General features: G+C 52.6%; 1 protein-coding gene and 2 non-coding genes across 4 annotated transcripts; all 3 read right to left on the minus strand.

The window, feature by feature from the left end:
- Positions 1–32,656: 32,656 nt before the first annotated feature.
- Positions 32,657–53,790, minus strand: LOC138917275 (uncharacterized). Of its 2 annotated transcripts, none has more exons than XM_070233028.1 (4): positions 53,590–53,790; positions 41,802–41,920; positions 39,054–39,180; positions 32,657–35,776 (listed from the first exon to the last, which is right to left on the minus strand). In XM_070233028.1, the coding sequence occupies exons 1-4, from the start codon at positions 53,647–53,649 to the stop codon at positions 35,687–35,689; spliced, it is 396 nt and encodes a 131-aa protein (XP_070089129.1). In that variant the 5' UTR covers positions 53,650–53,790; the 3' UTR covers positions 32,657–35,686. The 2 variants fall into 2 exon arrangements, with proteins under 2 accessions (XP_070089129.1, XP_070089127.1); XM_070233026.1 differs by lacking the exon at positions 32,657–35,776 and adding an exon at positions 35,914–38,545.
- MIR145 (microRNA mir-145) lies at positions 34,238–34,307 on the minus strand. Its single transcript, NR_032936.1, has one exon. It is a non-coding gene; the product is annotated as a microRNA mir-145 (primary transcript).
- MIR143 (microRNA mir-143) lies at positions 35,666–35,729 on the minus strand. The gene has a single exon (NR_032935.1). It is a non-coding gene; the product is annotated as a microRNA mir-143 (primary transcript).
- Positions 53,791–60,948: the final 7,158 nt, after the last annotated feature.

Genomic DNA, 60,948 nt, shown 5'->3' on the forward strand with positions numbered 1-60,948 from the left:
TCAACTGATTGTCATGCACACTATAGTTTTAAACACTGACCAAAGAGAATGAGACCAAACGAGTGGCAGAGTGAACTGGGAAGGGACCGGGATGTAAGACCTATGATTTGTTTCAGTTTCCTAATCTGTAAAAAGGAAATAATCACTAGCATGTCACCCTGCTGGTGGTTGTATGAAGTGAAGTGAGAGACATCTTGTAGGTGGATTTGCCCCAGACAATGGGAAGCTGAAGCATTAGCTCACGAGGATTGTCCTCATCTCTCCCCATTTCTATGTTTGGTGGCATGTGGGTAACTGAAATTAGCTGTGTTGGGAAATTGAAAACTCGACATCCCAGGGCTTTGCTCCCACCCCCCAGTCCGTTTGTCAGCACACCACTGGTTCCAGATTTCAGAGGTCATCAAGTTTATTTCAGTTTGTAACTCTCAGAACTTGTTAAAATTACATTTTTAAATGGTTGTAGCTACAATTTAAGTTGCAAACTTTTTGATTTTTATTTTTTAATTTTTTTTTTTTTTGAGGAAGATTAGCCCTGAGCTAACATCTGCCGCCAATCCCCCTTTTTGTTGAGGAAGACTGGCCCTGAGCTCACATCCGTGCTCATCTTCCTTTACTTGATATGTGGGGTGTCTGCCACAGCATGGCTTGAGCAGCTGTGCCTAGGTCCACACCTGGGATCCGAACCTGCAAAGCCCGGGCCGCTGAAGTGGAGCACGTGAACTCAACTGCTGTGCCACCAGGCCAGCCCCACAAACTTTTTTAAAAAAATGTTAGTTTAGGGAAGAAATCTGACTTACACATCTTAACAGGACTTCACTTTCTATCCAAACCGGTTATCCATGACTCCTGTGAAACCCCACATTTTGAGTAACTTTAAGGCATGGGGTCAGAAGTGCCCCAAGCTAGAGATGTGGATTTAGGAGTTGTCACAACAAGAGTGATGGTTGAAACTCCAGGACTAGGTGAGTCTTTCCAGACTCAATTTTGATCTGGGTGTGAAGAGGGTTTAAACAGAACTCTGGAGCATACAAGGATGAAGGATGATGACTTACTGAAGAAGAATGGAGGGTAATCACAAAGGAGGACATCCAGAAAGTCAACAGTGCCATGTGGAGAGGTCAAGAAGGGAACTGTATTGTTTATTAGTCAAGGTACTTCATGCTGATTGCTGCAACGGACAAACTAGAATAACAGATTTTTGCGAATCGTATTTCCCATTAATGTGAGCCAAGTAGCTTTCCAGCTTGGCCTCTCAGGTTGAGGCAACGGGAAAGATGCTGGGGGCACACTAGCAATGAACTGCCTCAGCAGGAATGGCTTGTGTCACTTTTTTTTCATAGACCATTGGCCAGAACTAGTCAGGCCTAATCTATCTGCAAAGGAGGCTTACAAATGTGGGAGAGAGGATAAGTAGGTAGTTGTAATTTTCTTGGTTACAGATTGTTTGCAGGTACTGTTGTAGACAAAGTTGGGTGTGTCAGAACTGTTTCTGGCTGTTCTTGCCCTCAGGTATCCAGGCTAGATCTCCAAGGAAGGCAGAGCCTGGAGCCAGTAAACTGATGGCTCTCTGGCACAGGCTCCTCGCCTCTCTTTCAGGTCTTGTCACATAGGAAAACAAGCCATGCAGTCCCCGTTGCTAGGAAATACATAAACACAGCAAGAAATAATCTGCCTATCTGCTGAGGGTTTAGCTTGCAACTTTCCCATAAATGACCAACAGCTGTTTGACCTTTGAGGGGCTGTAGCCCATGTTGGCATAGGAATTAGGAAAAAATGACTATGTGTCTCTCCTGCTAGAAGAGGAATTTCTTTTAGGGCAGAAGCCATACTCTTTTTTACCTTGTATTCAGAGTCTAGTACAGGAAGTTGGCCATAAAACCTCTGTTGAATATTGATGCAGACCAGGATGGTACCTATTAGCTTTCTTTCCGCAGTAGTATGCTGTTGATTCATTGGATTTGTGGTTGGTTAAAATCCTGCATTATCTCTATTCCAAGATCTGTTGCCAGGCCACATCTCTGGACCTGTGCCAAAAAAATTTTTTTTCCCCCTACATGCTGATTTTAGATTCAAAGCTTTTAAATGGCTCAGCCGGTAATCAGTACTACCCCCAAAAGACATCAGCAAAAGCTCCCCAGGTTCAGCTTCTTGAAAATTCTCTCCTTGACTCTAAAAGGAATTTTATCAATACGTGATCCAGGGCTTTTGTGTGTGTGTGTGTGTGTGTTGTGTTTAAGAATGTTTTCAAAAGATCAGTGTTGCAGGCCTACCTAAATCTAACAACTTTAATTTTTTCTTTTCCTTCAAACCAAGCTGAAACCTCAAGCAGACTTTAAAACTTTCTTATGCTTGCCTGTTGCTCCAGAACCTGCCATCCGTTCTGCTTTCTGAAAGACTATGGAAGATGACTTGAAAACTTATTTGGCTCTGTTTAATAGCTGGCTCCAGAGCCCACACTGGTCTTGTTACTTTGGTTACACTGTGTGCCCTAGTGATTTGCCACATATAGTGTGTGATAAACTCTTACCTCTGGCTTTTGTGTAACCTGAGCACCAAGATCCATGCATTGCAGTGGCTGGCTAAGTTATCAGGTTGATTTGCCGTGTCTCCAAATGAATCTACTATTTTGCCTCTCTAAACCTGCTCTTCCTCCTGTAATTCTTTCTTGATGGATGGAAACTCTCAAGCAGGACGCTTGGGAGCTATCCTTGACTCCTCTGTTAAGTCCATCTCCTCGCTATCTTCACTGGTTCTGCCTTAATTTGGCCTTTATCATCTCTCATCTGAACTCTTGAAGTAGCCTCAGGTTAAGTCTCCTTGCCTTAAGTCTAACCTCTCCAATCCATTCTCTGCATCATTCTTCCAGAATGTGCCACCCGCCTCTCCCACCTTGCTTTCAGGATAGTGACCAAACTCTGTGATCTGACTGCTGTTTACCAAACTACCAACCTCATCTCTTGGCCTCTATCCCCAGCCCCGTTCTCCATTGCGCACTCTGCGCTCCAGATACACTCACAGTTCCCAGGACCCATTGCACCGTCATGCCTTCATATGCTTCCCTGTGCTAGACATGCCTTTCACTTTCTCCTCCCATCTGCCCAGTGTTAAATTCAAACATCTCTAGGAAGCCCCGAGGTCACCAACCCCACCAGAAGCGTGGATCACTCCCTCCTCTGTGCCCTCACTGTAGCACTTTCCCAACTGTGTTTGCAATTGTATTTCTGCAAGCGCTCAGACGTGTATTTCTCCCTCACCAGACTCAGAGCTCCTCAAGGGCTGGAACTCTTCTTTCTGTCTGTACAATTAATGTTTGAGGATGGCATATGGGTAGTAGATGCTTAGTGAATATTTCTTTGCTGATGGACTCTAGGTCAGTTAGAGCTAAGACAAGACAGTGTTGGGGTAGGGAATGAGGGACTTTTAATCAGAAAGAAACTCAAGAATCTATAGGGCACAGGATTTCAAACTGAGCGTATGTTTCACCCAAAGATGTGTTCATTCCTCTCCAGAAGGGGCATAGGTGGGAGAGGAGTAGAGAACACAGGGTTTCAGTGTTGAGAAACAGCAAAGAGTCTAAAAATGTTATTGCTGGAAGGGATAGTCAAGATCACAAACCTTTAGGACAAGATTGTGCCTTCTAAGTGTACATTTAAAAATAGGATCCAGTACTCTTTGCAGTTGAGGAAACTGAGGCCCAGAAAGGGGGAATTGACCACTCTGAGGCCACAAAGCAAGTTGGTGGCACAGTGGTTTCTTCATTCTTAAGCCTGTTCCCTTTTCACACTATATCACAGTTCTCGTGAGAATTGGGATTTAGATCAGATAAGGGGGAGAGAAAATGGTTCTTCTCACTTCTCCCAAGATAAGCGGCTGGAAATTAGCTAAGTGTTTCTTGAGAAAAGTGAAATGTGGATGGTTATTGTGTTGCTTGCCACTGCTGGTTTAGATTTTTGTCTTCGCACTCTTGCTCAAATGTCCCTAAAAGACATTTGAAAAATGATGGATCCCTATGCACACTTTTAAGTTGACATCTAATTTTTTTTTGTCAAATAATTTTAAGTAGTTGCAAAGGATGTTCTTGGAGAGATTCTACAGTGCTGTACATTGACAACTCTTGTCTGAGCACTGTTAGAATGCAGTTTCGAAACTTCTATCTTCAGTTATATCCCATAGGGGGTGTCAATAAAAGGCATCCACAGCGTGGCCTCCTTTCAAGTGCAATTATCTTGGGCTGGTGGTACCTATTGGACTGGATCCCGCACTCCCGGTGGGCTCACCATCGCCCTTTGAAAAAACACAAAGACAAATTCCAGTCAGAAATTTTACATCATTCCTTTTTCTTCTTGAACTCCTATTTCCATTCTACTGTCCCCACAGGATTTAATCATACATGCAATTCATTTTCATGCCTGTCTTTTAATGATTGCCATATTGTATTTCTTTGAAACCAAAGTATGCACTTAGATTTCCATTTTAATTTTTAATTTCTTGTGACCATAAACCTTGAAGTGTTACTTCTTCTGGCTAGAGTTGCCATAACAATTATTAGACCTAATTGGCCAAAGCCACATAAGTGTTTTACAAAGTTTGATAGCAATTTGAATATGGAGAAGTATATTTTATTTATTGAGATGGATTTTTTAAATGTATGTTTGTGTGTACATTGCTAAATGTTGTTTATTCCTAGATTGACAGGAATCACCGTCAGTACTATCCCTGTTTTCCATTTTAATCCATGTATGAGTTTAGAAGCCTTGTTCATGTAATTATAGGGAGCTGGAAGACTCATTATTGCAGTATCACTCAGTTCTTCCAATTCTTTCCAAGATATATGCCAAAAATCACTTAAAGCTCTTTTATCGAAAATCAGAGAAGCCCATTAGACCTTCCTTTAGTGTTGTACTGTGGCAACCTCTTTTCTCTGAGGCTGTTTCGTGGAAGGAGCTTCTAGAACAAGGTCGAGTGGTTTTACAATTTGCCACTGGTGGCAGGCCCACGAGAGCAGAAGCTTCTTGGGCAAAGCCGCCCTCAGGCCTCAGGGTTCTAAGGCCGCAGGGGCCACTGATAGTTTTCTTCTAGCTTCCCCCTTATTGCTTTCCCTCTCCAGGTTTGAATCTCTGGATCTCGTACCTGAAACTGCCTTGAGCTGAAAATCAGGATTGTTTTCTGCCTCCCACTCGAACAACCCCTCTCTTTGCGTTAACTTTCTCTACAGGACAACGACTCACCCTCTAATCAGAAATCAGTCCAGGGATCTAAGAGGAGGGTGCTGCTCTTAAAAACACCGTCAACAAAGAGATGGCCTCTGAAAGCCTGCCACATTCACCTCCTGGGTTCAAATGATGTGCTCTTTAAAAGACAAGTTTGCTGAAAGCTTTCTGTGTCAGCTTTTTGAGCCGTTTACAGTCAGCTCTTACACAACGCAGGGAACTAGCAGGCTCTACCCGATTCTCTAAACCACGCTAGAAAATTGTGTGGCGCCTCCGTTAGCATTTTAGTTCAGGGCATTAATTTTGCTGTTGTATCTGGGCCTACTTGGATTCTTGCCTCTTTCGGACCACATTAATTATCTCAGGTTCCACCTGGACCCTCTCCTTGGCTCGCTGCCATTTCTAATAAAGGTAAAGTCACAAGATCAAAGCTGTGTACATTGGTAACTTCCTCTTGCATTAACCTTTGCTCTGAAACAGAAGCAAGCAGAATCCCCTTTGTTCCTGGAAGGCAGATTGATGCCTTGGAAATAACACAGAAGCTGGTGGAGACGGAAGAGCAAAGTTATAGACGTCACCCTGTTGTGGACAGTGACCCAGGTTAGCTACTTTCTCCACCCTGACACTCAGCTCCTATGTCTAAACAATTGGATACAAATTTTTGCTCTGTCTTATCCTCCCTCCTAGGATCAAGAGAAAGGTGAAAGCTTTGCTATGTTTAGAACAGTGCCAAGCTTACTGTTAGCTGTTGACAAATGTTAACAGCCATAATTAAGATCCAAGAGGAAGATATTCCCCAGAATTTGAGCCCCAATTCACAAGGAAATCTCTCTCATGATCTCAGGGAACATGACGGATTAGGTGGTTTGTGATGGAGAAGGACGGAACTCTAACTGGTAGGCAGACCTAGAAGGTTAAAGCTTATCTCCTTAAGCCCATCCTCTCAGTGGGAAAAGCAAGGGCCTCACTGCTGAGGCCTGGGCTGGCTGGGAAAGTGGGTGGACAGCTGCTTTGCCAGCTCGGACCCACCCAGCTGGTTTCCACAGCTCTTCTTGGAACAGGTGGGGTGGGGCCCAGGCTGTGGGTGAGTCATGGTGGCTGCATGTCTGGGCAGCAGTTAGCCCTGCCTGCCTAGTGGAGTAAATGCTGGGGTCACCTAGGGGGCCAGTCCTGCCCTGCTGGCTGCCGGGAAGAGCCTGCTTGCCCAGCCCTGAGGTTGACAATGGGAAATGCTCCTGGTGGAGCAGGGAAAAGAGCATATGCTAGACAGCCATGGCCCACAACAGGGAGGCGGAGGAGGCCCAGGCCCTGCCCTCAGACAACTGTGGCCCATCCAGAGCCCAGGGCCCACATGTAGACGGGGGCTGGGAGAAGTAGTGGCAGTGTGAGTGGTCGAGACCTCAGTGCAGGAGTCTCCGGAGATCTGAGTGTGGCTTCTGGCCCCACCGCTTACTAGCTGTGTGACTTTAGGCAAATCACTTAGCTTCTCAGCTCTAAAGGAGGGGATGATACCTGTCCCACAGGGCTTTTATGTGAATTTAATAATGTTTTGTAAAACACAGGTCAGTATGAAGAACTCTGCAAATGTCTGGCTGGTGGAGGTTGGGGCATTCCAGGCAGAGCCAAACTAGGGCTGAAGCTGGAAGGGGATGACCTTCTGAGAGTTGAGGAGGCTACAGAGTAGTCCCAAAGGCTGAGTGCAGGTGGCAAAGGGAAGGGGGACAGGGAGGGTGCCTCGACTGTGGGGTCATGAAGGCCAGATTATAGAGACAGGCTTTCGTCCCTTAGGTCACAGGGAGCCCGTGAATGTGTCTGCAGAGGGTAGGGGTGACTTCAGGGCTCTGGAAGCCAGAGCTGTACAACAGTACCCGCTTATCCACAGTTTTCCTTCCTGTGGTTTCAGTTACCCACAGTCAACCGTGGTCTGAAAATATTAAATGGAAAATTCCAGAAATAAACAATTCATAAGTTTTAAACTGCATGCCGTTCTGAGCAGCATGATGAAATCTCTCGCTGTCCTGTTCCATCCCACCTGGGACGTGAATCCTCCCTTTGTCCAGTGTCTCCACGCTGTGTATGCTACCTGCCCATCACCCACTTAGTAGCCTTCTTGGTTATCAGATCGATTGTTGTAGTATCTCAGCGCTTGTGTTCAAGTAAGGTATTTTACTTAATAATGGCCCAAAGGCAACTTTATTATTAGTTATTGTTGTTAATCTATGTGCCTAATTTATAAGTTAAACTTCATTATAGGTATATGTGTATAGGAAAAAAACATTGTATATATAGGGTTCGGTACTCTCTGCAGTTTCAGGCATCCACTGGGGGTCTTGGAACATATCTCTCACGGGTAAGGGAGGAGTACTGTACTGTATCTTCAAATATAAGGCTTGGCATGTTTCCTTGCGGAGGTGACATGGACCATGGGGACAAGGCAAAACACCACCCTACCTGGGACACACCCACTAGTAGGTAAGAGCATCACTCTTCACCCCTTGGGGAGGTAAGAAGCCAGTGGGTGAGCCACGGCTCAGCTGCAGGAATCTCCTGCACTGAGCTCATGAGGCCCAGGCCCTAGTGGGGAGACCAGGTGTGCAGTGGGCTCTCCGGATACGGTTGTAGAATGAAAGAGCAATCAGGAGCCTCTGGCCAGGCCTTCCGTTTTGCAGGAGGGAGAAGTGCCCACAGTGGGAGTTTAATGTGCACAAACCACACAGCAGGCGGTGGGAGAGCCAGGCGTACAATAGAGGGGCTCCTCCCTTCACTCCAGCCTTCCCCTAAAAAAGAACACCACCACTGCCCGCCCCCTTGAGAAAGGGCCATGCTGCAGGGAGGGGCAGCTTTGTCCGGCCCCAACAGGGCCCTCTGTGCCTCTCCCAGGCCTAAGGGCCCTCCAGCACAGCGATGGGCTCCCACCCTGGGGAGAGGAGGTGAAGTCAGCAGTTCTCAGAGAGGGGGGATGGGGGTGCCACCCTGCCTGAGATGATGTCACAGTTTCCACCCTGGCTACAGTCCTACAGGATCCTACAGTTTCCTGGCTACAGTCAGGAGCTTCTGACAAACCTTGCTGGGCAGCCTTTGCCCCCCCTGGTAAGCCTGCAGAAGACTTAAAAGTAAACAGTCCATGTCTCCGATCTGCGCTCTCTTAAGGCCTTTGCACTCCCTGTCCAGAGAGGCGTGGGGCTGCTCCTCTCCTCCTTCCAGTCTCTCCTAATGGCCTCCACAGTGGAGGGCACGAGTCCCTTTCCTCTTCTCTCCACTGTCCTGGAGGGCAAGGTCCACCCGGAGAAGCAGGGGTAGGAGAGCAGAGGCACGGGGCAGCGTGTGAGCCCCAGGACTTGCCTCTCGGCTTCTGCCGGGGCCCTCCTGCAGTCTCTTCCCACTGCAGCAGCAGCCAGTACCCGAGTCACCGTGTGCAAATATTCAGCCAGGTCACGGCAGCCCTCCTTCCAAAACGCCACCTCAGTCCAGGTAACGCCCAAGCCTGAACAAGCTCTGCACTCTCTCACCCTCCGTCACTTCCCAGACCTCAGTTCTACGGGACTTCTCCCTCAGTCACTCCCCAGGCCACCCTCACTGCTTCTCTCATGCCGGACACAGGCCCCACCCGTCTCCGGGCCTTTGCACCTGCAGTGTCATGGAGCATGTCCCGCAAAATCCTCCTTCTGATCTTTGCTGAAATGTCACCTTCTCGGGGAGGCCTTCCCAGACCACCCTGTTCGAAGATGTAACCTGCCCTTCACTCCTCACCCCTTTCCCTGTTTTGTTTTTCTCCAACTAACATATTGTTTCTTTGACCTATTATTTTAAAGTAACAATAATCTCAGTCCCCGCTAGGATGACAGCAACATGGGAGCAATGTTTTTGTCAGTCTGTTCACTGCCATGTCCCCAGGACTGTAGCACAGTGCCTGGCACCTAGCAGGCCCTCCACAAACACGTGCTGAACATTCAAAAGACAAATGAGGGAATGCAGAAACGAGTTAACAGAGTGACAAGAAGCCCTTATGCCCTCCTGGGCAGGACAGAGGGGTTCCTTCCTAGCCACGGAAATCCTGAAAAGTGCCAGATACGGACTTCTGTAAGAGACTAGGCCAAACCGTGGGTCGGGCTCATGGTTGTTAAAACCACCAGGGGCGCTCACCACCTCCAGCCTCCTCCACCCCACTCCTCCGAGCACTCCTCTTTCTAAAGAGTTTAGTCCACTCCTTTGGTCCCAGTCATCACTCTTTACTGAATCTTCTCTGGTTTCTTCACATCTGTTTTGTTTAATTGAGGTACAAATTAGATACAATAAAAGGCTCCAATCAGAAGTGAGAAGCTTGATGACTTTTTACATATACATCCACCTGGGTAACCACCACCCAGTTCAAGATGTGAGCCATTTCTATCACCCCGGGAGGCTTCGCCAAAGACAACCGCCCTCCTGACTTGATCACCAGGGGACTGGTTTTGTCCACTTTAGAACGTCACATAAATGGGATCACATAGGATATGCACTTCTGCGTCTGGCTTCTTTTGCCCAGCACTGTGTCTGACGTTTCCCCACGTGGTCCTGTATCACAGGAGTCTGCTCTTTTTTATTGCTGTGTGTATTCCTCTTCACATCTTCCTGAGTGTGGATTACATGATCTGGACCAGTTCTTTCGTCAGGCCTGACAAAGAGCACAGCGAACCCCCACACTCGCTCAGCCCCCTGATCTCTGGCTTTTCGTGGATGTACAGGCTAGAGAGAGACTCAGTTGCTCAGCTGCAGACTTGGGGACCTCATCACAGCCTGTGGAAGGCAGACCAGCATTGTGGACTTGGGCTCGGGTCTTGGAGTCAGGTCTGGGTTCAAATTGCTCATCTGCCACTTCTTGGCAAGGTGACCATGGGCACGTCACTAAGCCTTCCTTTCTTTTCTTCATCTATAAAATGCAGATATAATGATACTACTGACTATGTGGCGTTGCTGTGAAGATGAAAGAAGGTGACCCATGAGTCTGGTCCTTGGGGCATGGTGGATGCTTGGTAAATGCTAGTTGTTTTTATTATGGGTTAGACCACCAGACATGCCTCCATAATTGTCTTTATTGGGATCTTTGCCCCACAGGCCAATCCATAGCTATTTCCTGGCCATCTTACCTCACTTCTACTGGGCTACCTGCCCAGGCCTCAATTTCTCCAACTTTCAAAACACTTTTATAGATGGGAACACGGGAACAGCAAGAACCCGGAAGAAATGTAAGGAAGCACACACAGAAAGGGACCATTTATAAGCAACATAATGAAAGCCTTGCATCCTCATTGGATAAGATTCGTGATCAGATCCTTCATTCAGGACTTTGAACTTGAGCTTCCCACAGTGCTGACTGAAGAAGGAGCTTAAGCGAGCAGGCAGGCACCGGTCCAAGATCCAGTCTGCTCTCCCAGATGGAGGAGCCTGAGCTGCTCACACCCACTCACCCTGGCCTGCTGCCTCTCAGCTAGAAAGCTGCCGTCCGCACCAACACAGCCACACATGGGACACAGCCCCACTGAGGGGCCCAGGGCACATTATGGGGATCAATTTGTCACCCCATGACTCACCCCCTTGGGACTACCCGCCTGGCCACAGTGACATGGCACGTGCAGTGGCTGTGTCAAGGGTGACGTGGGAGCACTTAGTCACTCCACCCACCACCAGCAATGACCATTGCTTCCCCTACAGACTATCACAGCGCATTGATAGCAACAGCAATAGTGTTTGATATGCATGACAATTGTCGGTTTCTCACTCACACGTTAAGTGGGATTTGGAGGTTTTCGGGGACCATTGCTGTCTTTCCTGATGTGTAATGTGACATCTCAGAAGTGTCAGTGAGCCTGCTGAGCCCCCACCACCCTCAGGTTCCTCCGTACACTGAAATTGTGGAGCCACCACTGGCCACATTCCAGGGATACACTGGCACTGTCCCTGGGCAGTCACCCCACAGGCCACGCGCAGTGCTCCGGCAGCCACTACGCAGTGAAAGGACAATATGAAATAAAGAACATTCATTGAGTGATTACTCTTGGGCAGGGACCTCACACATTAGCTCATTTAATCTGCTCAACAATTCTGTGAGGGGGTGTTACAGTTGAATTGTGTACTCACCAAAAGATACCTATGCATGTGACCTTATTGGAAACAGGGTCTTTGCAGATGATCAAGTTAAGATGCAGGCATTCGGGTGGGCCCTAATCCAGTATGACTGGTGTCCTTATAAAGGGGGAAATTTGGACACAGAGACATGCACACAGGGAGAAGGCCACATGCTGACACCTGAGCTCAGACTTCTAGAAACAGGAGGCAATATATTTCTGTGGTTGAAGCCCCCCAGTCTGTGGTACTTTGTCACAATAGCCCTAGCAAACTAGTACTATTTGTTTGGGTGGGTGCTACAGACGAGGAAGCTGAGGCTTGACTCTGGCGGGGCTTTAGAGAGAGTTGGGATGATGGGGTTACTGAGGTGGGACTAGGGGAGTTCCTGAGGGGCTGTTTGTTCCCTGACAGTTGGGCAGGTGGCTCCTCCCCTGTGAAGGGCACGCACTCCTACAGCAGTCGAACTTGATGGTCTCTGAGGCCACTTCCAGCAAGGATATGTCCAGGGCATGGAGGGGGCCACGGAGCTGGGTCTGCACCCATCGGATGTGGACTCGATTCTGGGTGCCCCTGCAAACAAGGGGCGTCGCGCTTGCCTTGTCTCTGTGGGCACAGTCACACTTCAATTCTTCTCCACGTTCTCATAGGGATTGCAGGACGCCAAGAGAACGAGGCCCCGCAAAGGCCTTCACTTTTCCTTTATTCCCATGACTGGCAGGGAAAGAGCTAACCAAGCCTCCCCTGGCTGCCTGCAGGTGGAATTCTTCAACCATGAGGATGAGGCTCCGGGCCTGGGGTGCGATGGAGGGCCCGCCAGGGTTCTGAGCTCCGGAGCTGTGAGACCACCTACTGGCCTCTCTTTTCCTCCTTGGTTTTCATGTATATTCTACGTGTTAGTCCCTTGTCAGTTTTTTTTTTTTTTTTTTAAGATTTTATTTTATTTTTTTTTCTCCCCAAAGCTCCCCAGTCACATTGTTGTATATATTCTTCGTTGTGGGTCCTTCTAGTTGTGGCATGTGGGACGCTGCCTCAACGTGGCTTGATGAGCAGTGTCATGTCCGCGCCCAGGATTCGAACCAATGAAACACTGGGCCGCCTGCAGCGGAGCAGGCGAACTTAACCACTCAACCACCGGGCCAGCCCCCCTTGTCAGTTTTTGACATCACATTTACCTCTTTGAGTCTCTTATCTGTGTGTTAACTTTCTTCAGGGTATTCTTCATTGAACTCAAATCCTTCATTTGTCTGTAATCAAATACATTAAAATGCTTTTTCTTACACTTTATCTTGTTAAGCCTTGTTTAAAGAGTCATTCCCCGCCTCAGGGTCACAAGCATGTTCACCTCCATTTTATTCTTCTAACCGTATAGCTTTCCTCTCCGTGGAGATTTAACCCATCCGGAGTCCACCTTGGCGTGGGGTTCGGTGGGGCCCTCGGGTGGCAAAGGATTCGTCCCAGAAGCAGCTCCTAAACACTCAGATTTCCAGCAGGCAGAGCCATCCTTGCCTAGCCTGGCAGCTTCCGGCTCATGTCTGGACGCCTCTGCATACCGGCTTGCCAAGTCCCGGACTCAGTTTGTAGCTCAGCAAAACAGGGATAACGAGCAGTGAGGTCGAGGATGTGAGCGAAACGGCTCCGAAAAGCAGAAGGGGTTCGAGGGAGGTGTGACCAGGGCTCGCTTCAGGCCCACGCAGAGCCCAGAGGGCGGTGGTGCCCAGGACCCTGCCCTCCAGCCCCGCTCCAGATGCCCACCCCGGGAGACCACACCTCCTTACGGGAGGGCACAGTCCCTGTCGATTCTTGAATGTGCATCCTCAGTTCCAGGGCCATGTGGGCACCCAGGGCTCTGAATTGCTACTTGGCTGCCAGCTGGACATGGTGCAGAGGTCTTCCTCTGGGTGCCAGAAAGATTGGGGTTTCCCGGGAGTCATCATTTCTGGGTTTGGCTTGTTCCCAGATGGGGTGTGGTGGCAGGGGCTGGACTTGGCAGACGGCCTGGGCTCTGGTGCTGGCTCTTCCCAGATGCACACTGGAACCCTTCGCCTCTCTGGGCCTCTGTCTCCTCACATGTAAACTAACAGATTGCTCCCATCCGGTGACAAAATTCTGGATTCTCTTTCCAATCTTAAATGACAGTAGGTACTTACTGAGTGTTTACTGGGTGTGGGGCCCTCCCTACACTATCATTTACTGCTCACAGCTCTAGGAGTACCCTCTATTATTCTCCCAATCTACATTGAGGACAATGGGGCTCTGAGAGGCAAGTGGCTTCCCGGAGGTCACACAGCTAGCAACTGACAGAGATGGAATTTACGCTTTTGTAATTTTGTTTAACTTGCTGCCGGCTCCAGCCCTCACTGTGCTCCCATCCTTGTAACTGGGCTGGGCTGGGGGTGTCACTCCCCTGAGTACATTCTCCAGAAGCGCCTCCTCTTCAACTAATTTTTAAAGATGGCGTAAAGAAGGAGTTGGAAGGAAGTTGTGCCAAAGCCGTGACTCATCATGTGAGGAAGGTAGTCCCGGGGCGGTGCCGTGTTAATAAGCGTGCCGCCTCACTGAGGCTGCGGGCCCCACGCCCCTCCTTCCCTTCCCCCACCCCAGCCCTCGTCCAGCCCCACTCCCACCCTGCTCTGGGGACTGGTTAGAGCCCTCACCTCACCAGCCTGGGAAGGGACACCTCTCTGGCTGTAGCTTCAGGCCGTCCCATGACCAGGGTCAACGCAGTGCTCCAGTTATCAGGACCAGGCTTCCCAAGGAATGGGGCCCACCTGGGTGGCAGGCTGCTGATCACCACCTCTGCTGCCTGAGGCCATGGGCTTACTTGCCACCAAGCTCACCCTCAGATACTTTCCAGAAGGGCCTACCCGGCCCAGGGGAGTGTCTGGCCCAACCCCCCCAGCCCTGCACTGGTCAGTCTCTCTACAGCAGGTTTCCCACAGTGGGTTCCACCGCTGGCTCAGAGCTGGTCCCAAATGCACAGTCCAGAGCCATCCTCGTCAGTGTGCTCTTGTGTGCTTGGCTCTCGTTTTGATTTATTGAAGTGCTGTGAAGGATTTGAATTGACCAGTACTCCCTGTGCTGGCCTCCTGCCACCCTCTTCCCATGCCACTTCTTGGAGCCACTGCCAGAGGGGTACGCGTGGGCATCCTGGCTTCTCACTAAAGATTCCGAAAAGACTAGGAAGAGAAATGATGCCCTGGGCAGCTCAGGAACCATCTGGTTTCTGTGATGACGAAGCAGGGAGCCCTGGCCAGCGTGAGCAGCTGGCAGAGTCTGGCTCTCCAGTCCTCAGGGGTATCTAAACACACTGACACGGCAGCCCAGAGGCCCTGCACAGCCCAGAGGTCTGGGCAGAGGCTGCAGGGATCTGCCACCGTCTGGCAGTTTGGTTTCGTGGAGCTGATGTCTTCAGCCATCGTGAAGGACGCTCGTGGAAAACACTGGAGGAAAAAACCTGGGACTCTTCCTCCAAGGATATGAAACGTACATACATGCCTCAAGTGACATGAATGTTTTGAATGAGTTGCCACAATTTAAAAGTATTTCACGTAAAAATCTGGATTTTTGTCTTCTGTTGAAAAATGGGAAAATCCAGCAGCCCTGGGCCTGTGCTCTTGGCGTGGAAAAATTTGCTCTGACTTAGCCCTGAGCTCTTCGTTCAGGATCCTGTTAACCACGGCCCATTTTCCTTATACCCAGCCCCCTTCCCTCATTTCTGTGGGTGAATTTTTTTATCTCCTATGTTGTTCATCTGTTAAAATAAGTCTAATAATTTGAGAAAGCCCTGCCTCCTCTGTCCTGCTTTTGTTGATGCACAGACCACATGAATATATTAAGGCTCTGAGAAGTCCTGCAATTTCCTAAAGCATAATGGTCCCCCATTGATATAGTGGGTGACTCCCTAGACAGACATCCTGGTCCCTGTGCCTTTGGGGTGGCCCCTACCAAGGTCAGTGCTTTGGCATCTTCTTATAGCACCGGCAGGTGTCAATGAGCTGGCTGAGGAGCACCTGTCTGATGTGGGGGAAGCTGCTTGGTTGATTCACAGATGAGACAGAGACAAAAGAAGATCAGATGATGAACTTCAAACCCTGAGCCAGTGTTCAGTCAGCATCTCACCCCCAGCCTTGCCCTTGGCTGGGCGTCCCCTCACAAGCCTGGCTGATGCCAATAGCCTAAGGGTTATAAATAATTAGAACCTTCCCTAGGACCACTGACCACTGGTTCCAGGCCCCTCCCAGGGTGCCTGTTCTGCTTAGGCAGGAGTGCTGACTCAGACTTAGGCCACACCAGCGCCCAAAGCAACTCCAGACACCATCCCATCCTGTCTAGTTCTTTCACGTCAGCTGGAATCTGTGGCGATGGCTTCCTGGAGGGCACTGTCGATTCTGAGTCTGTCTGATTCTGCTCAGCGCAGCGAAGGGGGTGGAGCACCAGGATTCGTTGGTAACGCCTGCCATGGTTGGAAAGGAAGGAGCGCTGGGTTTGCCCCAGATGGACATCCTGACTGTGGGTCAGTTCAGAGGCCCTTCCTGGAGTTGAGGGGAGCCCATAAGAGCAAACCGGGCTCTACAGTTTATAAAGGGAGCTGAGGCATGAAAGAAACAGTTGATGGCACAACCTTCTGGTTGCACCTGGTTCAAGCCAGCCTCAGCATGTCTGCCCCTCCCATGGCCTCCTTCTCAGAAGCAGTCACGTTGGTGCCATGTGACCCCCACCTCCCTGGTTGCAGCCGATTGCCCTGTGGGTGAGGAACCAATCTTTAGGCTGACTTACCAGCCTTTGATGTGGCCTGGTGGGAAAATTAACAGCACCCAGTATATCCTCTTGGGGAACGTGCATTGAAGGCAAAGGGTAGAACAGTTGGTTGCAAAAACAGAAGCTGTAAGATCAACAAACAGGAGTGGAGAGAGAGAGGAGAGAAGCTGAATGGGGTTAATGGTACACCCTAGAGTGACAACCCCCAATTCCTACAGCTGACATGCCAGCTCCCGGGAGTCGCCTTGGGCAAGGATGTGGGAAGGCAGAAGCAATGCATGATGGATTATCAACAATCGGGTCCCTGAACCCACTGAATCTGTTTCTGCCCAGAGAGATCTTTCCTGCCCCCAGGGCCGGGGCTGCCCCTCCTAGCCTGGTTGGGTCTCAGTCCCCGGACGGCACGTCAACGAGATCACGCAGTGGGGTTGAATAGTGACAGCCAACTTCAGGTAGAACCCGTGCTGCGCACATTCCCAGGCCACTGTGGGTGGAGCGTGGCGTCTGCCCTGTGACACCTGCCCCCACTGCAGGTCTGGTAACGGATCTCAGTCTGGGGTGGGGATGGGGCCTTAAAAGAACGTGTGTGACTCTGTCACAGGCTGCAGTCTGTTTCGTTACTTCCATGAATATCGTTAGGGAGTAGATAAAAGCTGGGCTTGCCAGCCAGACCACCCAGATCTGAATCCTGCCTCTGCTACCTACCAATAGTATGACTTCAGACAAGTCATGTAAGCTCTCTGTGCCTCAGTTTCCTCAGCTGTTAAATGGGGGCAATGATGGCACCTCACAGGATTGTTGTGAGGGATAAATATAAGCACTTAGAACGGGGCCTGGCACATAGTGAGCGCTACTCAATGTCAGGCCCCACGCCAGGTGCTGAAAGTATGAAGTGGACTTGGCCCCGGCCCTCGAGTCTAGAACTCAGTGACAGCTGAGGGCCCCTGCCCACCTTTGTCTTCCACACTGTGGGAAAACTGGCCTTTCCTAGGCCTGATCTCAGCTAACCTTGGGGAGATTGCCATCGCCTGGGCACGTCCGGTCCTGCTTCAACCCTCCCGCCCAGCCTGAGCTGGCACACGCTGGCAGGCACGGCAGTGGTCTGTGCCTAAGGGGAGGGAGGTGTTCAGGGCTGTGAGTCAGGAAGACCCCTGGGGCTCAGGGGGGCACAGGGATGGAAGAAACACTAACAAGCCAGGCGCAGCTGTGGGGGCGCCCTCTATTGAGGGGCCCCCGTGTGGCAGTTACATGCTTATAGACATCCCTGTATGCATTTCCCAGAGCTGCTGTAACAAATCATCATAAACTGGGTGGCTTAAAGCAATAGAAACGTTTTCTCTCCCGACTTCTGAGGCCAGGAGTCCAAAATCAAGGCGTCGGCTGGGCCCTGCTCTGTCCAAAGGCTCTAGCGGGGGCATCCTTCATTGCCTCTTCCAGCCTTGGGTAGCTTCTGGCGCTCCTTGGCCAGTGGCAGCATCGCTTCAATCTCTGCCTCCATCTTCACACGGCGTTCTCTCTGTGGGGATCTGTTTTGTCTCTGTGTCCAAATTTCCCATAAGGACACCAGTCAGGATGGGTTTAGGGCTCACCCTAATCCAGTATGACCTCATCTTAACCTGATTACATCTGCCAAGACCCTATTTCCAAATAAAGTTACATTCCACGTTCTGGGTAGATGTGAATTTGGGGGGACACTATTCAACCCAGTACTATCCCTCAGCCATCATCTATCAGGATGAATTCGATGTGATTTCCCCCATTTTACAGATAAGAAAATTGAGGCACAGATCAGCCCAAGGCCATTCAGCAAGCTGGACTTCAAACCCAGCTCTCTGACCTACAAAGGGCCTCTGGGTCCCCAACCACGACCAGACGCTGTGGCGCTGGAGGAGGGACTGGAGCCATAGTCATGAGGAAGAAGGAAGCAACGACAGAAAATTCCCTCTCAGGGCAACGTCCAAGACTGCTTACCAGGCCGGGGACCGGACTTCAGCCTCCCAGCCATCCTCCCCTCCTTCTCCAGCCTGAACACCCTCAGCCCTTCCCAGCAGCAGGCAGGAAACAGCTTGACCTAATGCTCTGCAGAGGTCTGGTTTGTGCTGATCTGGCCCGAATAAGCGAGCAGCAGCTCCAGAGGAAAAGCAGTGGCTGGAACAAGCTGGAAAGAATGTTTATCTGGGGCCAACAGAAGGGAGAGGGCTGGAGCCCACAACCGGAGGCCCACTTGCCTGGGAGGGGCCTTATCTCCTCTGAGAGGCTAGGCTCTCTCGTGTTTGTGGTGGCCAGAGGCTCCAAGTGGTGGCCCCCAGCTCTGCTGCGTGTCCTCTGTGTGCCTGAGCTCGGAGAACTGCTGATTCAGATCACAGGGTGTGTTCATCGGGCAGCCAGGGCCATTAGAGACATCCCAGCCCAGGGTATCAAATAAATGGTGGGCCTACCATCAGACTCCCTTCCTCTGAATCCTCCTCAACACAGCACCCTTTATAGCTACCATCAATCCATCAGAGCTGGCACAAGAGTTAAAAATTGCCATGTGTGGTTCTAACTCCAGACCTAGGAGTCTGAGCCTCGATAATACCTCCCTGAAGGGTTGAAGACCTCCCTCCAGGTCCTATGGCCTGAAGGGAGAGGCAGGTCAGGGCCTGGTCTCCCGATCCAGACCCCAGGCCCTTTTCTGTGATACTCAGACATTTTACACAGGACAACACCCAAGCCTTCCTGTCTTTCCACTTTTGGTGAATCATTCCCGGCTGCTGCCGGGAACCAGGTTTCACAGCTGCTGCAATTGCAGCCCTGGTGCTAGCATCCAAGATAGCAGCTGCTACTCCAGGACCCACCCTCCCCCAGGCCAGGCTGGGCTGTGTGGTGGGAAAGTGCAGAATGGTTTTGAGGTACAGGTAGGAGTTTTCCCAGTCAAGAAATCCCAAGGAAGGAATTCTGGGCAGAAGAATCAGCAAATACAGAGGGTCAGACAGAGCTGAAGGGACACATGAAGTCATTGTCCACAAGATCTGGGTTTTGGTCTTGGCTTAGTCATGATCTTGCTGTGGTGCCTGGTGCAAATCTCTGCCCTTCTGGGCCTCAGTGTCCCCATCTGTACCGTAGGGGGACAGGGCTGAGTACTCACTACAGGCATTCCGGCCTTGTCAGGGGTCCCCACTGCCTTCCTCCTCACTGTCCTGGCCAATAGAGGGGTCCAGATGCTGATCCTTGGAGAGGCCTGGCCTGGCTGGGAGCTAGCCCAGCTGCTCCCACACCTCTGCATGGCCTAGCCCAGGAGTGGGGGAGGCAGACACTGTGTCCTTCTCACCTCTGTGTGCTGGGCAGGAGGGTACCAGCCACACGCTGCTCTGCCCCTGGGGGAGTCATGCGTCCTCTCTGGGGCCTTCCCTCTGTAGTGCAATAGGCTACTGGCCAGGGACCCAAGGCCCCGCAGCTGGTGGGACAGCTGGAGCGGGCAGGGGGTCTGGGGTGGGAGGTGAGGGTGGAGGATTCCTGCAGAGCCCAGGAATGTGTTTACTTCCTCTTGTGCTAGAAGGAAACTGAGCAAGGCCCCAGCTGGATTCCTTCCCAGCCAGGCCAGCCAGCCCTCCACCACCTCCCCAGGCCAGCTACACTGTTCTAGGCAGCCCCTCCTCCCAGCCACATTTCAGGCCATCCTGCTTCTCTTCATCCCTCCACAGGCACAACCCTGAGCCAGTTGGGGCCCCTCACCGATGTCAGGCTCTCAGCCTGGAACCAGGGCCCTACTCTCCCTGAGCTCTGTGTCTACCCACTGTGGGGCCCTGACAAGCTCCTTGCCCTCTCCAGCCTCCGTTTCCCCTTTCTGTTACTCAAGGATGAGAGGAGGTGAGCTCCAAGGGACCTTTCAGTCCCAGGAGTCAGGGCCTCCGTGAGACCTCCCGGGAAGGCAGGGCGATCTGATGGCTCTGAGCACAGGCTGTCACTCACTCACCAGGGATTCAGCGCCTGAATGTGTCAGGCTCTGTCCTAGGTGCTGTGGCTCCAGCAGCCAACAAGACAGAGGCAATCCAGCCTCAGTGAGGGAGACGGCATGGGACAAATGCCTCTTCATCCACTGTGGTGCATGCTGAGGAGAAGATTCCTCATGAATGAACTTTCAGAGAGGGGAGAGATGGCGGGTCAGGGGAGGCCTCGCCCAGGAAGTGACATTTCAATTGAGATGCAGGGGAGGAGATGGTGCCCGTGTCATTAAGAAAGGGGCAGGGAAGAGTATTGCAGGCTGAGGGGCCAGTCTGTCTGAAGGAAGGAGGAGGAAAAACTGGGTAGACAGCTTTTAGGTCAAGTAGCTGACTCCACCATTAGAGTCCATGGGACCTTAGAAAGAAAGGGCCCTCAATCTCCCCCAGGCTCTTTGGCATCATCTGCAAATTAGCGATAATATCTAACTTGCAAGATACTCATGAAGATTTAATTACATGGTGCCCCCTACTTATTTCAGGGCCTCATCAAGAATAAGCTTTCGACAAAATGGCAGCAAAGTATCTAGTTATGCACTGTGCATACATGATTTATATCTCTTGGTCTGATTATATTTTATAATCCACTCCTCTTTGTATTTCTTTATTTTTCTGCTATTTTTAGTTTGCACTTCCATGTTGCATTTTATGTATTCCTTCAAATTTCTGTAAAGGGGATATTATTATTATTACTATTACTATTATTATTACTAATAACAGTAATAAAATGAAAGTGTGGGAGAATGCTTTCAAGTATGTAAGTTGCTATGCAACTGTGAAGAATTCTTATCCATACTCCAAGGGTCTCGAGCTGCATTGATGTATAACATTCAGCATCACAGGACCAAAGCTTCTTGCACAGCTGAACCCTCTCCCACATGCGGGAAGCTGTGGATACTGGGCATCTTTTCCCATGGGGCTTTGGGAAATGGCCTGGGGGAAGCACTGTGAGGAGGGGAGGGACCCAGGGAAGAGAAGTCCTGGGACCCACGAGCAGGGTCAGCAGGACCCTAATCCATCCTCCTGAGGGAAACAATTTTGCTATGTGCAGATTGAACAAATGAAGATGAAGAAGAATTTTCTAACACATTCCCAACAATTCTATTCCAAAGATGAAAGGACCTTGAGAGGCAGTAGTTATGTGAGCTGTACAATTATCCTTTAAGCAATAGATTGAAGAGGATTCTGTGTGTTTGGGGGGTAGTGGTGAAGGATACAGGAAAGTTAGAAGAGACAACATCCTCAATTAGGACTAGATTCAGGATTAGAATTAGGATATAGGAAACAGAAGTCCAAAGCAATGGCTTACACAACATCAATGCTTATTTCTCCCTCCCAAAAAAGTATAAAGATGAGTGGCCCAGGGCTGGTGTCCTGGCTTTGCTCTACCTAATCCTTCTGGGTCACATCCGCCTTCCCCGTGGTGTGGCACTCGTCCTCACGGTACAAAACAATAGCCATCATATCCACATTCCAGGAAGCAAGGTGAAAGAAGGGACAGAATTGGAAAGGTGAAGGGACAAAGATGGAAAGGGCAAAGGAAGATTCTCAGAAGTTGCCAGCTGATGTTTATGCTCGCATCTCATTGGCCAGAACTAAGTCACATGGCCATGCCTAGTGGCAAAGTAGGATGGGAAATGTAGTCTATTCTGGGTAGCCATGGCATCTTTGTGGGAGGAGAAAATGGATGTTGAGGAAAAGTCAGCATGGTATTTCTGATCTCTTTCAGCTCCAAAAGTCCATGAGTTTGTGATTCTTGACTCTCTATCACTATAGCCAAGGTCTGAACCCTTGCTCTTGACCCAAAGTGAGCATCTGAGTGGAATAGGACATGCTGAGACTGCTAAGGGAAGGCTCCCAGAGATGCCTGATATTACAGAGGTGACAGCCTCTCTGTTCTTCATGCTGACTGAGCACCATCCGGATATTTGGAAGCAGCCTGCGAAATTGCCTTTCCTTGGGGCAATGAAATGTTCCGTCCTTGGCTTTCATGAGTGGGCAATTTACAAAATGCACACTTGAAGCACGTTTCCATATCTATGCAAAAATGGAGGTGAAACTGTGGTTCACCATGTCAGGAAATACCCTGGATTTAACTGCTGTGTGAAGGGATCCATTCTGGAATTCAGACTCAGGAAAATGCTTATCTCCAACTGAGCTCATGTGATTTTCTGGCTCTGTTAACACATCAGATAATGCAGTGGCCCTCTGCTGTGCTTGCCTTCTCAGATTACAACTCCTCCTCCTCCTTGTGGTAACACCACCTGCTTTTCTTTGGGAAACCGTCCCCCTTCCCACCCTGGCTTTCAGTCCATGTGGTTTTGTTGTGGCTAATTTTATCCTTTCTTCTCATCCAGGGGGTGGGCACAACACCCAGGCCTGGCTAATTGGAGTGATGGTGCTTGATTTCTGGATTGGATCATGGTCCAGTCTGGGCCATTAAATGACACCCTGGAACTTTTTCTGAAATTATTGAGAGGTGGGAAGAGACACATCTTTTCTCTGGGGGTGGTAAGCCAATAAGACGCAAATCTCAAGTTGCTGGTGGTCATCTTTGCACCTTGTAGAAAGAGCTCACTTGAGAATGAGGGAACCAGGCCAACACGGAAGACAGTAGAGCAGACAATGGAAATTGTGACACATTCCTAATGACATTGCTTGAGCCTCCAGATCCAGCCATACCTGAAACCAGTCCATGCCTGAATTTCCCAGTATATCCTTGCCCTGTATTTCCCAGTATATGAGTCAATTCATTCTCTTTTTTGCTTAAGCCAGTTTGTGCTGGGTTCCCATCACTTGCAAATGAAATGGTTCCCAACAATACACTAACCCAAATGCAATTCTCCCGAGAAGTGAAGATAAGAATTTTGTGATTAAGAATGCTAAATTACCCCAGGTGCCTGATACACCTGCTGCTCATAGGAAACACGTTGGGAGCTTAATGAGCTTGCCCACTGTGGCAAAGTGCCAGCAGAAGTGGTTTGCACTGGGGCCGGCCTGGTGGCCCAGAGGTTAAGTGCGCACATTATGCTTTGGCAGCCTGGGGTTCTCAGGTTCAGATCCCGGGTGTGGACATGGCACCGCTTGGCAAGCCATGCTGTGGTAGGCGTCCCACATATAAAGTACAGGAAGATGGGCATGGATGTTAGCTCAGGGCCAGTCTTCCTCAGCAAAAGGAGGAGAATTGGCAGCAGTTAGCTCAGGGCTAATCTTCCTCAAAAAAAAAGAAGTAAATAAATAGAAGTGGTTTGCACTGATTTCCTCTCATCCCTGTGTTTGTGTGCCACTCCTCTCACTGGGGTGAAGTCCATTTTCCTCCCCTTAAATTGTGACCTGGGCTTGCTTTATGACTTGCTTTGACCAATAGAATGTGGCAGCAGTGATATTGTGCTAGTTCCAGGCTTTGTCTTCAAAGCCTGGTGGCTTTGGCTTTTGCTCTTAGAGCCCTGAGCTGCTGTGTAAACCAGTCTGGCCACCCTGCTGGAGAGACCATGTGAGAGAGGAGGCCTGGGCAGTCCCCAGATGTTCGGGTCACCACAGCAGAGGCGCTAAACATGTGAGGGAAGCCATCTTGGACATTCCAGCCCCAGCCAAGCTCCCAGCTGAAGGCAGCTGCCTCAGGGGTGGTGTCCCAGCCAACACCACGTGGTGGAAAAGAACCACCCAGATGAGCCCAGCCAACCACAAAATCATAAGAAATAATAAACTGCTTTTTAATTTTTTTTGAGGAAGATTAGCCCTGAGCTAACATCTGCTGCCAATCCTCCTCTTTTTGCTGAGGAAGACTGGCCCTGAGCTAATATCCATGCCCATCTTCCTCTACTTTATATGTGGGATGCCTACCACAGCATGGCTTGTCAAGCGGTGCCATGTCTGCACCCGGGATCCAAACCTGCGAACGCTGGGCCACCAAAGTGGAACGTGCGCACTTAACCACTGCGCCACTGGACCAGCCCTAAACTGCTGTTTTAGGCAATAAGTTTTGGGTTGGTTTGTTATGCAGCAAGAACTGACTGAAACAAGCAACTTGGGAATATCAGAATGATCCCTGGGTATCTTATCTGAATGAGGGCCTCATTGAGAAACGGTGGTGGGAAGTGTGGGACTGAGGGTCCGAAGAGTGGATCATCAGGACTGAAGCTCTAGAACAACGATGGGAGGAAGTTTGCTCCAGCGCTGGGGGCTCCTGTGGCTGGGAACTCCCCTTGGGGAGGAGAAAGGCCAAAGCCGAGGTTTCAGCCCAGGAGCCTGACTGACAACGGGTGGGAAACACCGACTGGGAGGTAGCCGTTCCGATGTCCTTCAGCCCAGCCACCTTTAGGGAGTGAGGGGCTGGGGGAGGCAGAGCCTGGCTGCCCAAACACCCCAGGCAGAATTGGACACGCTGGCAGGGAGTGAGTCCTTCCACAGCCCCCTTGGGACACGGAGCAGGAAGAGAGGTCCTCAAGCGCTGGAGTGCGGTGGGATGGTCAGGAGGAGGCAGGGTGGGCCCGGGCTCTGCGATCAGACCACGGGGTCCTTAGAAGGCCCGGGTCTGGAGAAACGAGGGTTATGCTTTTAATGCTTCTACCCTCCTGTTTTTCTTTTTCATTATCCTGTCTTATCTGGGATTTAACCTAAATCATCTCAAATCCTTTTTGGGAGTGGGAGGCAGCAGGTCACAGACGGGTGAGGGCTGGGATCATCTGATCATCTCTGGAACCCCAGGAAGAGGGAGTAGAGCTGACAGACCCCCTCCTGGCTCCGCCATGTCATCCCTGGAGAGGCTCCCATATGTGCGAATATGTGAATGTGAGTGTATGAGTATAGGGAAGTATGAGTGTGTGACTGAGTATATGCAAGAGTTGTGTATATGAATACTTGTGAGAGTTGTGTGAAAAAATAGGTGTGTGTTAGCATGTTCGAGAGTATGAACGTGTCTGAGTTGTGTCTACACAAGTGTGAGTGTGTGAGTTGTGTGGAAATAGATGTGCATTCATGTGTGTGGGTATGTTAGTGTGATAGTGTGTATGAGTGTGATCATGAAACGTGTTAGTGTGTATATGAATGTGTTAGTGTGAGAGAATGTGTATCCGAGTGAGTTGGATGTGATTTGTGTGAAAATGTGTGCTAGTGTATGTGTCTGAGAGTGTACGCGTGTGAGAATGAGAACATAAGTGTGTGTCTGAGTGCGTGCGAGTCTATTCTCCCCACAACACCAGCGTGATCTCTAGAAAGACACAGGGATTGCGTCATGACGTGGTCAAAGACCCTGCAGGGTGCCCGCTGCTGCTGGGACAAGCCCACGCTCTGTGACATGGTGACCTCACCCGGATGATCCCGGGCTGCCCTCCCGGCGGCTCCTCTGCCCTCAGTGCCCCGCCCGCCCTGGTCACAGATGGTCATTCCTGCCTCGCCCCTGGACCGCCCCAAAACTGTCCTGGGTCAGCTCCTCCCCGGACTGGAGAGTGTGGCGGCGTCGCCGCCCGGGGGCCCAGAACCGAGAGAATGCTGATGCGCCGGGAAACTTTTTCCCGACAGCAGGGGGGGCTGAAAACCCCCAGACCTCCTCCCTCGCGGACTGCCAAGGTCACGGGCGCCCTCCCGCTGGGATCCGCTCTCTGCCGCCCTCTTCTGGGCGTCTGCCGCCGGCGGACGCAAAGGGAAGCCCCGCCCCCTGCTTCCCTCCAGCTTTCTTGCTGCCCAGAGCGGCAGAAGAGCCAGGCTGGACGCTCCCGAGGCCTGGGATCCGGGTTTACTGTCTCTTTGATGCTATTGCAGGTCTGACACTCAGTAGATGCCCCATGAAGAGAAAATGAATGCATGGATTGGTTTAGTAGTCAAACGGGAAACTGAGGCCCAGAGAGGGGAACTCAGGGAGCCTGTTGCACATGCGGGACTCACACGGAGCCCCGCAAGGGCCCAGGGCTTGCTTTGCTCTGACTTCATCCGGGAGGGAGTCCCAGCCCTTTCCTTCTCAGCATAAACCAGACTCTCATTCAACTGGGCTGCCTCGGGAAAAATGGGCTGTCCCTAAATTGGGGCAACTGGGCCAGCTGGGGAGGCGGGCAGTGAGGGGCCGGCACCCAGGCTGGTCCTGCCGGATTGTGCTGAGCTGGCCCACGCCCGGGCGGAAGATGACGCAGACACGGACACATCTGGGAGCCGGATGGTGTGTATGGGGGCCCCAGATGCCTCCGCTCCACCCGCTGCTGCACCAAGGTGTCGTTTCCTCCGGGAAAGATGGGGACACCGAGGTTCAGAGGGGCTGGAGTTGCCCAAGGCCACAGCTCCATGTCTGAGCCTCTCCCCGCGCATCCCTGGAGCTCACCCAGGAGCCCTGACTGCGTTCTCCAGCTACCCAGAGGCTGCTCCCGCACCCCTCGGGGGAGACAGGGCCACCGATTCCCATCCCGGGGCTCCAAAACAAGGATAGCTTGCCGCCCTCTGTTCTAGTTATTCAATACAGAAAGAGGGAAAACACAGAAAAGCAGAAAGAAAGCAGAATCACCCGAGACACCACCCCAGCGATGAGCTCCTCCCCACAGAGACCTAACTGCCTTTGCGGGAGTCTAAATGGATTCCTCCTCTGTGGCTTTCTCCAGAACCCAACGCCCAGCCCTGACCTCTCTATGAAGCTTCACCGGGTCCACCTGCAACCCTCACTCCAGCCAAGATTGTCCCCACCCCAGGGGTAGGCCTTCTGTGCTAGGCTCCTTGGCTGCCCTGTCCCCATTGTGCCTGCGACAGTGGTGCTCAGGAGCCCCAGGACCGTGGGTACCAAGACTCCGTTTCTAAGTGAGATGACTGGGTCAGCCACTCCCCTGCTCTAAGACCTTCCACAGTTCCTGGGCACACAAGAGAAGTCTCAGATGGCTTGTTGTGGCATTCAAGACCCCACACCATCCTGCCCAACGCCATCCCAGCCATTATCCCTCCACACTGCAGGCCTACAGAAATACTTGGCTCCCTTCCGGGCCAGCCTCCCCTGATAGCTCGTGAGCTAAATGAGAGCAGGAGCTGTGTCTGCTTTATCTCCATATCCCAGGGCTTTGCCGAGGGCCTGGCACCGAGTGGCTCTCAGTAAATGTTCACCGAAAGGAACCGAACTGGTTTGAGCCAAACCAAGTCACTCCTGTTCGCAGCAATGAGAAGCATTTAGTCAGCACGTATTATGCCCAGACATTGTGCTGACGGCGTTGAAGGATTCCTCACTTCGTCCTCAGAAACTGCTCTCTGAGGTGCTGCTACTGTAATGCCCATTTTCCAGGCGAGGGAACTGAGGCCCAGAGATACTAAGTGATTTGATCAAATTCCTATCGAGGATTCCACCCTAGCCCATGCCCTTGCCCTAGACTGTAGGCTGTGCCTGCTCCTGCCCTGTAAGCATGCTGGCCGTCGGCCCCCTTTCCTGTCTCTTTTCCCCACCCTCCTCCATCTGGGCCCGAAGCCCCTTCCATTCTGCTCTGGCTCCAGGCTCGGGCAAGTCTCAGGTGCCTGGCTGTGACGGAGCGTGCCGGGGAGGCTGCAGGGATGGGCTCTTCAGAGAGCAGGAACGCAGCTGCTCTTTCATGTGGCTGAACAAGATTCGACAGGTCGATTTTAGGTGTGGAAACTCAAGTTTCTGACACGAGCTTGAACTGATGCAGCATTGGAAAGGCCTGATCTGGGCATTTGGGCCCAAGTACAATCACAGACTCGCTGTGTGACCCTGGGCAAGGAGCTTAGCTTCGCTGAGTCTCAGCTTCTGCATCTGTACAATGGACACGACAATGTCCACTTTCCAGCGTCGTTGGGAGGATTAAGCGTGAGCTGGCCTGGGAAGGAATTCCGTAAACTACAACCGCTGATGGAGGGCGAGGGGATGCGGCTGCCCTGTGGGATGGGCTCAGCCGTGGCCTAATTTAGAGGCTGGGAGGAGGGATGGGCAGGACAGATGCTGCCAGGCTGGGTGCAGGTTTTTCTGGTTAGGATGTGTGCAAGGGGGCGGAGGGCGAGAAGTGGAAATGGGAGTCGTGAAGGGAGACGGGGACAGTCGGGAGCTGCTGGGGATCCCAGAAGAGCTGCTGAGTCACCCTGCTCCTCTTTGTCCTTCTTTTTTTTTTTTTTTTTTAAAGTCTTAATTATTTCTTTCTGCTTACAAAAGCAGTATATGCTCATTGTATAAAGTCCAAACCACCACCAGCCTATATAGGGTAGAAGGTAGACGGTTTCCCATGCTCACGCTCCCCGGATGTAACTGCTGTTACATTTTGGTGTATGTTCTTCCAGATTTTTCTTTTGATGAATAAATGTATATCTTTTAATAAAAGAAGCATGTTCCTTGAAGACAATTCAAAGCAAAGCAGAACTATAAAATGTGTACTCCCTTCCACACCCCTCTCAGAACCAACCGCTATTAAGAGCTTTGTTGGTTTCTCCTTGACCTTTTTATATGCATTTGTACCCACAAGTGGGCACAAACGAGGAGGGGGCAGGAATGATTATAGACACGAAAGCCAAGACTGCCAGGGCACAAGTCCCAGTCTCACAACAATTACCAGCTGGGTGACTGTGGGCAAAGTTACTTAACCTCTCTGAGCCTCATTTTCTTCCTCTGTAAGATGGGATTAATGATAGAACCTACTTCAAAGTGTGATTGAGAGAATTAAATGAAATAAAGTCTGCAGTGCTCAGCATAATGCCTCAGTGAGGATTAGCTATCATCATATAGACACATAAAGAGAGTTGTTTTCCCCCCCGAGAAAAATGAGATCATACTATGAGTACCCTCCTGTTTGGTTTGGAGGCAGAATTATGTGGAAAGATTAGTCACAGGGATCCCGAAATTTACATTGGAGACGAGACCTTAAGATGTGAGGAATTGGTTGCATAAGTCTAGGACGGGAGGAAGATAAATTTCCCAGGCTGAGTCTCGGCCACCTCTGTGATGCGGCTGCAGCCCGGCCTTGCATCAGTGGACGCTGAGCTTTCCAAACGAAGGAGGAATGGTGTTTCTGTAGCTGGGCCTGTCGCCCACATGAGGCTTCCATTCCCGTAAAGACTTTTATAGCTTTCACCACGTGTACATCCAACTGCCTCCATGGCACCTTCTACCTTGAAACGTCTAAAACCTCTCCCTCCCGTGTCTCACTTCCCCACTCCCTCAAGGCCCCTTGTCCTCTCATCTTCCCAGCCTCGGTGAGGGCACCCAGGTGTGCCCATTTGCTCAGGCCAGACCCGGGGAGGGGTCGGGGGAAGCTGCTTTCTGACTTTCCCTTGCTTCCTACAGCAGAGCCCTCTGGACCTTTGCTCCCACATGTCCCCCCTCCCTCCCGCTCCCTCATCTCCTGCTGCTTCCGTCCTGCCACCCTACAATCCATCTGCCACCCTGCAGCTAGAACAAAGTTTTAAGTTTGCTTTGATCTTTTCGAATAGGTATCGTGATGGGTTGAATGGTGGCACCGCAAAAGATACAGCCACATCCTAATTCCTGAACCTGTGACTCTGACCTTATTTGAGAAAAGGGTCTGCAAAGGTGTGATTACGTTAAGGGTCGTGAGATAAGAGATCCTGGATTTTCTAGATGGGCACTAATTCAATGGTGAGCATCCTTATAGGAGACACATGGGGAGAGCTGGCAGCAGACGAGGAGGAGGCGACACTGGGGCAGAGACTGGAGTGACACAGCCCCCAGCCAAGGAACTCTCGGAGCCACCAGGAGACGGGAGAGGCATGGAGCAGAAGCTCCCCTGGCACCTTCAGAGAGAGTGTGGTCCTGCCGACGCCTTGATTTCGGATTTCTGGTCTCTGGAACTCTGGGAGAATACATTTCCGTCATTTTAGGCCATCCAGTTTGTGCTGATTTGTTATGGCAGCCACAAGAAACTAATGTGGGTAATATATACATGTGGTTCAAATGTCAAAACAGTATAAAATGTCAATATTGAGAAGTCTTGCTTTTATTAGGTTCTTTTGTATTTTTTCAGGGTTTCTTTATACAGATATAAGAAAATATGAAAGGGGAATACATTTCGATTCACCTGCCCCCTTTAAGAGTGACCTTTTAAAATGTATATCTGTGGCGCTCACTGCACTTAGCTGCAGTGGCCCCCACGGCCCCACTCGGCCTGGCGCCTGTGCCCCTCAACCTCGTCTCATGCCCCCTCCTCTGCTCCAGGCTGCAGCCCCCCTGGTCTCCTGGCATGACGATCGCATGCTCCTTCTGCCTCCGGGTCTTCATACCCATCCTTGCTCCTGCCTGACCCCAAGACCCTTCAGTCCCCACTGTCTTCCTGTCATCAGATCTCTACCCCAATGTCACAGAAACCCTCCCTGACCTCTCAATTTAAAACAGTGTTGCTATTCTGCCACTTATTACACAACTCTGCTGGATTTTTGCTCTCGAATTGTCACCATATAAAATTGTCTTGACGATGTGTTGGTTTCTGGAGCAGGGTCAGTCCTGGTGGTCGAAGTCTTTCTTCTTCCCAGAAGGAGGCAGCTGGGGGAGCTTCTGGGAGCTGGAGGACCAGAGTGGACACTCCTCTCTCCCAGCTTCTGTGGGAGATGGTTGGCCTGCGTGCGGGGCTGGTGCTAGGTTATCCTGGGTTAGCTTCCCGATGTTGCTACTTACCAGCTATGGGACCCCGGACACATGCCTGACATTCTGGAACTGTTCTCCATCTATACCATAAGGGCCACCACGAATCTCACAATTAAGATAATATCTATAAAATGAATTCACAGTGTCAGGTACAGAGTAAGGGCTCAATAAATCATAGGTGCTATGTTGATGATGATGATGATGATTTTAATAAGTATTGGTTAACCTCTCTGGGCCTCTGTAAAAGTGTGATGACAATATGCATCTCATAGCAAGGACCACATGAGGGCATGGGATGGAAAGTGCATTTTGAGATGCAAAATCCTATGCGAATGTATTAATGATCATTGACAGAACAAATAATGGAAAGTTTTTCTAAGCAGGGAAACCTGTCCTTCCGGGGCAGGCCACAAGAGGGCACCATTCTGCCCGGCCCGGGTCAAGCCTCCTCCGCGGCTCCCCCAGAGGCACCAGGTCCAGGCTTCCCCTGCAGGAAAAGAGGGCGCAGACCCTCCCTGCGGGAAGGGCCTCGGCCTGCTCCTTGGGATCTGTCCCTGGACTTGTCACTAGGATGCCAATTCCTTCTCCCCACAGGACGGAGGCCCACGGCGTGGCATTTAGGGATGTGTTTGTAACTGTTATTGTTGAGGGCTGTGTTCGGGAAAGGTTTCAACGCTGAAATCCTGCAGCGGGAGTGCGAGATCTCACGTTTCTGTGCGTGGGATGGAGTCTGTGCTTCTAGCGCGCCGGGGCTCCGGTTGTCTCGTTTCCGCGGCAGCCCCGGCGCACGCGGATGCCCAGGAAGGGCTGGTGGGGCTGCCTTGAGATGGGTAACGAGGGCGCGGCCTTTGCTGTATGTTTGCCGTTATTCCCGTCCACCCTCCACCCCCGAGGATCTCAAACCACAGCGCGGAACCTGCCCCGTCTTAACTGGTGATAGTTCCCCAGGGGTGGAGTCGGGGTTCTAGAAGGAACAAGGCCTTTGAGTGTCGAGAAGGCTCTGGCGGCTGGCTGGGTCCTTTCTCAAAGCTGAACAGCACCGGGGTGTGTCACAGGGCCGGTGGGGTCTGGAGAGGGGCTCCCACGTGCGCTGACTCCCCCCTCCTCCCCGAGGCTCCTGGGGTGCGCAGGAGAGATGCGGGGAGGTGCCATGCATCTAGGAATGGTCGTGTAAAAGGTTGTTGCTCAGGCTGTAGGGTTCTTTACCTCAAAATGTAGCAGAGCCTGGAAGATCATGCCAAGAGTGGGGCAACTGTGTTTAAAATGTCCCCAAGTGTTGGCCACGATGCCTGTGGGACGGCTGGAGCCCGGGGGTCGGGACTCTCAACCCTGACACCTGTGTGAGGTGTGATTTCACATTCTTCTGTTTGCCTGGTCAGTCAGCCTTTGGGACTGAAGGGGAGAGGGCGCCTCGTGGCCAGGCTCCTTGGCTGGTGCCTGGCCCACCCCGGTGGACCTTACCTCCTGGGACTCTTTCCTTCCCCTAACCCTCCACAGCGGGGTGTTCCCAGACAAGGCATGGCAGCTTTCTGGGCCTTCTGCTGCCCCAGTGTGGGTCCCCATTGCTGTCTGTGCTGGCCTCTGGAAACGTCTGGCAACGTGAAGGCACATGGGGGGTCACCTCAAGGGGGCTGTGCTATGGGGCTGAATTGTGTCCCCCCAAATTCGTGTTGAAGTCCTAACCCCCAGTACATCAGAAAGTGAGCGTACTTGGAGACAGGTTGAATGAGGTCATTAGGGTGAGCCCTGATCCAGCATGACCGGTGTCCTTATAAGAAAGGAGATTAGGATGTGGATACACAGAGTGAAGACACAGGGAGAAGGCAGCCATCTGTAAGACAGAGAAGCCTCAGAAGAAACCAACCCTGCCAGCACCTGATCTTAGACTTCTAGCCTCCAGAATGATGAGAAAATAAATTTCTATAGTTTTAGCTGCCTAGTCTGTGGTACTTTGTTATGACAGCTCGGGCCAACTAATACAGGTTCTTTCTATGCCTTCTCTTCCTCCCCTGTTCCCAGGAAGAAACGGGACACAAATCAAGGGTCCAGCAGTTTATTATAGTCACAGAGCACAGAAGGGACCACACAGGTCTTACTTTTTTACCTTCCGCCACCCCCCCCAGGGAAGCCACAGAGAGATAGCCCTACTCGTCAAGTCAGGCCAAATGGGAGGGAGGAGGCAAGGGCAGGTTAAAAGCATAAACACAGACTTGATCTGATCCCAGATTCACCGTTATTAGCTGTGTGGCCTTAGGCAAGTCTCTTAACCTCTCTGAGCCTTGGCTTCCTTGTCTGTGAAATGGAGTAAATGATAAAACCTGTCTCACTGGGTTCTTGTGAGCACTGAATGAGGTAATGCCTGTGCACCTGTTTAGAGAGTATCTGGCAAATTGTAAGTGCTCCATGAGTAGAAGCTATTACTATCATTGTTAGGAGCAAATCAGATTTCTCCATGGTCAGGCCAGCTCCAGTCTCTGTGTATGAGAAGAGTAGATCTCGTACATCATAAATGTCTTCCATGTGGGCCGTTAGGAAGACAGCTTGAGCCATGTGTGGGAGCCACCTCGTCCCTGGGACTATGGGGATCAGACCCCCAAAGTGAGGACTCTGGGGCCATGACACCCACCATCTCTACCAACTCCATGAAAAACGCAAGGAAGAGTTTGTGAAAAGTTCTGGTTTTGTCCCTGGACCACCTCGGGTCCTCGGCATTCGGTCCATTAGCATTCCCAATGTCTATTCAGAGAGTCTTTTTAGGTTTTATTTTTGTAGTTTTTGCTTTTAGCTAAGGAATTGCCACAGGCCACTGGACTTGGGATCAATCCTGGCTCTTCCTTTTGCTGTCTGGGCGACCTGGGGCTGGTCACTTCACCTCTCTGAGCCTCCCCTACCACACAGACCTTCAGGGAGCTTTGAGGAGGAAGCCAGGCTTTGGAACTAAAAGGACACTGAGTGCTGGAGCCACCACTAGTAATGAGCTGATGGATGGGGCTTGAGTGGTCACTGCCTCAGAAGTGCGTGGGGCTAAAGGAATCTCGGGGCGGTGCGTGTGCGTGTGCGTGTGTTCCTGGAGTGGGTAGCAGCAGGCATCACCACAAGAGGGCGCTCTGAGCTTTTTTGTCTTCTCCGGGTTGATGGAAAAAATTTCTATTTTTCTCTGGCTGTATTCCAAATGGAACTAAGACTTATAGTTTTTAGTTTACCTAACTGATTTAATAAACTGTTAAAATAAATTCGTGCGCGTTTATTAATTTGTCAATCATGCAGATACGCTCTTGTGGCCCCTACCACACGGCATGCTGGGAAGTGGGGTAAGGGTGGGTGGAGACCGGGAGAACCCGTGCTTTACAGCGTCCCGGTTCAGCCACTGCTCCGCGAGCGTCGGGGCAAATTTCCCAAGAGTATGGCAGCGGTGAAGTTCCCACATCCAGCCTCATAGGGATGTTACGAAATGGACAATATGGAAAGAAGAGCAACTTAAAGGTCAAGAAGACGGTCTGCGAGCCCTCTTACCTCCAGCGCACGGGCCTCTCCTTGCCCCTCATCCTGTGCTTGAGCCGAGGCCCCACAGGGCCAACTCTGGGGTGGGAAGGAGGCGAATCCAGCTGTTAAACCATGACCTCAAGAACAGTATTTCCAGGAATCCCCATCTTAGCATCTAAGGGATTCCTGGGAAAACTGGACCGTGAGGACAAGGTGAGAGAGTGGCCTTCAGCCCCAAGGCCCTGCTACGTCCCTAAGGACCAGCTGGAGTTTTCTTCTGCTTCCAGCCCCATCTGCAGAAGCCAGCATGGGTGCCACGAATCGCAGGATGTGGCTGATCTCTCCAGGAGGAATAGTGACTGGAACTTCCAAGTGCCCTGGAAAGTACCTTCCGCGTTGTCAAGAGCCATGTTGTCAACCAGAAGCCCTCTGGGGTCCCAGCCGCCCTCCCTCCCCGTGGCTGCCATGGGTCGTGTGTATTCCTGAGCCTCCAGCCAAAGGGAGGCAGATCCCGTTCTCAGTCTCTGGCAACTCCCTCGCTGGTGACCTCCAGCAAGTCACTTAACCTTGGCTTTCCTCAACTGTAAAATGGGACAGTCTAGGTCCTACTGCATAAGGTGAGATAAATACAATGTTGGGGGACAGGCAGGAGGAAAGGAGTCCTTAGGATTAGTGGAGAGTGGCTGGGTCTGTCTTTGCTAAAAGCGGCCTGAGATACAGGGACGAGACCAGAGGAGGATTTATGATGTTCTCCTTCCGCTGCCCACCCCTGGGGCACACAGTCACGTGCAGTGGGTGAGAACACGAATTTGACGGCCGAGAGATTAGGCTACAACCCCGACTCAGCACAACTCACGAGTGACCTTGGGTGAGTTGCTTAACCGAACCTCAGTCTTCTCATCTGTAAAATGGGTCAATAACATTGCTCACCTCCCAAGCTTGTTGGGAGGTTAAATAAAGTTGTGCTTAGCCCAGCTATTCTCCTCTGCTGGTCCCTGCTTGTCTGGCGCCTCCAAGAGAGGTCAGACATTGGTGAGGCCTGGACTGGGTCAGGCAAGGGCCGGGAGCCAAAGGTAAGAGCTCAAAACATGAAGAGCCCAGAGCTTTGTCTTTAGGGATGAAAGGGTTTTTAGAAATTGTCCAATCCACAAATGATGAATGGGTTTCAGCTCTGAATCATTAAGAGTCGCTACCCAGGACTTTGTGTTGAGAAGGATTCTGAAGCCGCATCTGAACATTTCCAGAATGGACGCCTTCTCTGATTAGCAGGGGCCACCAAGGGCTCAGAAAGAGAAAGCAGAGGCAGGGTGCTGGGTGAGGGCCCCCACTGGAGGGTCCAACACTTCATTCCACAGATGGACAAAACTAGGGTACACAGAAGAGTCAATGCTCGCCCCGAATCACAGAGCGCATAGGGACACAGGTGGGACCTGAGTCCAGAAACTTCCTCTGCAGGAACAGCTGACAGTGTGGAGACTGGAAATGCTCCCGTCCTGCCTGGCGCCCCCAAGCGCCACCACCACTCACCGCTTCCAGGCTGATGGCCGCAGAACAACTTCTCCCTTCCTGAGCTACAGTGCTTCATCTCAGACTCCCAACTGACCAGAGATGCAGCACTGCACCTCGGGCCGGGGGACAGGGCGCCGGCGCTCTGTGGGCTCATGGCTGGGTCCGCCCTGGGCAGGAGAAGGGGTGTTAGACGGGCCTCAGCCCTGCCCACCAACGCCAACCCCAGAGACTCTGGAACTCCCCCTGCTGCGTTCCTATCCTCAGCCTGGCGTTGGAGCTCTCTGGGACCAAGCCTCCACCTTTCTTTTCTTTTTTTTTTTTCAAACAGCTTTATTGAGGTATAATCCCCCTACTGAAAGTGTACAATGAAATGGTTTTTAATATGTTCACAAAGTTGTGCAACCATCACCAGCATCAACTGTAGCCTTCATGGTGCCAAAAAGAAACCTCTTATCCTCAGCCCCTCCCAGCCCCCAGCACCCCCGCCCTGGGCAGGCCCCTTTCTGTCCCGCAGAGCTGCCTATTCCAGACATTTCAATAAATGGAATCATCCAATCCGTTGACCCCACGCCCCAGCTTGACGCTTGGTACATCCCAGCCAAACAGCAATTCACGGTACTTGATGTTTTATTTCATCCGTGTTTGCTTCAGCCTCCTACTGGTCTCCCTGCTCCCACTCCCCCCACTTCCCAGCCATCCTTCCCAGCCATCCTCCCAGAGCGGTCTTTAAAAATGCAAATATGGTCATATTTCTCCCCTGCTTAAAATCCTGCTTAAAATTCTGAAACTCTCTCCAAAGGGTACGGCACTGCCCCAGCTGGCCCCAGCTGGCCTCTTGGGCCACTGCCCTGTCCTTCTACTCCTCCAGGGAGCCCTGTGCCCACTACCTCGGGGCCTCCCAGGGGTCATGCTGCTCCTCCCCGCTCCCCTGCACGTCTCCTCTTCATGTGCTTAGTCTCTACTCAAACGTCCACTTCTTCTGGGAAGCCGCCCCCTCCGACTTCCTCGGACATCAGGACGCCCTCGTCCATGTCAACACGCATCTTGTGCCTTCTTTCTAATCCTTTACCACACTTGTGATGTAGTGTTCGTTTATGACCACCTGCACTCGTGGACTGCATGGCCCGCCTGTGAGGGAAGGGACCCTGCCTCCTGTATTCCCCCCCGGAAGCAGGGCCGGGCAATGTAGACATGCAGTGGGCACTGGTTGAATGGCTGGATGTTCTCCTCAGCCTCGGTCTCTCCAGTGTCAGAGCTTTTTGCCTTAGGGGCTGACTGGGCTAGGTCTCCAGTTCCCGGAGGACAGCGCCCATATTTGTTGATCTGGGGGAGTCCCTGGGCCTTGCTGAGGGCTTTGTACATGATAACGGGCCCAGGAATGCCATTAGTGGATGACTGAATGGCCATGTAGATAATTCACTTTCCTCTCCAGACCTGGTTTGGGTGGGGACCTCAGAGTAAGCAGGCTGGGAGAGAGCAGGAGAAACACCCCTCCTTAACAAAATCGTGTCTCCCGTGCCTCTAGCAGAATCTGAAGTCAGGCCCAGATGCGAAGTGTTTTCCTCTGGTCTGCCACTTGGGGCAGGTCAGTCCCCACGGCCTGCTGCGGGGTGCTGCCCCTCCCCGAGGTATTCCCAGCTAAAGGACTGCCTTCCTCTAGTAGGGAATTCTCTTGTAGGAACTCTTTCCAAATTGCCTTTGGCTGGGGAGTGAATCCAACATCGGGACCCACCTTGGGGGTCCTGGGTGGCCCGCAGCCTGTCTACTCCACTCTCAGGCGGCTCCCACCAGGCCTGCGAGAGAAAACACTTGGCCTGACCGAGGTGGAGGTTTCCGAAAGGAGCCAGGGATAGCTGTCCTGAAAAAGCGATCATTTGCTGCCAGGAACCAGCCCCCTGCATTCCGCGGTCCTGACTGTTCCCAAAGCCCTCTCACCTAATGACCTTCGGCTTAGTGCAGAGAGAGGGCCATGTGGGCAGCCGGTGGCCTCAGCGCTGCCTTTGGAAGACAGAGTGACTCAAGTTACTCCTTGTCCGTTTGCTCTCAGTCCTTCTGTTCACCAAGCGGGGAGAAAGCCTCCGTTAGGTACTATCCCGTCTCTGACACTTCTCTGGCTCCCGTTTATCTCCTTATTTATATTTAGGTATTAACCATGATTCATCTTAAATTTAAAGAGATTATAATTGTTTACAGATATGGCAAAAAATATAAAAGGGGGCCTCCGAGTGAGTGCAATTTGGGAAATTGTGCCTGTCACGTTTAATCTTCAGAGTGGTTGGTGAGGGTGGCAGGCGGATGCTGTCACCTCCACCGGGAGGACCAGGAAGGGAAGGAGATGGTTCCAGGGTCACAGCCCAGCTTGAACCGGGGGAGCGATGGCTATTTCCAGCACATCCCATCGGGCTGAGAATATTACCGCAAAGAGTGCAGCTCTCCTGGGTGTAGTAACGGGAAGGAGAGGCAGGCCCACGCTCCTGTGGGAGAGACCGTGACGCAGGGCCAGGGCTGGGGCGCAGCCTTTGACGGGGGAAGGGATGGCCTCCGTCTGCTCTGGGGCTGTAGGCTGACTAGTTCTGTTCCTTTGTCTCTAGAAAAATCATGGTGATGCTGACGGCAGTAGGAACGGTCACTTATTGGCTGTTTTAACCGTGCTCATCCCCAAGGCCCGGTGGGAAGGGAATTTTCCCAGGGCATGGAGCTGGGAGCTGTGCTGGGATTCCTGACTCAGAACAGCCGACCCAGGACCCTCATTTTTAACCTCTACGCTGGATATCTCACCCCCTGGCCAATTTTCCAAGCGTTTGAGTTGGGGACAGGGCCTAACCGTTTCACCTGTCCGTTCAGCGACCCCAGTGCGTCTTCGATGTGCCAAGAGGAGAAGGGACTAAACCTTGCCCTGGAGGAGCGCAGTCAGGCTGAGGTGGAGGGAAATGCCCCTGGCAAGGTAAATAGAGAGCAGAACTAAGTGGCACAAGAGAGAGCCCAAGAAAGGACTGTTTGTCAAGGGCTTAGAGCACGAAGAGGTTCCTGCCCTGGCGTTAGCTGGGAGAGCTTCCTGGAGGAGGAGGTGGCATGGCTGGGCTGGGAGGAGGGGCAGAGGTGCAGGAAGGGTGCCCTTCTCCTGGCTCTCTGGCCCTGGGAACTCCTCCCCGAGTCTTGTGTCCTTGCTGGGCGGGCGGACAGTGCTGGCCCTGACCCTTGGTCTCCTTCAAATGAGGGCCTCCCTGGGCAGGGGGCCGATAGCCCTCCTACTCCACTTACCCACGATAGGCTCCCCTCACCCTGGGACCCCAGACGACAGACAGGGGCCACTGGGAGACCTGGGTTCTATCACTAACCGGTGTGGTCCCTTCTCAGAGGCGCCCTCCTCCCGTGGCTCCATTTCTCCTTCCACTGAAGGAGGCGGATGCACAGGTGGCCCCAGTCTCACCTGGCAAAACTTACCTGGTTGTTGGCTGTCTGGGGGTGGCTCCCGGAGGACGGGCCGATTTCCCCTCCCTGCTCCCCACTGTCTTCAGGAAATGTCACTGAGTGGGGGAACCTCTGTCTTCTGTCGAGAAGCTCGGGGAGGCTGGGAAGGAGAAAATAAACACTGGCTGTCTGGGTTTTCTCGCCAGGCCGGAGCGAGGAGGCCTCCCGGCTCCTTCCCTTATATGGCCAGGCCGCTCTGGGCTGGGAGCGAGCGGTGGCTCCCCCACCCTCCACCGCCACTGAGGGCTGGGGGCCACTGCCGGTCACCTGGATTCTGGTGCTGCGGAGGCCAGGCAGGGCTGAAGGTGGAGGCTGGGACCCAGGACATGTGCCCTGGCCGCCTGTCATGGAACTCCAGGCTGCTTGGGGTGGAGCGAGTGGGGAGGATTTATATTGGGAGACGGGGTTGGGGAGGAGGGTGTCCACCTGGTCCTGACTTAACCCTCAGCTCACGGCGTGACCCTGTCCAGGCCCTTCCCCTCCCCCAGCCTCTGTTTCTCCCTGTGTCATGGGGGTAAGGAAAATACTAATTAATCCTCACAGTCAGCCCCATGGGGTGGGAGGTTTGTAACCCTATTTCACAAAAGGGAAGACAAGTTTGGAGAGGCTAATCGAACCACAGCTATCCACTAAAAATGGAGCATGGTGGGATTTGAACTTGGGGCTGTCTGATTTCAGTGTCTGTGTTCTGAATGGGCTGCCTGTTGAGGCTCCTCTTAGTGATAATGTTCAACCACTCGCATGGGCCATATGGAAAAGGGATTCTGCTGGAGCTGCTCCCTGGAAGACCAGGGAGGCCTCAGTGCCCAAGGACCCAGCCCAAAGGAGACTGTTCCATTAAGCGATGGGGGCAGAGGCTGTAAGTCATTCATCTCGGTGTCCCCAGCACCCCACACAGGGTGTGGGGCGGACTCAGAGCTCAGGAAAGGAGAGTTGTGGAATCACAGAATCAATGGACCTCAGTGGTCACATCTGTATTGTGGGCACACTCTCCTAAGTCTCAGGCACTTCTGAGGATTAAACGAACTGGATGAGAAAGCACTGAGATGCCGCCTTACGATGGCATTGTCTTTCTGTTGACAAGTTCCCTTGTCCCTGTACAGTGCCTGCCTGTGTCTCGTCCCTAGGCCATTGTCTCCTGAGCTGACCAGTTCCCGCTCAGCCCAGCTGTGGGCCTGCAAGACGGAGATGGATCTGCTCGGGGCCTGGGCTCTGGGCTCTGGCAGCAGTGACCGTGGGAGAGGCTGCAAGAGGGGATGGCGGGAGGGGAAGTGGGGGTGGGTGGCTGGGAACAGCTCAGAAGTGAGCCTCGCACAAGCACGAACATCCTGTGTGCTCTTGAGCCAGCCCTGGAACCTCCCTCAGCCCATCCATCATCGTGGCATCCTCTCAGACCCCGGCCCTCTTCCTGGGGCCTGGGGGGGGGGGGGGTGTCGAGGGGGCCCAGGACTGACTGTCAGTGCGATGGAGAGAGACTGCAGCTGGCAGCTCCGCAGGTCTGCTCAGTGTCGGAGGTGGACAGTCGTGGGGAGGAGGCGCCTGCAGGCTCCTAATCCAATTTGTTTAGACCTGTCTCCGAGGCTCATTGGCCAGCGAGCCAGGGCCGGGTGTGTGCGTTGTGCTGGGATGCACGTTTGCACACACGTGTGGGGCATGCAGAGGTGAACAGGTGTGCTGCGTTATGTAAGCCAGGCCTGGGGCTCGTCACATGTCCCCTGAGTGTCAGCTCCTTGCTGGAGCCCTGCCTCCTCTGCTCACCCCCAAATCTTCCTCCCCTTTTTCCATCCTCATGAGATCTGGTACCAGAACCCCCTCTGCAACTGACTGTCTGTGTGACTTTGAGTGCATTCCTTCATCTCCCTGGGCCTCAGTTTCTCCACCCCTCTTATAGATCCGTTTCTCACCCTGCCCGCTTCACATGCAGGGAACTAAAAGCTGCATGTGTGGGAAGAATGTGACCAATGGTAAAAACAACTGCTATGGTTTCTTGAGCTTCATTGCATGCCTAGCACTGCGTGTGTACCCTCACGGAGCCCCTTGAAGCCCCGTGAGCCAGTTCTGCCATCTCCAGGCTCACACAGCCCTGGGTCTACCTGTTTCTAGAGCCTCACCCGCTTGCTCCCCTCCAGGGAGGACGACCACATCCTCCACGTTTCCCGTCTTTTTTTTTTTTGAGGAAGATTAGCCCTGAGCTAACATCTGCTGCCAATCCTCCTCTTTTTGCTGAGGAAGACTGGCCCTGGGCTAACATCCATGCCCATCTTCCTCTGCTTTATATGTGGGACACCTACCACAGCATGGCTTGCCAAGCGGGAAGCACCAAACCAGCAAACCCTGGGCCCTTGAAGCAGAACGTGTGCACTTAACTGCTGTGCCACAGGGCCAGCCCCCATTTCCCCATCTTTACTCTCCTTGCATGCATGATTGCGTTGCTCATTTGTAGGCAGCGTGGGGTGGGGTGGAGTCTTTGCTCCTGCTTGGTTTTCCTTTCTTTGGTTCCATCTCTTTTCACCTACAACCCAGACCCAACAGCCCCATATTGCCTGCACTCTGTCAGTCAGCAGGGACCTTCCTTCAACTCTTCCCCTTCTGTGGCCTGCTTTCCTGGTCATTCTGAGGGTTGCGATGGGGAATTTATCCCGAGGGACGGGGGTTCCTATAGGAGCCGCCAGCAGGGCGGGTGGGGCTGTGGCTGCGTGAGTGGATGTGGGAGACACTCACCGTTCTGTTTCCAGGGCCCCTGCTGCCTGCCCTCTGGTCCTCAGGAGGCACCTCTCTGGGGTCCTGGCTCCACCAATGTCAGAGATGTAGGGGTGGCTCCCACCAGCCAGTGCCCTAGCCTAAAAGGAAAGAAGAGACCACCAGTCAGAAAGCCCTGGGGTGCCCTGGCCTTTGTGGGTCCTCACCGGGCTGCCAGGCTCCAAGGGATTAAGGATGGGCCTGGACTGCTGCAGGGCCCTTGGAAGCCTCAGCTGAACCTGCTGAGATTTTCCAGGCCTCAGAGAGCCTGCTCCTCAGGCCCTAGGCAGCCATTATCCTGCTCGGCCTGCCTGGCTTCCAAAGAGGGTCTTCTGACAGCTGCAAGCTCCAGGAGAAGAAGGGGCTGCCGCCTCCCCCCCAGCACACCCAGGCCCCCTCAGCAAACGAGCGGGTCTGGAGGGAAATCTCCCGGAGGCCCCTCTGAGCAACGGCCCCCACCTCCAGCCTCACACATCGGAAAGGAACCGTTTAGCGGCAGATGAAAATCTGAGGTTAACACGGTGGCCAAGACCAAAGGGACAGCCCTGGGGCTACTTGTGACCACTTTAAGGTACACGAGTCTTTCAGCCTGCAAAATGCTCCCTCCTGCAACTCAAGGAACACTCACGACCACCGCCAGAGGTAGGAATAACTTCCCCGCTTACTGAGGTTCCAAGGGGCTCTGAGTGGAACGACCCCGGGGCATACACTCAGTCCAGCTGTCTCCCGAGCTGGGGCAGCGGGCCACTGGATGACCACAAAACAAAACTCATATCGTCACAGTCATTGCAAAAGCATCTGTGCTCTGTCCTGGCCTTTCTCATTTCCCAGAAACGTGAGGGGCAGGGAATGGGCCACATGTGTGAGCCAGATGGCACCACGGTGGGAGAAGGCTGAGACGGGGGCTCCAGGCAAGCACACGATCCCACACCCACACCTGGTTCTTTCTGGAAGGGCTTCTTTGCCCATAGCCCCCTCCTTGGCTTCCTCACGCTTTTGCATGTACCACAGCCTGTGCTCTCCTTGGGCTCCAGGGCCCTAGAGTTTCCACCACGTGTTTGGAAAGAATAGAGAAGACACAGGGCTTGCAACCAGGCCACCTGCATTCGAATCTCGCCCCTAGCACTTTCTACCTATGTCATCTAGAGCTGGTGGCTTCACCTCTTGGAACCTTGGCTTCCAACCTCACAGGCTTGTTTGTGAAGGTCAAATGATGCAGATGTCAAGGGCAAGCACAGTTGCTGTCACTTTAACAAGCCCACAATAAATGGCTGCAATTTCCATTATGAGCACGGGCCTGGGTGCCCAGCGAGGCCCAGGCAGGGGAGGAGAAGAAGCAGAAAGGATGAGGGCAAAGGTCCAGAGGGGATCCCAAGAAGATGTGGGAGCTGGGGTGTGAGCCACTGTGTGGGGCCCCTTTCCACGTCCCCCCTATTGCGCAGCTTCACTGGGCCTCTGTTCCCAGAACGCCCTCCACCCCCCTGACACCCCAGCTGAGTTCACCAGCCTCACACGCTCCCCACTTCCTCCCCAGGGAAGGTTGCTGCCGGGGACTTTTGAGCAAGCCTTGGGAATGCAGTGTGAGGCTGAAACAGAGTGACAAGGGGGAAGGGAAGGGAGGGAACGAAACGGGGCGCAGACCTGCCTGGTCCAAATCCCAAGCTCTGCCTTGAGCAGCTCCAGCTCTGGGAGGGTGGGGGGTAGGGACCAGCTTCGGGGGCTTTCGATGTGCTCCATGCTTGCTAAGTGCTTTATTTTTTTCTCATCTGATCCTCACCATGGCTTATGACTTAGGTACCATTCTTTCCCCATTTGACAGATGAGGAAACTGAGGCTCCCAGCGGCGACAGCCCTCCCCCAAGGTCACACAGCTAGTAAATGTCAGGATCGAGACTGGCTCCAGGCAGCCCAACACGCATTTTCATGCCTGCCCAGGAGACCAGACTATTCACGGCACTATTTTCTCAGAGCGACAACCTGAGTCAGTGTCTCACGGTGTTTTGTCAGGCATGTGTTCGTTTGTATGGAAAGGGGGCTGTGAACAGAGAAGGACTTTGCAGTCTAAGTGGAGCTTACGTAGGCCCTGGCCAGGGCCGCACGTCTCCAGAAGCAAGGGGACTTCTCAATTGGGTGGTTGTTTCGCCGCTTTCCCACAGGATTTCTCCCTTGCATGCTGTCTATTTGTTTAAAGAAACACCATGATAAGGGAATTAGTTCTCCCTTCTGTCCTGTTCACTTTGCAAAGGACTAGGACCTCCAGGGTCCCATTTTGCTGGGACTGAATGATGTTTTCAGGGTAATACAAGTGTTGGTTTCTTCTGGAATGTGCTGGATGGGAAGAGCAGCAAGTTAGGAACTAGGTCTCCTGTAGACATGCTGTGTGATTGCAGACAAGTGCATTCCCCTCTCTGAGCCTCATCATGATGTGGTGGGGAGAGGACTGGACTCCATGGTGTCCGGAGTCCTCCCAGGGTCAGATAAGGGGGGATGGTTCGACCCCATCCCGCTGGTGTGTGTCAGTGTGAAGGAAGTGAATGGTCTGTGTTCATCTTCATGGAGAGGGAGAGATGGGACATCGAGGGTGGGGGTGAGAGCTCTCCCAGCTGCTTCTCATGCCCTTTGTCCCCATCCTACCCCTCCTGCTCAGCCCCAAGCAGGTCCCGGGGAACCGGACCAGGTGGATTTTCTGCAGCAGGACTTGAAGTCTCAGAGCGTTAATGCTGGAGGCACCCCAATCCCGTGCCCATTGTTCAGATGAGGAAACTGAGACACAAAGAGGAGAAGCAACGAGCTCCCAGTGATGCAGTCATTCAGAGGCCCAGCTGGGACTGACCTCTTCTCTGTGAGGGATCCTAATCGGTCAGATCTTAACAGAGGGGCCCTGGGAGGAAGGCAGGAGAGAGGAGGGCCTTTGAGTTCCTTTGGCTTTGAAGATGGAATAATCATGACTTCCTTTTCTAAATATCTTTTGGCCCTTCCTAGAACCAGATGGCGGATGTTTGGAATTTATGTTGTAAATAGTGTTTAAGAAGGGAGTGGGGGTGAGGATGTGTTACTTTCTCCAACCACCAAAAACAAGCTCTGAGGGAGGGAAGTGGGGGAGGGGACCTGGCTATGAGAAGATCTGGGGAGAAGGCAGAGAGGTGAGGGGGAAGGAAGAGAGAGAAGAGGGGAGGGAGAGACAAGGGCAGAGAGATTGAGGGCGTGAGTGACAGCAGGACAGAGACAGGCACAGAGAGGGAAGGAAGAGATGGGTAGAGTGAGGAAGAGAAATCAGGTGGGCGAGGGAGGTGGGGAGGGGGCTCGCGAGTGTAGGCTCAGACAAGCTCCATCTTGACTTCAGGAGCAAACCCTTGAGTTTTCCAAAAATAGCTCAGCCTTTCCCCCAGCGGGGCTGGCAGCAGGGACCGAGAGAGGCACGCTTGCCCTTTTATGGTAAGAAAAATCCAGATCCTCAGAGGGGGAGCTGGGCTGGAGCCTGCAGTTCTGGAGGAAGCTCAGCCCTGGGGTCTGGGGGGCACAGGGCTGAGTGGGGGTTGTGACTTGGTGGGATTTCCTGGCCTGAGTAGCCCCATGGTCTGTGAAGAAAGGGCTGAAGTGGCCATACTGGAAAGCCCTGGGGTCCTGGTGGAAGGGCTTCTAGAGACATCTGGTCCACTCCATCTCTCTGTTTTATGGAAGAAGAAACTGAGTCTCAGAGAAGGGGAGAGATTGTAGGCTCCCTGTGTGGGAGTTTGAGGTGTCAAGGTTGATCGGTGTCCAGGTCTACATGAGCACGGTTACATGCCCATTATTCTGGAAGCCACTGTGGTCAGGGCAGAGAGCACTGGGCTGGGCACCAGGAGACACAAGGCCCACTCCTAGTTTGCACATTATTTGCTGGGTGACTGTGAGCAATCTGCCGAATCTCTCTCATCTCAGATTCCCTCACAGGGGTGATCTTAAGGGCCTTCCCAGCTTTTTGCGTCTCTGGGAATTCCAAGGCTGGAAAGCAAAGCTTGGGCATCAAGGATGCTGCTTCCAGGCAGAGGGGAATCTGCAGACTGCTATTTGCTTCCTATGCCTGGCCTTCCTCCTGTGCTGAGGCAAAAGCTAAGATGGACCAAGACAGAGAGAGAAGGCCCCACAGGAGACTGAGGCAGATCATGGATGGAATCTCCAACTGTCCAAGCTAGTTGGGTCCAGCCCCTCACTGGACACACTGAATCCAGAGAGGACCTTACGATCAAGGTCATGCTCAAGGTCATGTGGCAAGTGGGGGCAGAGCCAGGAATAGAACCAGGGCCTCCCCTCCCAGCCCTCTGCAGGAGGCCTCCCATCTGTAGCAGCCAACAGCTTTGGGGACCATCTCTGGCCGAAAAAAGGGCCTTCCTGGGCAGAGCAACCAGAATTCAAGATAGGCCGTTATCTTCTGACTACCTCTTGGAGACAGTTATGTCCTGGCAAGGCACCTGCCTCTCCTCTCTCCCCACCCTTGGCTGTGAGGACTATACTGTAGTCTCCCTCTTTGGCTAGAAGGCAGGGAAGAGGCAAAGAAGGACGCACAGGGCTGGGTGGCCACTCTGGCCTTGTGATCTTGGGCAAGTCTCTCCCTGTTCTTGACCTTGGGTTCTGCATCTTGCTTGATGCTCTTGAAGCTCCCTTTTAGCTCTAACAGGACTATGATGCTCTGAGATTAGGATTCAACACCAGGAATGTTTACTAAGCATCTACCAGGATCACAAGGGTGAAGGAGATGGATCTAGTAAAATGCTGTAGCTTTACAGTCAGTGTGAGGGGGACCCAGTGCCCAGGGATCCTGGAAGCCCCAGCCCCGAGACCCTCTGTGTGTTCTGAGAATCTGGGCTGACTCTCCGACCCCAGCCTGACTCTTTGACCCCAGAGCTCAGGTGGCTCTGATCTTGAGCGTCCAGGAATGCCTGTTGCCCTGGGCGATGTTCACGCCCGCCGTCCAGGACCCTGCCCAGGCCTGGCTGTCCTCTTGACTTTGCCCTTTCCTCCACCCTCTCCCACACGCTGTCCACCTCCCCAGGCCCTCTCTGGTTCCTCTCCCTGTCTGCCCCACACCCCCATCTCTCCCGACTCGGTCTCTCTGTGACTCAGCCCGAGGAGGAGACTAGCCTTCCTCTTCCAGCCTCCTGTGACACCCCTGCCACTGCTGGGGGAAAGGAGGGACTGGAAAGAAAGGGGGACAAAAATAAAGAGTCTTGGTCTAAATTGGAAGCATCCCTGTGACCCTCCTGGAATTTCCATGTAGACTCTGGGGCGTGTGAACAGGGCTCCCAGGGACGCTGGCCCCTCTGCTTCATTCCTGCTGGGTGGAAGGCCATCAGCTGAATATTCCCACAGGGACCCAGTCTCATAACCAGACTCCAGGTCTCTCTGCTCAGGCCTGGTGCTCCCTGGGAAGGGAAGGCATCAGTGGGTGAAAGGAAGTGGGGCGGGGGGTCCCCAGAGGCCCCTGTGTGAAGTCAGGGTAGGACTGATGTCATGCCTAGCTGGGAATCTGACATCCAGGCAGCGGGAGGACTCAGCCCCACGAGATTGTCCCAAGGCAGCTAGGGCTGTGAAGTGAAGTCCCAGGCTGGTGGTGGGAAAGGCCACAAGGCCCAGAGTCCTCTAATGTTTGACTTCTCACTACAGTGTCCCTGCCGAGCTTGCATACCTTTGGTGATGGGGAGCTCACTGCTTCTCAATCACCTAATTTCTCTTCGGACAGACTGTTAGAGACTCCTTCCTAATATCCTGCTGACATCTGCCTCTCTGGGGCTGCACTCCCTATCCTTCGGGGCCGCAAAGAACAAGTTCCTTTTCCTCAGGAAGCTCTTCAGAGGTGTGAAGATGGTGACTATAGCCTTCAGGCTTCTTACCCCTCTTAATCCCACCCGAGGTCTCCTGTCCCATTGCTTGACATCTCAGAGCTGCCAATGCCCAGATTCCCGGCTCTCTCCCCTGCACTTGGGCTCCCAGCCTGACGGTGTTTTGGGGAAGCAGACAAACAGGCTAAAGACAGGGACCCCCTCCCAGAGACAGATCCCAAGGGGGACTTCTCCCCCCTTCTGGGGTTTGGTTTCTGGCTGGCAAAGCTGCTCCACGACCAGGCCTTCCCCACTTTGCCAGCCTCAGACCTCACCGAGCTCCGAGACCTACCCTCGGTTCCAGCCAAACGGGCTTGTTTGCTGCTCTCCTGAAAACGTCTGTCCAGTCCCGCCTCCACGTCTTTGTACCGAGAGCTCTCCACCTGGACTGCCTTCTTCTTCTCTGTCTGTCCACACCGTGCCCCCTGCCACTCTGACCACCCGACGCCAGGTTTTCCCTCCCTGCGAGTCTGGGCCTCCCTGCCATACGTGGGATAAACTGAGCTGACGCTCTTCCATCCCAAACCATGGGACATCACAGCCTGAAGGTCCCAGAGGGACGGAGGAACTTACCCAGGTGTGCTGGCTGCAGGGCCAGGGCCAGAGTCTCCGCCTGGTTCTTTCCCTTTCTCCCTGTCTTGTTCAGCTTATCTCAGCAGAGGCCCTCGGGCTCAATAGGGTTGTTGGGTCACGTGCTTGAGGCCTGGCAGGCTCTGGGCACACTGACCAGTGGCCTCTGAGCTGGGCAGCCCAGCCAGGGGTGGTGTCACAGCCACTATGGATGCCATCCCGAGGAGGGAGCTTGCTCTGTACACTTCACCCCATCTTAAGGAAGAGGAGATGGGTGTGGGGTGGAAGCTAGTGGCAGCTGAGCAGTGTCCCTGTTAACCTTCAGGGTCCAGCGTGTTTTCCAGTTTGGGGTTTTTCCGTCTCCCTCGGAACTTGGCTTGGCTCAGAGGAGGGTCTCTGAGAAGGGGACGTAGGCTTGTGGCTGGTATGGGCTCTTAAGCAGGAGCCAGAGTGAGGCTGCTTCCTCCAGCCTTGGCCTAGCCGACTGCCCCTTCCTCAAATTTCCGATGGATTGTGCCCCGCAAGAGGCGGCCCAGGACTGAGGAGGACCCCAAGGGCACTCTGCCCACACTCCGGGGGCTCATTGGGAGAAGCATTGTTTCACCAGGGTCTGCGTTTTTGCCCCTGAGCACATGTGAGGGTGGGGTGGGGGCTCTGTTTATCCCCTTACCATAACAAGGCCTAATCTAGAAGATCTAAAAGGAGGCATCTGGCTTCAAATGGTCTTCTCCCCAAATGCCAAGAATTGGTCCTATTAGGCAGAGCAGAACCAGAACTAGCTCTTGCTCACAAACTTACTGGGGTGGTGCTGGAGTGTCAGCACATGGGTTCTGGAGTCAGCCAGACCTGGGTTTGAGCCCTACCTTGGCCATTTAGAAGCTGTGTGACATTAGGCAAATGACTAAACTTCTCTGAGCCTCTGGGTTCCCAGAAGGATAATGGTACTTCAGAGATTGCTGGGGGAAGGACTGGCACTTGGGAAGACTTGATATGTGGCAATTGTTATTATTGAAGGAACAAGGGCAGCTTATCTCCCTAGATGGATAAAGAACAGTTGGAGCCCAGTACGGCACCTCCTTCCCTCTGAAGAAGCTGCCTTTAGTAACTACATCTCAACAGTTACTTTTTATTGAGTACTTACTATGTGCCAGTCACTGTTCTGAGGGCTTCATGAATTTTAACTCATTTAATCCAGACAACTCAATAACCTCATGAGGAGGTATTATTTTCTTTTTTGCTTCGGGAAGATTGTCCCTGAGCTAAGATCCATGCCAATCGTCCTCTGTTTTGTATGTGGGACACCACCACAGCATGGCTTGAAGAGGAGTGTGTATGTCCGCACCTGGGATCCAAACCGATGAACCCCAGGCTGCCGAAGCGGAATGTGTCAACTTAACCACTACAGGGATTATCATGCCCGAGGTCACACAGTTGCTACGAGGGAGAGCTGGGATTCAAACCCAGGCAGCCTGACTCCTGTCTGGCACCTTTTTTTTTCTTCTTGCCTCCCCCTCCTCGCCCTCCCATCTGGCACCTTTGACCGCCAGCCTACTGCACCTTAGCCCCTCTCTAGCAGCACTCAGACCCCTGCCTGGTCCCCTCATCACCTGAGCACAGGGATTTACCCCACATCTGAGAGCCCCCTGGCTCCAGAGTCAGCCTCCATTTCCTCATGAAAACAAAAAGGGGCCTGCAGGAGTTGGCGTCCACGGGCCATGAGAGTGGGTGGTCCGTGCTGTGCATTAAGGCATGCTTTGAATTGGAGAAAAGGTTTCTGGTGTGAAGCATTGCCGTCAACAAGCCTCTTTTGCAAGAGGGGAGGGGGCGGCCTCTGGGCTCTCGCAACCTGTGGTGAAGCCCCGTGGGGCCTGTCTAGACAGGCCGTTAGGAGGCAGCCACTGTGGGCTCTTTCCCCCAGATTCCTGCAGATCACCCCACAGGCGACCTCTGATTGGACCGTGGCCACTGCATCCTGCTGGGCTGGGGGAGGGCCACGTGGGCAGTGCCCACTCCCACCCCAGGGCCTTCAGGGTCCTCTGCAACTTGGTGCCTGTCGGGCACATTTCTAGATACCCGTGTGCACAGGAGCATAGCTGCATTTTTGTTTCTTCCTTACATTCTTTATTATACAAATTTGATAGATACAAAATAGAGAGCGTAACACATGTACTTCAAGAAATCTGATAATGTCAAGTGTCTCAGGGGGCGCTGCTCATACACTGCTGGTGGGAATGTAACTTGGCTCAATCACTTTGGAAAATAATCAGGTGCTCTCCTGTAAAGTTGCCAGGCATGCACCCCAGAACTCAGCAATCCTTCTTGTGGTATAAACCCGGGAGAAACTCTAGCTCATGTGCACCAGGAGATGTGGACAAAAACGGTTATAACAAGAATAGGAAAAAACCCTTATCACGGTTCTTTACATGACCCCATGGCCCTGAAGCCCGGGCAGTGTTTAGCCGGGAAGTTGCAGTTGAGGCGGGGCCCATAGCCCAGAGGCGAGGACCTCAGAGGCCATCTCCTGCGACTCCTCGACTCCTCAAGACTCACACGGGGAATCAGGTGAAGGTGGCCGTGGGCCTGGAACTTTCTATTCCTCAGGGCTATGTGAGTGTCAGCTCTTCCCCAGAACTGGCCAGGCTGGGAAAATGTCTACTCTGCTCAAGGAGCTGCAGTGTGGCTCCTGGGGACCAGTGGCTAGCAAACTCCTTTCCAACCTTGGGTAGCGGTGAGGCTAAAGGGGAGCGGTGGCCTTGGACCACTGCCAAGAAGACTTGGGTTTGAGCTCTGGCTTGGCCGCCCTCTTAGCCCTGATCTCCTCTGTGAAGTGGGATTCTTTGTCACTCCTCTCGGAGGTGCCGTTGTGGGCAGGATACGATCATGCGTTTGGGAGTTGCAGACTGGGTTCAAGTCCCCTCTGCCACTTTCTAGCTGTGTGACTTTGGGGAAGCTCCAGTGGTTTTCCACCCTATAAATGGTGATGATGGAATGATGCTAGTTCCTGCCTTACGGTAATCCCAGGAGGATTAAATGATAACGCAACAGACTCAACCCAGGACCTGGCTCCCAGGGAAATCCACCATGCATATTCTTGAGGTACATTGGAAGGTCTCCATTCCATGGTGGGGTGGCCGAGGGGAGGGCAGGAGGTGGGAGACTCCTGGGGAGAGAGCAGGTGGGGCAGCCAGCACACATACAGTGACCTTAGCAAGCTACTTAACCTCTCAGTGTCTCAGTTTCCTCACCTGTACAATGGGGATAATCGTTGCATCCACCTCACATCATCGTTGTGAGGAGTAAATGAATGAATTCGTGTAAAGGCCTTAGGTAGTGCCTGGACCACGATAATCGAAATATAATTCTCCTATCCACCTTATGGAGCCTCGGGCTGGGCTGAGGGGCTGATTCTGTCACAGCTCTGCCATCAGCTGTGTGACCTAGAGCGGTGTTCTCTTTTTGTGAATTCAGTTGCCTCAGCTGTGTTTGTGAGGGTCCCAGACTGCTTGACAGCACAGCATTCTCAAAACTCTGTGTGGGTGGGAACTCCCTGGGAGCTGGTAATGCAGATTCCTGGGCCCCACCCAGGATTCCCTGACAGGAGATGTCGCTGGATGAGGGTGCAGTGGTTCAGACACCACACTCTGGGGCACATTGCCCACACAGTGCCCTATGAATGCAGGAAAGGAGACCTCACTTAGCCCTTTAGGCATCTCAAGTTGACCCCTCTTTTGTGCCCCTTAACCTCCGACCTCTAAACTCATCCCTCCTGCCTCTTTCCAGACCCCGTTCTCTTTTCAGCATCTCCAGGTGCTCCCTGGCCGGGTTTCCTTCCCGCTTCTCTCTAAACAGAGCTAAGCTCATTTTGCCCCACAGGAGGAGAGTCTAACTGTAAAGTAACACCAGCCCCTTTTATCTTGCTCTTCTGTGCATGTGTCCCTCACTCCTCATGACAACAAAGTGATGTCAGAACCAAGACCATACCCATTTTATAGAAGAGGAAGCTGAGGCTCAGAGATGGCAAGCGACTTGCCCAGAGTCATGTGTCTGCTGAGTAAACAAGCCAGAATTGGACCCAGGCAGTTGGATTCCAGAGTCTCCTTTAGGACCATTATGGCCTTGGGTCTTGTGTGACCAGAAGTAGGGAGGTGAGGGGGCTAGGCAGTGTGACGCTGGAGGACTGTGTCCATTCTGGGCCGGGTGCATTCAGAGCATGCTCAGAAGGTCCATGTTGCCTGTGTTCCTTCCAGCTGGTCCCAGTCCTCTGCCTCTACACAGCCCTGCCTTCCACACTGCCCATCGCAAGTCTCCTGCCTTCCTCTGCGTCCTCTGGCCCCACCACTTCACCCCCCCTGAAATCCTCTGCTGTGTTTTCTGTCCCCATGCCTCTCAGAGGTCCTACACCTCCTGATCCAGAGATGAACCCCTTCCCCACCAGGGGCTGCATTGGGGCCAGGTCCATCCTGAGGCCTCAGGGCTGTGGGCTGGTCCTCCCCCCGGCCAAGCCTGTGTCAGAGACCCTTTGGTTTCTTTCCATCACTTGAGGATCAACCTCTAAAAGCTCCCATGGGCCTTGGGCATCTGCTTGGACTCTAAGCCCGTGGTCAAAGGGCGGACTCAGCTCAGGGACTCCTGGGGAAACTTCCCGACACTGGCTGCCCTTTAGGCTCAGAAGCCACATCCTGCATGGAGACCGTGTTGTCCAATTGCCTCATGGTACAGATGGGAAATTGCGGCCCAGAGAGGCTAGGGTGCCCCCCCAACGCTGAAGGGCCAGAACAGTGAGAGGCAGGGCCGGCGACCCCATCCCCCAGCAAGCCTGCCCTTCCACTGCCTTGTCCTGGCCTTCCTGCCCCTCTGCCTTTCTGCCGGAGCCCGAGCTGACATCGCTTCTCCTCTAGCTTTGCTTCTTGAAACCATTATTTGAAAACAGTTTTCCTCGCCAGCAGCCCCAGGCTCTTGTAACTGTGAAATCAAACCTCATAGAGCAAGAAGGAGCACTGTCTGCAGAGAAGCCAGGGAGACGGGCCCAGACTCCGGATCAGCAGTGAAGGTCGGGCCGGCATGATGTTAACACTGTCCACTCCTCCCCGCCTCCCCCACTTAACTGCAGCCACAAGGAGGCCTGGAAGCCAACAGGACCACATCTGGTCAAAGCAGGGTGGGTGCTTAGAGATGCTCCAGCCCAGCCACTGTACAGATGGGGAAGCTGAGGCCCGGAGAGGCAGAAGTTAGAGCAGGTTAGCAAGAGAGCAAGGACCAGACCCCTGGATGCAGCGTTCGCCTGGGGAGGATGCCGCAGAGGCCCCGCCATGGGCAGACCCCACATCTGCCGCGGTTCTTACCTCTCTGGGGGTCTGGTCCAGATATGGCTCCTTGCAGCCGGGATACGGGGGCCAGACCATTTGGGGAATGGTTGGGGGTGTCACTTCTTCTCAACTAACTTGACCGGGCCTCTGGCACCCTTCACTGCCACAGGGGCACTTTTAAACGGCTGGCACCAGGTCCCCCTCCCCTCAGCCCCTTGCCCGCCGCTCCCTGGTCGCAGAGGCCCTGCTGCCTTTTACCTTATATGAGCTGAAGAGGCCAGCCCTGTGTTGGGGCGAGGCGGGTGCCGAGTCCTCCCGGGGCCCCCCATTGGCCCGGGCGCCTGCCACGTGACCGCCTCGCCTTGACCTGCCCCCGGTGCCGAATGTTGCTTTTACCCCCTAAGGAAGGAGTGGTTGACAATTTTCATATTTCTTCTAAATTTGGAGATTTCAGACAATGCTGGGAGGCTTGGCTCCAGCTGCCAGAGGCCCATGTGGAAGTCATTAAGCCTGAGCAGGGGGGCTGGGGGAGAGAGGGAGGCAGGGAGAGGAGGAGGAGGAGGAGGAGGAAGGGGTGGGGGACGGAGTTCTGAGGGTTGCCAGTTGTCAGCCTGGGAACCTGAGCAAGCTCCCGGGGAGCAAACTGTGTGTGAGAATTTCCTTCCTCCTCCCCGGGCCTTGTCCCAGGACTGGAGTGGCAGTTCTGAGATTTTCTGGGAACCCCCGGTGGGGAAGACACCAGTCGTGGCTCCTGGGGTCCAGGGGGTGGTGGAAATGGCAGGGGACAAGGGACCATGAGGAAGTAAATCCCCTCTCCAAAAAGCTGGGACCCTGGGAGGCCAACCCCATCATTGTGCAAAGGAGGCTGGGGCCCCAGTGGGGTAGGGAGTCACACGGGACGGGACACTGTGACAGGGCAGGAGCTTGACTCCAGGGACGCCTGCTGGGGCTCTGCTTCCCCCACAGTCCCAGTACTGAGAAGTGCCCATCTCTTGCTATGCTCGCCCTTCCTCATTATGCTCTGGCCACATTGGCCTCCTGTAGATCCCTTATCATTTCTCGTGCCTCAGGGCCTTTGTACTTGCAGTTCTCTCTGCCCAAAGTGCCTTCTCCCCAGAGCTTCCCATGGGTGCTTCTGCTTAAGTCTCAGCTCACAAGTCACCTGTGGGAGAGGCCGTGCCTGCCCACCTCACTGTTCTCTACCACTCCCCTGCGCATTGCCCTCCAGGACCTGCCAAACACTGGGCTTAATTTACATAGTTACTGGTTTAGTGGCAAGTTGTTTAGCTCCTTTGGGAGAGCAGGACTCCCCTGGGCAGGGTCTGTGTCCCTATGCCTCCCACAGTGCCAGTGAAGAATGGCCAGAAAGGCACGTCTGTCCAGGGGCAGCTTCTGGAGTGGGAGCAGCCACTCTAAGGCCTGCAGAGGGCTCCTCCCAGTGGCCAGCCATGGCCTGGCCTGGGGCTGCCACCCCATCCCTGCCCTTTGTTGCTCAGCGCTTCCTTTCTGAGGCCAGGTTGGCTGGACCCCAACTCCCTCAGTTTGCATTCTCCTTCACAGTCCCCCAGACCCATGGCCCGCACCGGGCCACTGCCCTGTCCCTTTCCTCCCTCGGGGCCAGGATTCCTCCAGCACATGCCTCGTGCCATCCTGTGTGGGCCGGCTGAGTGGCCCCAAGGGTGTGGGATACTGAACTTGACACCATCCCTGACCTTAAGAGGCTCCCAGTCTAACAGAATCTTCACTCTGCTTGTTCCTTCGGAGGAAAGCTCTTGATGTCGGGAGGCCTGTGCGCTGTTCCTGCCTTTACCACTTCCTAGCTGTGGGGTCTGGGTATGGTTCTCTACTGCGGCCCTGAGCCTCTCCTCCTCTGTGGAATGGGGACAGTGAGGCCTGTCCTACAGCACTGCCTCGAGGGTCAGGTGGGCTGGCAGCTGCAGTCAGACTGGACTCAGCTCTGCCTCCACTGCTTCCCATACAGGGGAAGGCTTGGGGAAGTCACTTAACGTGGGTGAGCCTCACTTTCCTCCTCTGTAGCGTGAGCGAGAAACAGCACCCAGCTCCCAGGATGGCTGTGAAGATGAAGGGAGACGATGCTTATGAAGGGTTACCTGGTGCCGGCTTCAGAGTAAGTGCTCAGTAAACGTTAAACATTATTAAGCATTATGACGCCAGACCTGACACACTGCAGACTCGCCATTCATGTCATCCTCTTCCTTCCTGAACCGAGAAGATGGATTCCATTCATCAGCCCACCCCTAGGCAGTGAGATGGTAAGCTTGTAGCCTCCACTCCCCACCTCTGCTCAGTGTTCTGGTTTAACACTCCAAAGCACCACCAACAGACCCTGGGGCAAAGACCACGCCAGCCCAAGAGAACCATCAAAATTATGGAAAATCCACTCTGGAGATTGTGGAACTTAAGTTTTGCTTCTGTTAGTTCTGCTACTGGATAGGCATGAGAGGGTTTTTTTTTTTTAGGAAGATTAGCCCTGAGCTAACATCTGCTGCCAATCCTCCTCTTTTTGCTGAGGAAGACTGGCCCTGAGCTAACATCCGTGCCCATCTTCCTTTATTTTATATGTGGGATGCTTGCCTCAGTGTGGCTTGCCAAGCGGTGCCATGTCCGCTCCCGGGATCCAAACCGGTGAACCCTGGGCCGCCGAAGCAGAATGTGAGAACTTAACCGCTGCGCCACTGGGCCAGCCCCAGGCATGAGAGATTTTTCAAGACAGAAAAGAAAAACAGAGAGAAACTTCCAGTGCAAGTTGTAGAGAGACCTACTGTTTCAATATCCAAGGAGGAGCTCTGTGCCTGGCCCAGCACTCGCGCCGGCCACATCTCTGAGCCAACAGGCTCCATGTCAGAGAGTCCGTTACCAGAGGTCAAGACAAGGAGCTAAAGCGACCTGCACACAGGTCCCAGGACATCCTAGGAGAGGTGTTCTGGCAGCAAAATGTCTCCAAAGGCTAACGAAATCATAGCCATTTGTGACTCAGTGTCCATAAATCTGTCTCAAACATTTTCGAAGCTGTTTCTGTTTCCTCCCATACCCTCTCTTGGGAGTCATGAGTGCTTTATGCTTATTAATCACTGTGTGAAGTGGCTTTCCTTTCCAAACTGTGGTGAAGCAGCCTTGAACTGCCTCCACTCTCAGAAGAAGCAGGTCAATGAGACTCCAGTTAGAATGTGTGAGTGAGGCGTCTTGGGAGGCGGGGAGCAGGGCGGGGTTCTTGTTAGGAGCTGGGTCTGACGGTGTTTGGTGAGTTTGGTGTGTGCAGTCAGAGGCAAGGGGAACCCCAATCAGGAGGGGGCGGGGCCTGGAGGTCAGGGGACTCCTGGGCCTGGGAGGGCTGCCTCACCTCTACCGGTGATCAAGGGAGAGGATGAGTTGGTACAATTGGGACCTTCAGCAAGACGGAGTTTAGATCTACATAAGAAGGACTTTGTAAGTCAGTGGAGCTACTCAAGGATGAAATGGGCTAATGGGCTGTCATGGTAAAGTGATGAGCACTCTGTCACTAGAGGAATGCAAGCAGAGGCTGGATGACAATTTGGCAAGTCCCTTCTAGTCCTGAGATCCTATGAACTTCCTCTCACACTTCATCTTCTCGCCCCCAAGCTGTCCCTAACCCCTAGCTCTGACTTTATACCGATTTGACCCAAAAGGCATAGCTCAGAGGGCATCAGCTGGGAGACAATTAAGTATTGGAAAGGGCTAGAACCCCAGAGTTAGAAATCAAGCTCCATTTGTTTTCTTTGAAGAGCCTAAGTCTTTTGTTTCATTGATTCAGTTTGATTCTGGGAGGTAAGTAACACGTAATTAGTGAAGGAATGCTTATAATTCTAATCAAAACAGTTTGTGAAAAACATCATTGCATAGAAGGTTGTCCACAACGTATTATTGAGGCTAAAAATCATGGAACAGAAGATATATGGTATAATCCCATTTAAGCAAAATGATGTGTCTGCAAAAACTACAATGAAGTGTCACTTCACACCCATTAGGATGGCAATAATAATAGTAATAATAATAATAACAACAAAACCCCCCAGATACTTAGGTATTTGCACACTGATGTTCATAGCAGCGTTTTTCACAATAGCCAAAAAAACAACCCAAGTGTTCATCAATGGATGAATGGATAAAGAAAATGTGGATATAAGCATGATGGAATATTATTCAGCCATTAAAAAGAATGACATTCTGATAAATGCTACAACATGGATGAACCTTGAAAACATTACACTAAGCGAGAGAAGTTAGACACAAAAGGACAAATCTGTATGATTCTATTTATATGAGGTACCTAGAACACACAAATTCATAGAGACAGAAGCTAGAATGGTGGATGCCCGGGCTGGGGGAAAGGGTAATGGGCAGTTTTTATTTAATGGATACAAAGTTTCTGTTTGGGACGATGAAAAAGTTCTGGAAATCGATAATGGTGATGGTTGCACAGCACTGTGAGTGGTCTTAATGTCACTTAACTGCATACTTAAAAATGGTTAGAACGGCCGATTTTATGTTACATATATTTTACCATAATAAAAAAGTGCTGTGTCTGTGTGTGGGCGTGAGTGTGGGTGTACCAGGCGCCCTGCTGGAGGGTGAGTCTGTGTTCTGTCTGTCCTTAGTCTCCTGCACAGACTGGCCGGGTCGGTGTGGAGTGCCTGAAGGGTGTGCTCTTGGGGGCCAGGGAGGGCGAGCTCCCATTGTCCTGGGGGAAGGATGTAGCAAACCTGTGTGCTGATCACCAGGGAAGAATGGCTGTGGAGAAGGGAAGCATGGTGCAGCACAGCCCCCCAGGTCTCTGTGACCCCCTGGCATGTGAATGCTGATAGGATGGGACAGGCTGGCGCGGAAGGGCCGTGGGCGGTTGCCTTGGGGCCCTTCCCTGTGGAGGGAGAATATTAGCTTCCACTCCTCTGGCCGCTTTGGGAGTCGTGTACTTGACCCGCCACTCACGATCTGATTCACCAAGACCAGCTTCTGTTGGACGTTCGTGTCCTTCCACCTCAGTCGGAGCACCGACACAGCACCGGCTGGGACTGGACACCGCCCCACCCAAGACAGCTGGATGCCCGAGAGGGAGGTGGGAAGGACTTTGGAGAGAGCGGCTGCTGGGCGTGTCTGACCTCCTGCTGACACCAGCACCTGGGCCTTGAACATTTGAACTCTCAGGGCCACTAATTGCACTCTGAACTGTGCAAAGGAAGACCCCAGTAACACATGCATGTGATTTGCACATGTGTGTGAAAATGCGCTCTTAGACATTTGAAAGAATACGGGAATTTGGGTGTTTTTGGCTTACTTCATTATAGTTTTCTGCATTTGATCTTTTCCTGATTTACACTGAGCATTTATGGTTTTTCACTATCAGAAAAAAAGGCAATTATTGTTTTAAAAAAGGCTTACAACAAGTCTCAACAACTTCCTTGGTGTTAGAATTTATGAATGCCAAGTGTGCAAAACTGAAAATTTAATGCAGTGTTAAACGTCCAATGAAGTGAGAGCAGTCAAGTTTCAGTTGTAGGAAACCATTCCTGCTGTTTTAAGCAGAAAGGGATTTATGATAGGGAAATGGGTGCTTATACAATTGTCAGGGAGGCTGAAGAAGCCCTACGAAGGGCCCTGGAAATGACTCGGTTGACAACCCGCAGAGCGGTCCCTCCAGGAGTGCTGCCTTCAGAGGTGCTGGAACCAGAAAGGGCAGCCCGCTGCTGACGCTGAGAGCGCACGGCTGCAGGCCAGGGCAGGGCTCAGACAGCCACGCTCGCCTCTGCCCAGTTGCCCCTCGATACCCGCACAAGGGGCAACAGCCCTCTCAGTGTCTCAGGGCCGCCGGAGACAGGCTCGTACACTGCGTGGTTTAAACAACAGCCCCGTGTTGTCTCCAGTTCTGGAGGCCGGCAGTCCAGGATCAAGGTGTCGGCTGGGTTGGTTCCTTCCAGGGGCCGAGAGGGAGAAGGTGTTCCAGGCTTTCTCCCGGCTTCTGGTGCTGTGTTGGCGTCTTCGGCGTGCCCTGACTTGTGGGCCATCAGCCTGAGGTCTGTCTTTATGTTCACGTGACGTCTTCCCTGTGTGTGTCCGCCACATTCCTCCTGTCTGTTAGGACCCCAGTCCAGTGGGATTAGGGTCCACCTCACTCCGGGATGACCTCATCTTAACTAATTACATCTGCAAAGGCCGTATGTCCAAATAAGGTCAAATTCTGAGGTGCTGGAGGTTTGAACTTTGACATATGAGTTTTGAGGGGATACAGTTCAGCTCATGCCATGACTAATGGGACATTGCTGCAAAAAATCCCATAGGGCGGGCTCGCCATCAGCTGCACTGAAGCAGCAGGCTGTGAGCTTCATCCAGAAGCCCAGGAGGTCTGGGAAATGCAGTTTTTAGCTTATTAGCCTCCACAGTGATGGAGGCGCTCTAGGAGTGGGCTGGAATGGATGCTCTGCTAATCCACTGCATCCCTTACCGAAATCCAACATCTTCTACCTGCCACCCCGCCCCTGGTCACTTTGCAGCTGGCAAAAATTCATACCGCTGATCACGTGAACTTGGGGTACTAGAAACAGCACTGTCCTCAGAAACCAGGAGATGGGAGTCGGAGCCCTGGCCCTCTCATTAACTCGTAGGGTGACAGTCACAGCTAATCAAAACCCACCGACAGAAAGTCCCACCATCCACAATTCACTCAACAAACACTGAAGCTGACCATCCTTACCACAGTCTCGAACCTCGTGCCACATGCTGGCAACCAGCTTCCTAAATTTGTTCCACGAGGCTGTCCCATCCACAGTTGTTTCTTTCTTCTTTTTTGCTATCCTGGGACTTTTGAAAAGATAATCGTGTTATCCCAACCGTGACCAATTTCCTGCCATCACCCTTTCCCTCTCTGTGTCCTGAATATTGTGTGCATGTGCAATCCCAACCCAGCATTCTCCTTTGATGACAGGTAAGTGATTTGGCAGGGAACTGAGCCGGAAGGCCATGCTCTCCACCACGCTGTGACCCTGACTTGCTGGGTGACTGGGACCCCTGATTCCCCACCTGTAAGCAGGGTCCTTACGAGCTGCCCACCTGGCAGAAATTGGGCAGGGCCCTGCAAAGGGGAGAGGTCGTGTTGCATGAGTCTGTTTTCCTCCATCACCAGCCTCAAGGGCTGGGGCTGTGCCTGCTGCTCTGTTTTCTCAAAGAAACACGTGAATCTGTCATATACAAAGTGTTGGAGAAAGGCAAATGATACCCTTTTTAATGCAGTTAAGGGTGTTATCACAGAACATTCTTTTTTGGAAAGGAATGGAAACTCGACTCTTAGTGGCTTCAAAACAAAAGCGTATTTATTGGCTCATGTGACTGAAAAGTCCATAGGTAGATTCCGCTTTAGGCAAG

This window comes from Equus caballus, chromosome 14 (assembly GCF_041296265.1).
Source record: "Equus caballus isolate H_3958 breed thoroughbred chromosome 14, TB-T2T, whole genome shotgun sequence".
In the NCBI taxonomy this organism is placed as follows: Eukaryota; Metazoa; Chordata; class Mammalia; order Perissodactyla; family Equidae; genus Equus; species Equus caballus.

Excerpts from the sequence above, each read along its gene's own strand:
- LOC138917275 (XM_070233026.1), bottom strand. The coding sequence starts at position 53,649 with ATGGTCTGGCCCCCGTATCCCGGCTGCAAGGAGCCATATCTGGACCAG. Across the intron at positions 39,181-41,801 it reads GGGGCCCTGGAAACAGAACG|CCTCCCCGAGCTTCTCGACA; the intron begins GTGAGTGTCTCC and ends TCTCCTTCCCAG. Across the intron at positions 38,546-39,053 it reads CCCAGACAGCCAACAACCAG|GGGCATTTCCCTCCACCTCA; the intron begins GTAAGTTTTGCC and ends TTACCTTGCCAG.